Source organism: Nuphar pumila, chromosome 9 (assembly GCF_984573655.1).
Source record: "Nuphar pumila chromosome 9, dmNupPumi1.hap1.1, whole genome shotgun sequence".
Taxonomy (NCBI): Eukaryota; Viridiplantae; Streptophyta; class Magnoliopsida; order Nymphaeales; family Nymphaeaceae; genus Nuphar; species Nuphar pumila.
The window spans coordinates 6,772,881-6,840,702 of record NC_143257.1 but is presented as its reverse complement, the minus strand read 5'-3'; the positions used below and the strand labels follow the sequence as shown (position 1 = coordinate 6,840,702).

At 38.8% G+C, this 67,822-nt stretch overlaps 4 protein-coding genes across 5 annotated transcripts; 2 read left to right on the top strand and 2 right to left on the bottom strand.

The window, feature by feature from the left end:
* The first annotated feature begins 10,454 nt into the window (after positions 1–10,454).
* LOC149828335 (soluble inorganic pyrophosphatase 4-like) lies at positions 10,455–22,898 on the top strand. Of its 2 annotated transcripts, none has more exons than XM_090017514.1 (9): positions 10,455–10,513; positions 12,311–12,467; positions 12,570–12,598; positions 13,857–13,922; positions 14,000–14,107; positions 14,639–14,704; positions 14,797–14,917; positions 15,118–15,199; positions 22,637–22,898. In XM_090017514.1, the coding sequence occupies exons 2-9, from the start codon at positions 12,335–12,337 to the stop codon at positions 22,677–22,679; spliced, it is 648 nt and encodes a 215-aa protein (XP_089873640.1). In that variant the 5' UTR covers positions 10,455–10,513; positions 12,311–12,334; the 3' UTR covers positions 22,680–22,898. The 2 variants fall into 2 exon arrangements, with proteins under 2 accessions (XP_089873640.1, XP_089873641.1); XM_090017515.1 differs by having other exon boundaries at positions 10,457–10,513; positions 12,326–12,467.
* Positions 22,899–38,088: 15,190 nt separating this feature from the next.
* LOC149828334 (uncharacterized) lies at positions 38,089–38,649 on the top strand. Its single transcript, XM_090018156.1, has one exon. The coding sequence runs from the start codon at positions 38,089–38,091 to the stop codon at positions 38,647–38,649; it is 561 nt and encodes a 186-aa protein (XP_089874282.1).
* A 1,511-nt stretch (positions 38,650–40,160) lies between these two features.
* Positions 40,161–41,574, bottom strand: LOC149828333 (putative histone H2A.3). Its single transcript, XM_090017523.1, has 2 exons — positions 41,236–41,574; positions 40,161–40,503 (listed from the first exon to the last, which is right to left on the bottom strand). The coding sequence occupies exons 1-2, from the start codon at positions 41,452–41,454 to the stop codon at positions 40,267–40,269; spliced, it is 456 nt and encodes a 151-aa protein (XP_089873649.1). The 5' UTR covers positions 41,455–41,574; the 3' UTR covers positions 40,161–40,266.
* Positions 41,575–56,328: 14,754 nt separating this feature from the next.
* LOC149828332 (histone H2B-like) lies at positions 56,329–57,085 on the bottom strand. Its single transcript, XM_090017522.1, has one exon. It carries the CDS (start codon positions 56,973–56,975, stop codon positions 56,520–56,522), a length of 456 nt encoding a protein of 151 aa, XP_089873648.1. The 5' UTR covers positions 56,976–57,085; the 3' UTR covers positions 56,329–56,519.
* Positions 57,086–67,822: the final 10,737 nt, after the last annotated feature.

Genomic DNA, 67,822 nt, shown 5'->3' with positions numbered 1-67,822 from the left:
TGAAAATTGGTTATCTAGCTTATTTTAATGTAGTTATATTCTGCCATGCATGCTTATTTTATTTGTGGCTTTCATTGTTTTACATCTAGCTTATTTTAATGGAGTTATATTACTGGCATTTGAAGTTATCTTTGATGTTCTTGCTATTAAATGATCCGGTTATCTTTGATGTTCTTCTTTTTGGGATTTAAGGGATATAGATGTTATTGTCATACTAGCATAATTTACATTTCAAGGCATGTTATTTTTATGAGTTGACTATGTATCATCCCGTATCCAAAATGTGACCAAAACATATCGATTTTGCTAGGAAAAGATATTTGCGATAATGAGATTTATCACTAGGATTGCTTATAGATCTTTATTTTGTGGTAAAGTCAGGGTTAGCTTACCGAAAAGATAAAACAACATCAATCCAAGATGTCAATGACAATCTTAATCGACAAATGCCTTTGTTACCATGTGAAGACTGGAGTTGAGACTAGGGGTGGTCAATGGGCCAGCCTCACCTATGTTCTGATGACCTACCAGATGTTAATATCTTGAGAAAATTCTCTGTAGACCTTTTAAAATTTTAAAGTTGCTCTCAAAATCCCTGTTTTTCTTAATGTATGTTGAAGTTAAAGTAATTTTTCTCCTTTTCTCTTTTATTAGAAGACAGAAAAATTGCATATGCCAGTTTTTGGACCATTCCTAGGCTTTCAGTGAGCAGAAATTCAGATTTGATGAATGAAAGACCAATTTCATTCTACTTCAGCCAATAAGGGTCAGTTCTTGTTTCCAAATGTTTGAAATCAGCTTATTCTAGCATAGGTTTTTTGCAGAGGAATGAGTGATGAAAATTTACAAATGTGCTTTGAAAATTTAGTGGTAATTGGGAATTCAGAAATGAAAATATGTCATGATATTTTAATTAAAGAATTAGAAAGGAATGATTTTTTTTAAATAGTCTTTGAGCTGGGTCCGACTAGGGCGACCCAAGCCCTTGGTCAACCTTCAATAAGGGCATTGGAGGCCATGAGGACCAGCTGGTCAAGGGTTGACCAAGCTAGGCGGTGGCATGGATGTAAATACCCATCCTCATTTTGAATGCTAACCATGGGTTGGCCAAGTGGGCGGCAGCCCATGGCATTCTTGTAAGAACTCTAGTGTAGCCAAAATGGTGCACTTTCGTTGGCTAGTAAGGGGCAGCGACAGCCTTGGGGCTCTCTTTGTAAATTTTCCAAGTTTTAATGGCTTTTGCAAACCTTAATGAGTGGCGTTTTTGAAAATCTTTTTGAAAGTTTTGAAAAGAGGAATTTGTGTGAAACGTTTGGGCGGCCATGCATGGCAATCACAAGATTGCCATTGCATGGAAGGGTGTGAAAGCACCCCAGCTCTTCATCCTTCCTCAAAGCATCATAGCCCTTCATTTCTAAAACCCTAACTACTTACGGTTTTGGAAGGGAAAGAGAGAGGAAATTGGGGCGATTCTCTCTCTCTCTCTCTCTCTCTCTCTCTCTCTCTCTCTCTCTCTCTCTCTCTCTCTCTCTCTCTCTCTCTCCCAACCGTGGACACCTTCCTCCGTTGCACGCATCTAGGGTGAGAATTCCCCCATTTTCTAATTGTGTTTTCCTTTGATTTCAAAAAATAAAGAGAGACGATTTATGGGTGGGTTAATGTGTGCTTTTCTCTCAACCATGAGACCGAAATCCCACTATGCATATATTTTGAATTGCATGGTGGATTCGACGAATTAGGCTCATGCTTATATCTCCATGTTTTAGTTCATAGTACCTATGTGAGAAACTCGCTCTTCATGGTTCCATCTTGTGAAATCCAAATTTTTAGCATAAAGCCATTTCTCCCCTTTCTTGCATTTTATGAAATGCAACAAAGATGGCAGATTAGAACTGATTTCCCTTTGTGTTTATGTGTTTGTTTTAGTACTCTTCAATGTTAATATTGTGCACACCACTCTTGCTCACACACGGGCACCTTCTTTCACATTTTTGTTTTTGTTGCAAGGGTGACCAATCCGGCACACTCCAGCCCATTCAAACGCAGGTCACATGTCCTCATATTTCCAGTTGTGGGTTTTTGGCGATGTGGGTGTGGTCTGCTTGGTTTGCAGCCACCTCTCACGGTGGAAGGGTTAGCAACAATGTTGCCCTCTTCCATATTTAGTGAGCTCGTGTGACGGTTTGGGCTTGCACATAGCCCAAACTCGTCACCTCTCGCTCAGTCTCGTCTGCCTTGGCCCTCTCCCGGTCTGTCTTAGTCTGAACTAAGTATGGTTTAGACTGGACCGGGGGTACCCCGGTCTAAGCACAGGGCTCGAACAAGGGGAGGGGTGGCCTTCACCGTGCCATGGCCAGCACCGAGTGCTGGACATGCACTCGGGAGGCCATGGGTGCTGGCGCCCTTGTGGCAGGCGCTAGCCTGCAGCGCCCTGCCTCTCTCCCGTTTTGGTAAGACCTGCACCTCTGCTGGTCTGGAAATCCCGATCCAGACCAGTGCTCACAACTCGAGCTGGGGCTCAGGTCTAATGCAGACCTGATCCATGCGCTGCAGCACCTGAACCGAGTTTGGTTCAGGTGGTACGTTGTGGGTGTCGATGGAAGTGCAGGTCTGGACCGAGCATCCAGACTGGGCGCACTACCCGTAGACACTCGGTCCAGCTGCACAAGTCTGGACCGAATGTCCAGACCAGTGTGTTGTTGGACTCCCACTGCAGTGGCACCTGACATGGTTCGGTTGGGAGGTGCCACTCTCGAGCCGTGCAGGGTCTGTCGGCTGGTTGGTTTAGCTGGCTGCCGATGCTAGCAAGCGTGTTGGCTTCACAATTGCCGCATGGCCATGCTGCTGCCTCCTTCGGTACCGTAGCAGTAGCAATTGGGGGCAGCATGCTGCCGGCCTTCATCTTCGCTATATTTCGGATTCCCCATGTCGTGGCCCCAATGGCCGTTTGGGGTGAGTTTCGCAAGACAAAGCACGACTACTTTGGCCGCATCATATTTTAGCACGTGTTTTCCCTTGTCGCTATGGAAACACAAATAAATATTTCCCATACGTATGATAACATTTCACTTGCGCTTTATGTCACCAATGTGCATTATTGTTGGCTTATTACGCTATGGTGTGGCTTACGAACTACATGTACCAAATTAATATCATATGCGATTTTATTATACAAAGAACAATAAGGAAGCCACCAGCTTAATGTTTTTTGCACTTAATTAGAATTATTGGATCAATAATTCGGGCTCTATATTTTCCAATGTATGTTCATGTCACTTGACACTTGCACATTTTCTCAACGCACATGATTTCTAGTTTTGTAGATATAATGGCTCTCAATTGCAAGATAACATGGGGTAAAGACTTGTGGTGATGATTGAATACATTTTAAGCATATTGATAGAATTGTAATGCCTATGTCTTTGAGACTTGTGGGCGATGGACCCACCTCGTGAGTTAAGCTCACTAATGTTTGAAATGTGAGGTTACACGTACTTTTCCTTCTATGTACATTTTGTGCGATGTATTTCTAGAAAGGTCTTACTTTGGGTAGATAATTGATGAAATGTTCGTGGTTGCCATTGGATGCTAAGGTTAATCATGTTAGTCGTTTGATCATGATCTCACTCTTTGTTTTTGAATGATGCAAGAGTTGTATCTTCTTGCTCATTTGCTTAAATGATTGATGTACCTGCTTATGTATGTTAGTGGTTGAAATTATTGCTTATTGCTTAGCATTTCTCTTTACTCGATGCAGTTACACTTGTTTAATCATTTCAATTATGCTAATTGTCTCATCACGATGCACATATATGTTTACTTGTACATATGCACTGCTTGTGATACTTTACATGTTCCGTCATGATAAATTCACGTGTTGTTGCTCTGGTTAATTATGTTATTGGATGCATATAATGTTATAAATGCTATGATTTTCGCAATTGGATTGTCGTGGATGATTTCTCACCAGCTTGCAAGAGTACTGACCCCATTTTATGGGGATACAGGTGGTGACTTCTCCTAGTGCGATGGAGCTCGATGTGCGACGGAGGACTGAACCCATACTCTAGAACTTCGAGATCTTGGCAGTTGTCTTTTGTAAAGGAAAAGTGTTGTATCATTTTGTAAACAGTGATAATAAAATATTTCATCTTGTTATTCACCCTGTAACTCGCCCAGAATTTCCAACCAATTTCCCTTATATCTTTCTGCTTTACGCAATGTTTTCAAAAAAAAAATCTCTAAAAATCTAAAGGATTTTCCAAGTTGGGATTCTGGGGTGTTACATGCATTCGACATCGTATCAGACCGAGACCATACGGAGGTCTATTATTTAATAACCCATATGACTAGCCGTACAGATATCCAAAGGGGACAGTCCGTGACTGATAGAGTACTTCCCAGTGGCTAGAACTAGAAATAGGATGCACCTTGAAAACTTTTTTAGAAGACTTGGATCTTCCACCTATGACGCATTGGTAGTCCTGGCCCCTCAATTCTATGGACTGGGGACCGGGTGAGACGCCTAGCTCTTACAAAAACTCAATTGTCCCACGAAGAATGTACCATCTACCCTCTCTAAGGTAGACCACGGGTCCGGTAACATACATCAACTTTCAGGTATACACAGAGCCCAGAGAATTCAGTAACATATACCATCTTTTAGGTATACCAAGAGTCTCACAATTTTTGATATATTTGCATACATTTAGTTTTTCATTTATTTTCTTGTGCGAGGCATCGCACCACGAAGGATTTCCAAAATCCCTAACCTACAACTGAGTTCGAACACATTGTATGCATCTTACCATTTGAGGTGGCTAATAAGCACCGACTATATATATATATCAAAATTCAGCTCGACCTAGAGCCCACATTTTAACATTTGTTTTCTGAGCTAGGGCGTACGCATTTGAACTCATGAGCTATGCCATCCATATGGCATGGTTTGCTTGATATATATATTCATGTGTGCTTTTATTAAAAGACTTATCACACCCAATCGGGCTGCCCTGAGCCCTTTTGTGCCATGGCCTCGTGACTACCACCTCCAGGTAGTGCCATCAACGAAAGGAACTATCTGTCGCTGGCGCTCGATGAGGAGCCCGCCTGCCACAACTATGTGTGACGGTCCAACAAGCACCCGAAGAGGATTTTCCTTTCCCGACCCTGCTGCACCAATGTCAGTGGTGCAGCGCCATCTTCGATGCAGTTGGTCGCAGTAAACCTCTATGGGTCGATTGATCAACACCACAGTGGCCTGCGCCACTGCTGCTGCCTATCCAAGGTATGTGGTCCGCTGCTTGGTTGATGTTGATCAAGCGGAGGCTACGAAATAACCAACAATAGCCTGAAGGAAGTTGATCAATAGGGTTGACTCAGTTCACGGTCATGGGTGTAACCGAAATGAGGCTGGGGTCAAGCCGACCCTAACCCAAACACATGTAAAAAAAATTTGTTTTGAATGAGGCTTTGCTGGCTATAGCAGCCCCCTTACAGGTCTGCAGCCTGCAAAGCCAACATCCCGCAGTTAGGGTCAGCAACATGCCCGCAGCTCCAGCACACTCCGACAGCGCCAGCACCACCAACCTACCTGCCGAGTACCTGGGTTAACACAAGTCGACGGGAGGCAGGCCGGTTATGTCTGGAGCTGAACAGTCCAGCCCATTACATTTCATTCAACGGTCCAATAGGACCAGGGGTAGACATTCAAAATACCCCCATCCAATTTACTAAAATTGGTAGATGACTGTTATAACGGAAATTATTTTTTTCCATAACTATTTAATCACGCTCAGCATGCTAACAGTGTCTTTTTCTCAGCTATAGGTGATTAACAGGTTTGACATGCATACATGAAATCAGATTATTTTTTTTTGTTTATGTATTGAACTATGAGTGTGTAGCAATTATGCACTTAGGTATCATGTGATCAACCGCATGTACATGATAAACAACATAAGAGAGCTTAGCTATGAAATGAATCTGGATCTACACTATGTATCAAACACCATCATAGATTTATTCATCCTTCCAGCGTGTATGGAAAGTAAAAAAAAAAATAGAACTACACTGATGTGGTGATGGTTGGTGTCCCTTTCTAATGAAGTCGGACAACCCATGCCTCATGATGCCGACCAACCCCGTGTTGACGATGTCGTCCATCCTCAAATTGACAGCACTACAGCAGATTTATGCCGCAGGGCATCTAACACGTACATATAAAATAAAATACTCTTTACCTTGTTCAAAGATTCGAGTCGGCAAAGACGAAGCTCTCTCCTTCGGTTGAAGCACCACGTCAAGCAAAGGATGAAGAAAATCCCACGTCCAACAATGGAAGTGTAGGGACTAGAGAGAGAGTAAAAACGGTGGAGAAAGACGTTTTCTCTAAAGCCTCTCACTTTTCCTACTTAATCTCCTCAAAAATAGCTTTTCAATTTTGTTTGAACTCATGGGACGTCTCATCAATCCCCCACGAATTTGGTGGGTTGGGGTCATTTTCATTGATCCCCCCCCACCCCCCACCCCCGCTAACTTGAGCATTTGTTTTTTTATAACTACCATTTTTTTCATTTTTGGTATCCCTCCATTACTTTTGGTGGCATTTTCCTAAGTTTTTGAAAAAGTTAGAGCAGTAGCAACTCCTCTCACATAGATAAAAATGCATATAGTTTATGCAAAAAGAGTTTTGTGCACAATGGTCTACTCCCAAAAAACAACAAACCCCACCAATGTGCTATGTTCAATTTCATTGTAAATAATGTGAAATTTATTATACTTAAACCTATCTGGGCCTATTTTCACTTTTTATGTAAAAAGAAAAAATGTTTTCCTTTATACTACATGTGTGATCAAATCCCAAGAGGTAACGAGCCTCACCACTACACTGCACTTTCTTTCATCGTTTGTTTTGGCGGAATTAATTTATATAAACTTACGTTTGACGTTTCCCTATTTGACAGATTTTTCTCATTTTCACGTGGGCTTTTTCAATTCTTATTATTTTCGCATAAACTTCTATTTAATATACTTTGGATCCCACACCAGAGTCTTGAAGTATTCAAGTTTCTCGAGATTCCTTCATGAATCGGGTCGGATCTTCGGATCTTTCTAGAGTCCGAATCCGAGTCTAAATCTGTGTTTTCTTTATTGGATTCGTGTGGACCAACCCGGATTCAGTGGAATTGCATTGAATTTGACAAAGTCATATTATTTCAAAATATTTTACATTTTTATTTCACTGAAAATTTATTAAAATTCCTGGGTTTTACAAGTGGAGCCTTTGTTGGTTCTCTTTGCTTCCCCACGTATTTGGAGCCTTTTGAGCAATGTTGTCAGTATCGTGCGTATAGGTCAATACACATCGTATCGGCATAATTTCGATGAGTTGTAGGTCCATTTTAGCTAATTTTTAATAAATGTAAAAAATACTAAAAAATATTTTTAATATTATTTTTTAATTATTTTAATGGTTTTAACACATGTCACATTATGATTGACACGTAATATTTTTTTTATTTTTGAGCTGAGCTGAGTATCAGTATCTGTTGATGAAGCTGAATTGGCGGCCCAACGATTCAGGGCCGATACCGATACTGACAACAATGCTTTTGAGGATTGCAAATTGGAGGATTTGAGATCCCTTGTTTGCTTGTTGATCCAAAAAAGGCCGATTCAGTTCATTTTTTTAATATTTTTAAGGGGTTATTTTTTTAATATTTTAGTATTTTTTAATTTTTAATGGCACGTGTTATCTGGTAAGAAGTTGATCGATTATGATTTTTTTTTTTAAGAAACCGATTCACCTAGTGAACTGATTTTAACAACATTGATTGACCACCTCTCTTGAGAACTAAGATTACGGACCCCTGTTTGCATAAAACAGAAATTTAAAATGAGTCTCACCCCAAACCCAACCCTTGATCTGAGATCTGAGGTATTCAAACTGCATCCTCTAATAACTGAATCAATATATTAGAGCACACCAAGACCATTCAACTCACAAGTAGGTCCATTCAGGTGAAGTGTCCAAGGTGCATTGCTAGTCAAACTTGGCATAAAGCCGCGAACATGTCCAAGTTCGTAAACGGGGTGCCGAATCTGTGCCCCGTGTAGGCCAAGAACATGTGACTTGGCCACATGTGTCGCAACTAAACCCTATTGGTAGGGTAGAGAAACCAATTTGCCCATGTCACCAAAATGAACCAAGTTAGAGCTTGGGCCAACCAGACCTAGTCTTCAAACCATAGCCACAAATGATGGCTATTCATTGAAAGTCTTACCATTTATCGCAAGATTTTAGAAAACCAATATCAGATTTTTTATCTTGATATTTAAATTATTCTTTCATATTTTATGTATTTTTAATGTTTAAACACACCAATAATTTGGTTGAGAAAAACAATTTTTTAAATTTATCACGAGATTTTACTATGAGGAGAAAATTTCTGATAAAGAGATGTATAACTATGCTTAAAAACATAGTTATCAGAAAGCAAAATGGATACGGGGAGTGATAAACAAAGTGAAAAGCAAGGAAGCGAGTATTAAAAAGTAACATGAAGCGTGAAGCTAGATTTATTTTGGAAGCGATTATAGAAGTGTGTGAGAAGCGAAAAATAAAACACCAAGAAAATAAGGAGAGAACAAGTGAGAAGTGAGGGACAAACGAAAAAAAATAAATAATAACATAAAAACACAAATAACAAGAAGCAAGGGAGGAACAAAAGGGAAGCTAGAAGAAAGCATTTTGTGAAGCGAGTGAAAATATGCTTCCCTCGAATGAAAAACCAGTTTCTTTTTAGTTTTGGCTTTTAAAAAAGCAAAAAAAAGTATGCTTTCAACCTTAGAGAGGTGTTTCAGGCCGACGTCATATCAACAAAAAATCAATATGCATCATTCTTGAATCAGCTACCTTTAGTAAATATAAAGAATACTACAAATTATTTTTAAATAGTATATTAATAGTTTTAACACATGTCACGCTCTGATTGGCACGTAATTTTTTTATTATTTTTAGCCAAAGGATTCATTTAAGTATCAGTATTGACCCATACAACTGAATAATTGGCCAAACGATTCAGGGCCGATACTGACAACATTGGTTTCAGGTAGTGGTGGCAATCGGGTCGGGTTGATGGGTCGACCCGGTGGGTTGGCGGGTCAGCATACATCAACCCTAACCCGACCCGTTTATTAAATGGGTAACCCGACACGACCCGTCAACCCGTGTAATAAACGGGTTGGGTCGGGTAAACAGGTTGGGGGTTGACTGGCCCGCCTAACCCGTTTATTAAACGGGTCAGTCGGGTTGGCATACCCCTAACACGAACCCGCCCCGTTAAATAAACGGGTTAGGTGGGTCGACCCATTTATTAAACGGGTTAGTTTAAGTCATACCCAAACCCGCCTAAGAGGCGGGTTGGTGGGTCGTGTCAGGTTTTGCCACCCCTAGTTTCAGGTAACCATGCTCAAAACTCAGTGACGCAAAAGAAAGCACACAATAGGGATGGCAGTGGGGCGGGGCGGGGGACAAGGTCTCCAACCCCGCCCTGCCTCAATATTTTATCCTCCACCCCCGCCTCCATCCCTGGCGGGGAATGGATTTTATCCTCCATCCCCGTTTTATGTCTTCCATCCCCGATTCAAATGAGGCGGGGCGGGGCGGGGATATTGCAGGGAAAAGTGGTCGGGGCCGGGTTGGGGCGGGGATCGTGGCGGGGAAAAGTGCACGTCCATCCCCGCCTCCACCCCCGGACAGGGATGGATTTTAACCTTCGTCCCCTCCTCTATCCCCGTTTCATACCCTTCATCCCCGGTCCAAAGGGGGCGGGGCCTCCCTTTCCCCCGGTCCACTGCCATCCCTAGCACACAACCAATCAGAGAGAGAGATATAAAGGGCATGTGTGGGAGAGATCAACGTTTGCTTCCAAGCCACTTGTTCTCTCTCTCTTTATTTCGTTGGTTACTGCGAGTGAGGGGGAGGGCAAACGACTGATAACCGCAAGACCGTTAGGAATTCCCTCAACATCTCAGTGAGGAGCTTTAGCTAGCGGCTCGCGAAGGAGCGATCGACACGTGTCCCTCATGATGCCGCTCGAATCTCGATTATTTGGTCCTGATTCTTTACGCTATTTCGCGGCATGTTGTGTCTCAGTAAGTGTCGACCGATACCTATCGTATCGTATCGGTAGAAAATCAATATGTTTTGACCCTGAATTGGTTTTTTAATAAATATAAAATTACTTTAAATTACTTTTAAATATTATTTTAATTATTTTAACATGTGTGATACGTAATATTTTTTAATTATTTTTTGGCCGAATTCAGAATGATTCACTTGAGTATGGGTATCGGCCGATTCACATGAATCGTTGGCCAAAGATACAGGGCCGATAACGATGCGTGCGTCACCCTCTTTTTCTTCTACCCCTTCTCTTCTTTCTTTGTCTGACTGAGAGGAGCAGGGGGCTCTGCATACAGAGGAAACAAAAGCAAGAAGGAAGAAAAGGTTCTCTCTCTCTCTCTCTCTCTCTCTCTCTCTCTCTCTCTCTCAAACGCATGTGCGTTTATGTGTATATGCATGTGTGCATACGTGAGAGAAAATATGCTGAGATATCGCATTTCTAACAGAGGATCGCCTCTGTGAGTTCTGCAACAAGATACGCGGGATGTGTTGTTTATAAGAGCTCTCTCTCTCTCTCTCTCTCTCTCTCTCTCTCTCTCTCTCTCTCTCTCTCTCTCTCTGAGTGAGAATCAGGTTTTGTGGCTATTACGGAACTCATTTTATTGTGTCACGGCCAGAAATGTCTCTTTAGGTTTTAGATCTATGATTGGATTTTGCGTTTCGTTTATTTCATGATTTTTACTGTATTTCAGGGGTTTTAACGTGATACTACGCTTTTCTTCTTTGTTTTGCGTTCGGAAGATCTGATCCGAAGGATTTTTTGACGATTTTTAGGATGTTAACCCTTTCTTTAACGAGATTCTCTTTTTATTAATCTTAGGGTTTGGATTTTTATTTTGAGTTCACGGTTTGATTTAAGTCGTGATTATTGTTGATTTAAGTGATACCGTTGTTTTCCTCCCGTCTATCTTGATTTTGGGAACTGTAAAACGCTGTTGTTTAGCTGTTCTCTTGTGGTTCTGATATGGCGGATTCTGATTCTTAATTAAAACTGATCTGGTGAAGTTATTTTCTTTATCGTGTTCATTTCGTTCACCAAATCTGGTAGCCTCTGGAGTTGCAAATTTAACGTACTTTTCATGGATCTCGTCATGAATCCATCCACCTGCAGTCTATGCAATTTTCCTGGTGCTATGCATATCATCCCCAAACCTTTTATCTTTAATTCTCACCAAATTTCTGATGCATGACTTGCTAAGCCTGTGGTTGATTTTGTTTGTAATATTTTTAATCATATCTTGATGGCAAAGCTCGGAGTAGGAGATGAAGTGCTTCAAGCGCACGGTTAGACCTTTCTTGATGTTTTCATGTTAGTATAGGTCTGTCATTGTTGTCCGCTACTCTTTTTATTTTTGCAGAACATGAGAGATTCTTAAATCTTTTGTTATAGGGAATAGTTGATTGAAAAGTTATTCCTAATCATGCATTGATTTGATGAAAACAAGGCAACATGTTTTTCAAAATCTTCTACCCTTCTCAATTGGTTGATATTTGTGCTCTTTGAAAGCAGAAGCATTACACTTCACCTTCCACGATTTCTTGCACAATGAACAATGAAATGTGGAATGTGATGGCTTCAATTTCCTTTATCATGACAAGCATCTTAAGATTGAAGGAATTTACCTCTCCCCTCCCTGTTGGTGGAACCATGGATCTGCTTTATTGCTTGTAAATCTGCCCTTACTACCTCTATATTCTTTAGTTAAGGTCTGATAGTTAGAACAGGATAAAGTCATACAAGCTAATATCTGGATGTCCAAGTTCCGTACTTTGAACTTTTTTATTTTGTGATTTGTGAACCAGTCATGAGAATATAGAACCTATGTGCAGAAAAATATGATACATGTTTTATGCATTTTACCAATTGATTTCTATTTATGCAATTGTTTTTTTTTGTTGTCTTAAGACATGGAAACATTTTTCAATGTCCCTTTACACTCTGTCACTACGGATGATGGTCAAAGCTAGTTAACTAGAGAGTGCTTCCAATATTTCTAGGGGGAAATGAAAAGTTTTGATTCTAATAAATTATAAATGTCTTGATGCATTACAATCTAATAGTATTATATATTGTCAAACTGCATATGGAAAGCAAATTGGTTTAAGCAGAGATGATTTCAGGTGTGCTGTTTTCAGATTGTAGACATGGCTCCACCACTTGAAAATGCAATCAAATCTGTTGATGCTACCCATGCTCATCCTCCTCTCAATGAGAGGATACTTTCTTCTATGTCCAGAAGGTCTATTGCTGCTCATCCTTGGCATGATCTTGAGATAGGTACATTTCCTCACTGTCACAATTTTTTACCAATAGTATTTTCAACCTTTTTTTCTCTTTCAAACTGCCACTCTTATTTTCAGTTTGATAATGTGGATGCAGGACCTGGAGCGCCTACCATTTTCAACTGTGTAAGAATTGATCCTCAATTTTCATTGTGCTCAGATGAGTTGCTTGCTATCAATAAAATGTGTGATAATACTTATTTATTTTCAATTAGATCTTGAAGTTTATAGCTTGCTGATTTGATAGTTAATTGCTATGTAACACTGACTCTTTTTAATTGCCAATGCACCTGTGTCGCACCCGTACTTGGACAGGGCTTCCACATTTGCAGGTGCAGTCAACCGCACCAGGGTCCATTTGTTGTCCAATACTGGACTCAGTTAACCCTAACCAAGTCCAGTTTTATCTATAACACACACACACACACACACACACACACACACACACACACACACACACACACACACACACACACACACACACACACATATATATACATATGTGCACCCCGCTCCCAAGTTTTTGGAAACTGCCATGTCACACCACTCGCACTCACACTTATATGACATAGGCTAATTGTTTAATTTATCTGAAATTGAGACTCAGTGAAGTTGTCTGTAGATTAAGCGTACTCATCCTTCTTCCACTTAAACAATTCACCTTATTTAAATTCGAAAGTCAGCATATTTGGTCCTTTTTTTTGTCTTCTTCTGGTAAGGATTAAGAACTTTGAATCATGGGCGTTCGTCAATTCAAGAGATATTTCACCTGGGTTGAGTACATTCAATTGTTTGCATAGTTGAATTGGTTCTCTTTTGAAATTTGTTAATTTCTTTCTGATCATGAATTCACTAAAACTAATGTGGTTGTTTACACTAGATGAATATATGAACATTGATTGAGTAGATGCTAAATCATCCATAACTCATTGGAAATGAACATAGCTTTTGTATGTTAAAAGCTTAAAATAATAAAGTTGATATTCTGCAGCATTAACATGATACAATGCCACTAGATTGGGAAGAAAAGTGTGAAAATTTATCCTTCTTCTTTGTCAGTTTTTTATGCTTGAATTTCTTGTCATATCACCAAGTGTCTTTATCAAGTATCACCATTGGTGCCTCAGGATTTTCTTTTAATCTTCCTTTTCTTTGTATGTGTTGCTGGCTCACTTTACTGTCTTGCAAAAGAAGATTGAAATTCATTTTCTGAATGTCATAATTGGGGGCTTGATTTTATTCAAAAGGTTTTGGGGCTCAGCACTCTGGAGGACATTGGGAACCCAACACCCCATATGTTTGATTTCTTTTATGTTTTTCTCTAGTGATGTGCCTGATGTCTGTGAATTTTATTAAGTAAAATCCAAACTGTTGATTCCTTCAGGTTGTGGAGATTGGAAAAGGTAGCAAAGTTAAGTATGAGCTGGACAAGATAACCGGTCTGATTAAGGTGATTGTAATACTCTTTTTTGGTTTTCAGGAGCCCTTTTTATGTTGATCTGGGTTCTTAATGTGATGTTAATGCAGGTGGATCGTGTATTATACTCATCGGTTGTGTACCCTCACAATTATGGTTTTATACCACGTACACTCTGTGAGGACAATGACCCAATTGATGTCTTAATCATTATGCAGGTAAAATTTCTTATGGGAAGCAGCCTAGGTTTTTCAACAAGAAGTTAAAAAAATAAGTTAAGAAGCCTTGAAAATTGGCTTTAGGATTCATGTAAACTGATCTGTTCAGGTCATCCTGGAGTTGGGACTATTGCATGGGTGGCTCCTTCTTAAGCCTATATTAATGTTGGAACATGTTTATTTGGCCAACTTGATCAGTGCACAAATGTTTATAAAACACCTGTATCTTAATTTCTTGATTTCTGACTCAGAATGCACAATCAACTTCTGTTTTTTATTTTGAGATAATTATGCAATTCCTTTTTCTTGAGGGAGTGGTTGCTATAAACATAATATTTAATCTTGCTAATATGTCCAAGGGCTTATTTTTCATGTAACATGTATGGTCAATAGCATTTGTTCTCGGGGAATTAGGGTCTCCAACATTTAAAAAGTAGGTAAGTTTATTACGTCTGGTCATATGTCACTGAATGAGGAATTGGCTTCATGACATTTGAGTCCTCTTCTGGTTTTTCTTTTTAACTGTCACAGGAACCTGTTCTCCCAGGCTGTTTTTTGCGAGCTAAAGCTATAGGACTCATGCCTATGATTGATCAGGTGCTCTTGAGAGACTTCTTGATTTTTCTTCCTGTTATCTTTATTTCTTTTTCAGAGAGTGGCCCTAACAGATTGAATGGCTTATGATATAGGGAGAAAAAGATGACAAAATTATTGCTGTTTGCGCTGATGATCCTGAATACCGTCACTACACTGACATCAAGGAGCTGCCTCCTCACCGTTTAGCTGAAATCAGACGCTTTTTTGAAGACTGTATCCTTTATTATTAATATTTAACTGCATTACAAGTGTTGTAGCTTTCAACATTGCATGCCAATGACATTGGCACTTCGTTTTAATGGCATTTTATTATGACATGGCAAGAGTTGTTCATAAAATCATCGATGTGTATCTTCATATAACTTTTTGGCTTTTTTGTGACTGTTCAAGTCCTTGATCAACTTCAAAATCAGACAAAAAGAATGAAAACAAGGAAGTTGCTGTGAATGAGTTCCTGCCTGCCTCTACTGCCTATGAAGCTATCCAGCACTCGATGTGAGTCTGCTTTTCACTTTGATTATGTTATCATTTCATATTTTGTTTGGATTATGTGTATCTTAAAACTTATGTCTGTTTTTCACTTTGATTATGTTACCATTTCATATTTTGTTTGGCTTTTATTTTTCTTAAAACTTTGGATGGAAAGCTACTCAATGATCACCTTCCATGGATTCACTTATATAAGACGTGGCTAAGGTTGCAAAAAACAGAGCTTGAATACCGCTTGTGAATAATCCGAGGAACATCACAGGTATAGGAATCACTAAAGGTACTAGTTCATCAACCTATATATTCCTGAAAAGTCAAAAACTAAGTGATAAAGGTTTTGTGTAATCTTCTAAGACATTAATTGGTAAAAGTATCGGAGTTGGTTGAATGTATTTACCGAAATAACCCAATCCTTTTTTAGTAAGGCCTGCATAGAAACATGCCACTGATGTGAGTAAAGCTAAAGCAACAGTTGAATTTATCATTCGTAGTTGCAACTAACTCCCCATGAGATAACTGGATTTATGGCTACACAAACCATTAAGGATAGTTCCAGATTTGGGCCAAGACGAACTATTATAGATGATTTATTAAAACCATTGAATTTGGAATATGGTAAAGTAGCTCCTGGTTAGGGAACTATACTATTTATGGGTGTTGCAATGGTTCTATCTACATTATTCCTATCTATTATTTTGTAGATTTATAATTCTTCGGTTTTACTGGATGGGATTTCATTAAGTTAGGTCCAAAAGAACGGGCAAGTCCTAACTTTCAATAAAAAAAAAGGAATCACCTAGGATTCGGATTTCTAGGTCATCTCATTCTGTTTGGTAGTTCAACCGTGGAATTCTTTTGAGTTGGTATTTCCGGAATATGAGTGTGACTTGTTATTCCTATTGATAGTACAGAATAAGTCTGTAAAAGTTCTTTTCAGTTTGATTATGTTATTTGTTGACTTATGTGTATTTTAAAACTGTTTTAGATGTGCCTGTTCATATGAATTGACCACAGGCTTGATGCATCCAATGAGCCCAGTGGCAGTTGGAATGTGCCCTCTGAACATTTTGTTCTTTTGTGTTGTTTACTTAGAAAGAAGTAATACGGCTTTGCATAGATTTCTGTGGAAGGAAAAGTGCTGATATATCTTCTTTTTTTCTAAAGACGTGTCATATTGTAAATTGCCAATGCTTTCTCCTACCAAGTAGCACTTTGTCAAGTAAAAATTTCAACAGGAGAAACATGTTTGCTTATTTTGTAGTACTGAAGGATCTAATGTGTTCGTTCTGATCATTGGGACATACGGTTAAAAACCGAAATCATGTTTACTTTGGTGGGCACCTATGTCACATAGGTGTGGGTGCGGGTGTGGGTACGGGTGCGGGTGCGGGTGCGGGTGCGGGTGCGGGTGCGGATGCGGATGCGGATGCGGATGCAGGTACGGGTGCGGCGATGCGGCACTTTAAAAAAACTTGGGTGCGGGGGTACGGGGAGGGTGTGTATATATATATATATATATATATATATATATATATATATATATATATATATATATATAATTTTTAACAGTTTTAAGTTAACACTACGTATATGTGTGTGAATTTATGTATTTATATATATAATATAGATAAAAATGGACTTGATTAGTGTTAACTGAATCTACTTTTAGATAGAAATGGACCTCAGTATGGTTGACTTCTGTTAAAATGTAAAACTGTACATATATGTATATATAATAATATTATATTATTATTATATATATATATATATAAATATATTTTTAATTTCTTTCTTTTCTGTATTTTTTTTCCTTTATTTTTATTTTTTGTCTTTATGTCATCTAGTTCAGTTTGAACTAGAATGACTGTTGCTAGTCAAGTCCTGTCCAGACTTGACTAGCAATAGAGTTGTTGGACTGACACAGTCCAACAGCTCTTAATAGAGTTGTTGGACTGACACATTCCAACAGCTCTAAATAGAGCTGTTGGACTGTGCCCAACAGCTCTATTGAGTCCTCTTTCAGCTGTGTATATAAAGGGGTGCAGCCCCTCTTGTATTTCACTCCAATGCTTCTTAAGCAATTGGTTTTTCATATCAATAAAGAATACATTTTTATTTTTATTTTGTTTCCAGTTATACCCTTTTTAAGGGTTATGCTTTAGTGTCATTCTTGACACTTGCTCTTGTTAATCAAAGCTCGTGTTTCGAAGATCCCCATTTCATTTCATGGTATCAAAGCCGCGGAAGTACTAAATCTTGAGGAAAAGCTGCCTCGGTTTCCGTGCCCGTTTGCAAAAGTGTTCGCCACTTGAAGAGAAGTGTTTTATCACTTCATTGGAGAAGATTTCACATCTTGTTGTATTGTTTTTTTTTTCTTTCTTTCTCATTTTCCTTCTTGTTTCTCTTCTATCCCTATTCTTTCTCTCCTTGTAATCGATGGATGACAATGATAAAGTCACCATCATGCCTATGAAACTAAGCGATACGAACTATGTAACATGGGCTTCAATCATGAAGCACCATATATGGGGAAAAGGCTTATGGGGGATTGTGGATGGTTCCGATTCGGAACCTAAGCTATCTCTTACTAAAAAGGAGGGAGATAAAGACGTCCCTCTATCGGAAGAAGAGAAAATCACGGCTATTGCCTCATACGAGAAGAAATGGAAAGAATGGAGAATATCTCATGCGAAGATAATGTCATGGCTTATCAATAGCGTTGACATTAAAAAATGCTCAAGTCTTGCCAAATTTGATCATGCCGATAAGGCATGGGAATACCTTAAGAATATGTATTCCCTTAAAGATATTGCACACGTGTGCAACCTCCAAGAAAAAGTTCGAATGATGACACAAGGAGACAAAACTATTCGTGAATATTACAATGGGTTGTCCGAACTTTGGGAAGAACTTTCCCTTTTAGAACCAAAGTGGCATTGTGCCGAAGACATCGAGCTTCGTCAGAAACAACTCGATGTTGAACATTTTTACCAGTTTATCACTGGATTAAGGCCGGAATTTGAAACCACTAAATCGGCCCTACTTCACCGGGGAAAAATTCCTTCTATTGTTGAAACTATTGAAGAGTTAACAATGGAAGAAAATCGTCTCCGGAAAGGTTCTTTAAAAATTGAAGATGATTCCGTTTTAGCCGTGTCTAGACCAGGGAATCATGTTCGATCATATAGGCCTCCTCACTTTAACCGACAAAATGGTGACTATGATAAGAAGAAAGTTATTTGTCATCACTGTCATGAACCGGGACACTACAGGCCACAATGTCCCAAACTTAAGGAGCTGAGAGAAAAAAGAGCTGCAATTGCTGGATCGGAGCCTAAAGATCAGGATGCACCAGTTTCCCTGGCCCAACTAATGGAGATCCTTCAGCCTCTCATCAAAGGTGCCTCTTCCTCATCTGAAGCTTCAACCGGCGCAGCAGCCTCATCTTTTTCTGATTTAGGTAAAATTTCTTGGCTTCTTGACTCTGGTGCATCTTTTCATATGACCCCAAATAATCAAAGTCTATCCAAATGTGTTAAAAATAAAACAAGTGTGTCAAAGGTCTTTACTGCTGATGGGACTTCTCTTGAAATAGAAGGAATAGGAGATTTTGAAAAAATTTATAAAACAAAAAAATTTTTTATTCCAGAAATTAGACATGTTCCCAAATTAAATTTAAATCTTTTATCTGTATCTCAAATTTCTGATTATGGGTGTAATATTTTTTTTTCTTCTCATGGTTGTTGGGTACAGGATCGCCAGTCAGGCAAGCTGATTGGGGAAGGCCATAGAGAAGGAGGACTCTATTACATGGATTTTTTGGAAATGCCGAAGAAAGCTTTTTGTTATAATATTCAAAAAATAGAGTTGGAACTGTGGCATAAGAGACTTGGTCACCCACATATAGCCAAAATCCAACATTTTCCAAATCTAGGGAAATTTTGTAACTCTGAATCATTTGATTGTAAAGATTGTATTCTCGGCAAAATGAAAAGATTACCATTTCAGAACAGAACCTTTTTCTCTTCAAGACCACTTGAATTAATACACTCGGATGTTTGGGGTCCTGCACCAGTAATTTCTAAAGGAGGATTTGTTTACTATGTTATTTTTGTCGATGATTTCTCCCGACATACGTGGATGTACTTTCTCAAACATAAGTCTGAAGTATTTTCATACTTTCAAACTTTTCATAATATGGTTAAAAACAAATTTCAAAATGATATTACTATTTTTCGCACAGATTCAGGGGGAGAGTTTTTATCCACAGATTTTCAAAATTATCTTAAATTGCATGGCATCACACATCAAAGATCTTGTCCTTATACACCTCAACAAAATGGACTGGCAGAACGAAAACATCGACATATTATAGAAACCACTAGAACTTTATTAATAGCAAATCAAGTCCCTAAAGACTTTTGGGCAGAAGCTGCCTTAACTGCCACCTATCTCATTAATAGGATGCCATCTTCTTCGTTACAAAATATCACTCCCATTGAAAAACTTATGAACATTTCTCCAGACTACTCTAGATTAAGAATATTTGGGTGCAAATGTTTCATATTTACTGACAAAAATGATAAACTTTCCCCTCGTGCGATTCCATGTGCCTTTTTAGGATATGCTGAAAACCAGAAAGGTTATAGATGTTTTGACTTCAAAAATAATAAACTATATGTGTCTAGAAATGTTTCCTTTCTTGAAAAGGAGAGCTTCTTTGATTTTAGAAAATTAAAAGACGTCACTGAGTACTCCTTTTTGCTAGATCTAACATCAACATCTGATGAATATGACCTTGATTGTAACTTTGATGATGATCCAAGAATTATTGATCTTAATGTTGAAAATGAAGAAGTTCATAGAGATACTAGTATTCAATATTCCAGGCGACAAGAGTCTAATACTCCATGTGCACTTGAGAAATATTCTAACATTCCAACTAGACAATCATCCCGGATCTCGAGGCCTCCAGAAAAGTTTGTATCATACGAGTCTTTCTCACCCACATATAGGGCAGTTATTGCATTAATTCACTCATATGAAGAACCATCCACATATTTTCAAGCAAAAAATGATATCAAATGGATAGAAGCCATGAAAGTTGAATTAGATGCACTTGAAAAGGCTTCTACATGGAATATTCAAGATCTTCCTCCAGGGAAGAAAACTATAGGATGTCGATGGGTTTATAAAATTAAAACCAAGAGTGATGGTACTCTTGAAAGATATAAAGCCCGTTTAGTAGCCAAAGGTTATGCCCAAGAATATGAGATTGATTATGAAGAAACCTTTGCTCCGGTGGCTCGTATGACTACTGTCCGAACCTTAATTGCCTTAGCTTCTATCAAAAAATGGTCTATTTTTCAAATGGATGTCAAAAATGCTTTTTTAAATGGAAAGCTAGTTGAAGAAGTATATATGGAACCCCCTCCTGGTCTAAGTATTCCTAAGGGTAAAGTCCTTCGCTTAGAAAAAGCTCTTTATGGACTTAAACAAGCACCAAAAGCTTGGTATGATAGGTTTAGTCATGTTATGATTGATATTGGTTTTCAATTCTGTTTAACTGACACTGCTTTGTTTATTAAGAATTCTGATGCAGGGATCATTGTGCTTCTTCTCTATGTGGATGATATGATCATCACCGGAAGCGATAAACAGGGAGTTGAAACAATCAAAACACTTCTTAAATCTCATTTTGAAATGACTGATTTGGGCTTGTTGAGATATTTTTTAGGCATTGAAGTTGCTTATTCTCCTAGAGGATATTTATTATCTCAGACTAAATTTGCTTTTGATATTGTTTTCAGGTCTGGTATTACTGATGATAAGAAAGTTGACACTCCAGAAGTTGTTAATGTTAAAATGAAGATTGATGATGGAGAACTTCTTGCAGACCCTACTCCTTACAGACAGCTTGTCGGGGCACTTTCCTATCTATCCATTACCAGACCAGATATAGCACATGCTGTTCATACAGCAAGTCAATTTCAACATGCTCCTACTTCTGTTCATATGGGAGCAGTCATGCGTATTATCAGATACATCAAGTCCTCTCTTTCACGAGGACTTTTCTTATCTTCCTCCTCTTCTCTTGATTTAATTGCATATACTGATGCTGATTGGGGAGGTGATCCCAATAACAGACACTCAACCACTGGCTTTTGTATCTTTTTAGGGGAATCATTAATCTCGTGGAGGTGTAAAAAGCAGCAGAAGGTATCTCTCTCATCCACCGAAGCTGAATACAGAGCCATGGCAACCACGACCATGGAAGTAGTTTGGCTCCGACGACTGCTTGCTGACATGGGAGTTGAAGCAACAAAGGCTTCACAAATTTGTTGTGACAACAAAAGTGCGATCTACATTGCCAGTAACAGAACATTCCACGAACGCACCAAACACATCGAAATGGATTGTCACTACGTCAGAGAGGAATATCTACACGGGATAATTGATCTGCCATATGTCACTTCAGAATATCAGTTAGCAGACCTCTTTACAAAGCCTCTCGCTGCTCCCCGATTTCACTTTCTCTTAGACAAACTTTCGCTCATTGTACTGTAAGTTTGAGGGGGAGTGTTAAAATGTAAAACTGTACATATATGTATATATGATAATATTATATTATTATATATATATAAATACATTTTTAATTTCTTTCTTTTCTGTATTTTTTTTTCCTTTATTTTTATTTTTTGTCTTTATGTCATCTAGTTCAGTTTGAACTAGAATGACGGTTGCTAGTCAAGTCCTGTCCAGACTTGACTAGCAATAGAGCTGTTGGACTGACACAGTCCAACAACTCTTAATAGAGCTGTTGGACTGACACATTCCAACAGCTCTAAATAGAGTTGTTGGACTGTGCCCAACAGCTCTATTGAGTCCTCTTTCAGCTGTGTATATAAAGGGGTGCAGCCCCTCTTGTATTTCACTCCAATGCTTCTTAAGCAATTGGTTTTTCATATCAATAAAGAATACATTTTTATTTTTATTTTGTTTCCAGTTATACCCTTTTTAAGGGTTATGCTTTAGTGTCATTCTTGACACTTGCTCTTGTTAATCAAAGCTCGTGTTTCGAAGATCCCCATTTCATTTCAGACTTCATCTAACACAAAGGAAGCTCTGTCCAAGTGTCGCACCCGCCTGGGTGTGGGTGTGGTGCCCTGTTAGAAGAGTCCGTGTGACATAGGTGGGCACACTTCCCAGGTTCATCAATCCTGTGTAATGCCACTAAAGGACATCTATGCATAAGCTTCTTAGTAGCTTTAGTAATAACCTCCATTGTGGCTGGTTTTACAAGCATGGGCACTCCTTGCAGGAATACGATGTTATTTCTATGGGAGCTCAAAACATCTTGATGTCATCAATGTTAAACTGTGTCAAACGACAAATGGCTTGTCTTGATCATTTTTAGTGACTTATTCCTTCTTGGTTGTGCAGGGATCTCTATGCCACATACATTGTGGAGAGCCTAAGGAGATAGACTGCTGCTCTGTTAAGCATGGATGTTGACAAAAGCATATATCAACCATTACAGTTGGTTTGTTGATGGAAAAATTCAGTTCTCCTGGTGATTGTTTTGATGAATATGATGTTTGCATAGGTATACATTAAATTGTAATGTGTGATTTAACCATAAGACGCCCCATATGTGTCTTTTTTTTGTCAAATATATAATCTGGTGAAGCTTCTTCTTTGGCAATCTTTGCTTGTTCTTTCTTGTTACTGATTTAGTTGAAAGCCAACCAGCCAATTCTGGTCAATTTGTTTTCTTGATCTCAAAGTTTGAGTTGATCTTGATGAGTTCAAACAAGATGAAGATTATGATTGACAATTTATGCTCAGCAAGAATATAAAAATGTCTGCTCATGATCCTGACTGAATGTCAAAATTTTGGGAAACAAAATATCATTAAACGCAAGTCTTATTGGTGATATTTTGCGATGGAAAGTTTAATAGGGTTAGGGTTCAAGTTGGGGTAGCATCTTAATGTTGTGGTATGTCGCAAATATTGATGATACATTTTAAAGATATTGCCATTTGTGGTGATATCAATATAATAAAAATAGTGTGTGTTATATTTGTAAGCAAGTTTTGCTTTTGTATATATTCACATATGCTAATATTTTCTCAATATTTCTCCAAAAATTCCTGTCGTAAACTGTAGTTAACCGTGTTAGATGCAGTCAATGCCATGGATCCTGTTGTAAAGGATTTTTAGTCCCATCGAGTGTTGTGTGTCCTTATGACCTGGTTCTATCTGGCAACCATATCTCTCTATCATAAGTCAGACATCATTTGCTCTAATATTGGGTTCACGTGCTTCTCAAAGTTGACCTACTTGAAAACCTCGCCGTCTGCCACAATTAAAAGTGGTCACGCATGCACTTTTCGAAAAAGGATAGTCACAAGATAAGTGATTCTAATGCATTCGGTTTCTATTTGGGAGGTTTGCCTCTTTGTTCGGGACCACTAAATATGCCACAAGATTGTCAGGTTGGATACATTGATGCAGGCTTATTTCCTCTTACACGGTCCGTTTGAAGAGGATGCACAATTTTGATAGGATTTCAGATTAGTTAAAGTGTCTATAATATGTTACAGTGTCACATTAAATTGACTTGTGTCTAATACCAACAACTATGGTAGATGAGGTGAATGGAGATGGTAGGGTGATTGGGTTGAGAAAGAAGGGAAACAATTGGAAGTGATGGGCTAGTCAGCTAGGGAGGAATAAGGGAATCAGCTAGGAGATGAAGGGTTTGGGGAGGAAGATGGTGGTTTTGGTGGTGGTTGAGCTGAGAGTTTGGTGGTTTGGGATGGTTATGAAATGGTTAGAAAGGAATCTCTAGAGTTAGGGGAGTTTTTGTAACTCTAGAGCCAATGAACTCCCTAATTCAAGGAAGGGAAGGCCTCCACAAGACAACTCAATAGAATTAACTTCAATTTTATTCACCAAAGAGTAGAATGAATAAAAATGGCTTGAGCTGGGCCTCATATAGACCATGGCCTCCTTATCTACACCTAATACATATGAATATTATATTCATGCAACTTGGTTCTCAGCTATACATTAAAGACCCAAGAAATACAAGATATTACAACATCCCATGCCGCCCATGTAGGAGCCTCTCTAGGCTTGCCAGTTGGTGTGAAATTGCATGTAACATCAATATTTAATCTATAGAGATGGCTAAAAAAATGCTTGTAACAATCCCATCCCCTTGAAATTTTCCTTGTCCACAAGGTAAGCGCAGTCGTAGCCAATGCTCATGTTAAGATGGAAATGAACTTGGTGCTGGAGTCCTTTCGGGTCCCAAATATTGACTCTCTTCCAATGGTTCAACTTGAATGCACTGCTTCCATTGTTAGCTACTATTATGAACTCCAGATGTCCTAGCTTGGAATTAAGTTTCACCAAATCCATTGCACTCAAGTGTGCTCTGACCTGAATCTTATCAGTTTGGTCTTTGTTAACAGCTGATCTGTCTATAGAAATTGATTCAGCTTTGGAAATGATAGCAAGGTCTATCTTTGAGTCAAGTCGGAACTCACATTCTAAATGCCACCAGATTTCCCTAGGCATGGTCTTGTTCAATCTGACCATATATTGCTTGAACTCCTTGCCAATATTGTCATGTTGATGCATCCATCTCGACTTTTTTCAGTTGATGGATTTGCAAGGATATGTACTGTCTTTTGCAAGGCCAGATCCTTAGCTTCATCTTCTTTCATTTTGGAGGGTACTAATTACCCCCATTTGGTTGATTCTGGACATCTGAAGTTATTTCCTTCCCAGTGGCAGATTCTCGTCTAATTGTATGTGGCAGTCTTACAGCAGCAACCAAGGTGTTGAGCTTATTTGGTGCTTGCATGTTTTGTTGTGGTGAAGCAGCTTGTCTGTTGCGAGTTTTGGTAACTCATGGATATTTATGCGTGAGCCTGACTGTATCTGTAAATTAGCTTCAGCATCTATGGCATTAGATCTGTAGTTGTACTTGTGGCATGATCCTCTTAACAGGAGTGCAGCTGCTAATTTTTCTTCAGTTTTCCCTGAATGTAAGTATAGATTCAGTATAATGTTGCCCACTTTCAACGTCAAAGAGCTCAGAGGCAACCCGAACTGAATTATGTTATGCACTTTAACTAGCATTCGCTTCAATGCTGGTGTATTTTTTTCTGTTCTTTGAACTTTCTGTAAGTCAAGCAGCCTTCTAGTCCTACAGATGCACATCTCTTCGCATTCAATATGAGTCCTTTAATTTCCTGCATAATTTTTTTGTAAGTCAAGTGTTCTATCATATAAGTAAGCAGGATCAGACACTTCGATGTGTTAGCATCAGTTGGGCCAGTGTTTGCACTTGAGCCTAGATCTTTTGAAGTGTGTCTGGTCTGCTACTTGATTTCATCCCATGTAATCTCCTGCACCTGCTCGCTACAGTAGTAAACGGCATTGGCACAGTTGCTCCATCAGCGTTCCTTCTGTGCTTGTGAGACAAGAAGATCAGCCTCACACAGGTAATGAACTGCAGCATAAAATTTATTTGACCATGATTTTGTTCTGCATCCTTCCTCACACTGGCTTGGTTATACCTTGATGTGAAGGAGAACTTGGTAACAGCAACAGGGTAGCTGGAGCAACAATAGGCTTCAACACTGCCCATTGTACTTTGGTTCAGCTGCATGCAAAGTGTGGAATTCCTACAGTAATTCTGTTTCAAGTTTTAAAGAAATTTTTGCTCAGCATTTGTAGAGATGCAACGTGGTTTTAGCAGCAGGAGTAAGGCAACCTTAAAATAATGGTGGTAGCTTGTACTACCACTTGCAACCTTGGCAACATCAAGTTGCGACAATCTAACACACCTCGTTAATGGTCCTTAATTATTTGGGTGGCAAGGATGGGCTCAATCGATGGGACTTCTTGCTGCAATCTGGTGCTATTTCAGGAGTTCAATAGTCGATTGTGTCACAGTACACAAGAAGTGATCTGTAACCTTGAAGTGGTGTTTGCAATTGGGAAACTGTTGGTGTGGCTTCCACTGTGGTGTCCCTGTGTGACAACTTCAGGGCAGCTGTGACAGCCATCCAGCTTTAGCTGACCTCCCGAATCAAATATATTTGTTTGGTTCCCCTTTGCATAATGATTCAAATCTTAAAATTATTAGTTACCATTTCCATCCTTGTTACAACACAGTTTTTCATTTCTACTCTTAAGCTCATAACTTCCAACCAATCAGGAAATACCCGAGTTCAACACTGCTCCAGTTTACATATAGTGCAAATGCTCTGTTTCTGCCACTCAGTTCAACACCCTCTTCAACAGCAACAAATATAGATTGCATTCCTTGTGACCCGCCGATGCTGAACCTTGGTGCATCTTCTTCACACTGTTCCGCGATTTTTTATCTTGGCCATTCAATTTTGCCTCGTTCTGTGGAACAGGTTTCCTTCACCAAGTCATTCTCATATTCGGGCTAAGGCATCTTCTCGAACATCTGGCACCCGCACTTCAGATTTCCACCCGGATCAAATACTTGTTATTGTTCTGCATCATGCTTGCTAATTGTGTGGTTTGTACTATCTTGGCAGGGCATGTGTTCCAAGTTCTGAATTTCAATATGCTCACTTCCTAAAACACTACTTAAGCGGCAAGCTTGAGCTACACAATGTAGGACAAAACTTATGTTTTGTTGACAACCCAAGTCTGCTGAAATTCTATAGAATGCTCATCTGATTCTTTATTCCATGCTTCCTTCTTCTCATCTTTTGTGTTTGCATTCTTAAGAATGGCTTGGTCTGCACTTGTGCACAATATTTTATTCAAACTTTTCACTCCTTTTCATTTTCATCTTCCCTACTAGTTGCTTCTCCTTCATGTACTAAATTTTTGTCTTGTGGAGCTGTGAAAGGCTAATGTACAGGTTCATTAGCTGACGAGTAGTCTCTTGTATGACAGCTTCTTCTATGACCATTTACCAAACAACTCACATAATAATGCTCCAAGTCTTCTTTCAAACCAAGTTTGTCATCACAAAGCAGTGATATGAATTCTTCATATCCCAGGTCTAAAAGGCCATTTAGTGACCAGTGAAAATTCTCTAGTGTCTTCTTGAGCTTCCTGAGGCTGTCAATGATCGCAAGATCTATTTCCTTAGCTAACCGCTTCTTGATCTCAACATAAAGTACTTTAATCTTCTCTATAATTTTTCTTACCTCATCCGATGGAGAGTTTCGCTTACCACAATTAATCACAACCAGCATACAAAACAACTCAGTATCAATTGAGTGGAAGATCCTATTAAACTCATCACTTCATGGTTGCCATCTAACAGGAATTTCACTTCAATTCAGTCAAGCAATTTCTGCAGCTAGTTGTGCTTGAACTTGCAGAGGCCAATTGGGTTCTGTATAGGCTAGGTTTAGGCCAGGGCTTGTTTTGGTCTTCAAGTAGGGGAACTTGAGGGTTTACAGTCAAATTTTCAGATCAATTAATGAGGTTTCAGTTGGGCTAAAGGGTAGGTCAAAACAGGCTAGGTTCAGTTGGTGACAATTGGGTTCAAACATGTTTTAATGTATAATTTTATTTCTAAGCATGGGTCTCTAAAAATTTTGAAATTTGGTCAGGAAGTGGTTAATACATGGATGGAACTACAAAAAAAAAATGAGGCTTAGATTCCAAGGAGTTTGGGAGTTATGATTTTCGAAACATGGGATCCAGTGTGTTTACAGTTCTTTCCGTATTTAAATGATATTGTTTTCGTGGAGTTGATGTTGTGAGATGTTCACTTCCATGTGTTTTTATTTGTTCCCTCTGAAAATAAATAAAAAGAACAGCAACTTATCTCTCCTTTAGGGATGGCATTGAACTAAGGAGAAACGGGCCCACCTTGCCCCCATTTGTTTTAAAATTTTAAAACATATAAAAAATATATAATATATTAAACAATGATGAATTGCACACAATACAACCATAAAATTTTATGTCTCTACGAGCCACATAAGACATCATCAAATATAACTATCTCACAAGAGTAATGCAAAATATTAAATATCTTGTAATTAAAAATATGTCATAATACTCATATTTTTATATTACATAAATAAATAATGATAACTTAAGTGTTAAATAACCATTTTTTTTAATATAATATCAATTATCATCATCACCACCATTATCTTTTTCTCCTCTTTCTTCAATATCCATATTGTCTCCAATATACGTGGGGTTTTCACTATTTACTTTTTGTATTTCTTTAACGGAGATTCATAGAATGTCTTCTTCATTTAAAATTTCTGCTTTTTCTTTTACTCATGCATCAAATGCATTAAATTTTTTTAAATTGATAAGATTACATTTTTCTTTGTGCCTCCTTGATGATAACTTTTTTATTTGCCTACAAAAATGGTACGCAAAAATTAAAATGAATTAGGTTTTTGTATAATATAAAAAACTTTAAATAAACACATAAAAAACAAAAAAAGACTACCTCAAACAAGAGTGAGAGGCGGCGGTGGCCACTGTGGCTGCAGAAAATCTGACGACAAAAAAGGAGAGGACGACTCAGGTTGTGGGTTGCCCAAAAAGCAGCAACCTAAGGAGAAGAAGAGGAAGCGCAGGAGGTGGTAGTCGTGGCCTACCTCCTGACCTACTGAATTGGATAAGAAGAGGAAGGGGAGGCTAAGGGTGCAGGGGCATCGGCAGGGAGGTGGGTGACACCTGCGAGATCTTGCCTACCAAAGGGAGGAGACAGGGTGGTGGTGGCATTCAGCCACCTGAGTCAAAAGGAGGAAAACTGGCACCAGTGGTCGGGTAGTCCTTGCACCACCGAGAAAGAAGAGGGGGAAGGCACAGGTGGTCGTGCAGGTGCTCAGTGTTGGATTTAAAAATCCACCGAAACGAAAGCAGGATCGAATACATGTTATCGCTAAATCGTTGAAATCAAAGCAAAAACTAAAATTCAATCTGGAAGCTTACTTGAATCCATTGGAGCTCTATTAGATCATTGATTGTATGATCTTCCATAACCTCTATGTCTGGACATTTTCCTTTCTCTAGACCTAATGAGAGAGGGATTGAATACTCTTTCTGACTTATGGGGAATCTGAAGAGAGGGTAATTATATAAGGTTTGGGGACCATAACCTAATGTGTTTAGGAGTTTGTCTCCAATTCAGCCCATTACAGAATTGTAGACAGGGCAGGTCTCTTCACATAATATATCATACCATATGAGATATCACAGGGCCCATCCGGATTAGATCACATGAACTGAGCCTAAACCTAGGACAGTTTTAAAATGTGTGGTTCAACGTATGTAGGCCCACATGATTTTCTGAAAATCTCTCACTTGGGCCACATACGTAACCTTATAATCAAACATTGTAACCTTATGAGCTCAAAATTATTGTCTTATCAATTGATATCTCAACATAGAACCAAGGCGGACTTCATTACAAATAACGTAATTGGACTCATCAATGATTATGTATATCGACATAACCAAATGACATGGATCAAGTATGGATGTGAAGCATGGAAATTACATGCAATATGATTAAACATGCCTATTTTCAACTGGTCCTTCCTGAAAACTTTAGTAAGATTACAACATAATGAGTACAGAATGAAATTGAAACTTTAACTTTATACCAAAGTGGTAAAAGAAACTTTATTATATCATAGAACGTTCAAATACGAACTCCCACTAAACTAGCATATCATAAAATGATAAAACACCCATGCGAGCAGTATGCTCGTAAAAGACCTTGGGTGGCAAACCTTTAGTAAGCAGATCCGCAATCATGGAGTTTGTACCAATATGTTCTATCGATATCTAATCATTCTGTACTTTTTCTTTAACAACAAGAAACTTAATGTCAATATGCTTTGACTTCGATGAACTCCTGTTGTTATTGGAATATAGCACTGTTGAATTATTGTCACAAAATAACTTTAGCGGTCTTTCAATATTATCCAAAATTTGCAGTTCTGTGACAAAATTACGTAGCCATATCTCATGGTTGGATACCTCATAACAAGCTACAAATTTTGTTGTCATGGTGGAAGAAACAATTAGTGTCTGCTTGGCACTTTTTTAGGAAATAGTTCTTCTAACCAATAGAAAAACATAGCCTGACGTGGATCTGTGACTGTCTTGGCATCCTGCAAAGTCAGAATCAGAATACACAATGATCTCTAACTAATCTGACTTCCTGTATGTGAGCATGTAACCTTTTGTTCTCTACAAATATTGCATAACCCGTTTGGTTGCTTTACAATGATCTATACCTGAGTTACTAAGATATCTGCCTAGCATCCCAATAATGTACGCTAAATTCGGATATGTGTATACCTAAGCATACATAAGACTCCCCAGAGCAGATGCATAGGAAATATGTTTCGTAGCCTTAATTTTAGACTGGTCTTTGGGGTACTAAGCAATAGGAGTATCCTCTGGTTTGCAATCCTTCATGTCATATCTTTCCAGAATCCTTTCATTATAGCTCTTTTGTGATAATCCAAGAATACTCTGAGAACGATCTCGAAGTAGTTGGATCCCTAATATAAAAGTGGCACCCCCAAGATCTTTCATTTCAAAGTTTTTTGTCAAAAATCTCTTGGTTTCGTGTAGTATGCCTATATCATTACTAGCAAGCAATATATCATCCACATACAAAATCAGGAAAATAAATTAACTCACATTGAACTTATGGTATATGTATTCATCAACCGCATTCATCAACCACATTCATCTCAAAACCAAATGAGAGGACAACTTGATGAAATTTGTGATACCACTGACGGGATGCTTGCTTAAATCCATAGATGGATTTCTTTAGTTTGCAAATCATCTTCTTGGCATCGCCTGAGATAAAATATTTTGGTTAGACCATGTATATTGTCTCAGTGATGTCCCCAATAAGGAATGCAATCTTAATATCCATTTGATGCAGCCCTAAGACATAATGAGCTACAAGTGTCATCATAATCCTGAAGGAGTCTTTCGTAGAAATGGAAGATAAAGTCTCTCTATAGTCAATGCCTTCCCTTTGAGTAAACCCTTTTGCAACAAGACGGGTTTTATATCTTTACACATTACCCTTTGAATCCCTTTTGATTTTAAATATCCATTTACAACCAATGGGTTTTACTCTTTCAGGTAATGGGACAAGATCTCACATGTCATTGTCACTCATGGATTTAATCTCCTCATGCATTACTTCAATCCACTTTTGAGAGTTTGAACTTTGTGTGGATTGGTGGAAGTTAATTGGATCATCTTCTATTAGGTCAGTATCACCCTCATGTTCTTGTAAAAAGACAATATAATCATCTAAAATTGTCCTTCTTCTCTCTCTAGTAGATTTCCTTAATGGCATTGGTTCTTGAGGTTATTGAGTTTGAACTCTAGGAGTAAAAGTTTGATTTTGGATAAAGAGATCTAAAGCATTACCTTGAACCGAAATTGTGGAAGCAATATCAGGAATAAAAAACTGATCACTGTGATTCACAACTGTAGGAAGAGAAAAAGACTTTTTTTTAAAAGCAATGTCTTTTACTTTATCACTCCCCTCAAACTCAGCACCCTCAAAGAAACAAGTGTTTCCCTTTTTGAAAATGATTGATTTATTCGCAGGGTCATAAAACTTATAGCCCATGGACCTTTTAAAATACCCAACGAAATATCTGGTAACCATTCTGGAATCCAGTTTCTTTTCATATGGTCTATAGGGTCTGACCTCAACTGTACATCCCCAAATATGAAAATGTTTCAAACTAGGCTTTCGGTCTGTCCACAATTCACATGGGGTCTTGGTTACTACTTTAGAGGGTACCATGTTCAAAACATAAGTCGCAATCTTTAATGCTTATCTCTAGAAAGACTCTGATAAGGTAGAATGAGAAATCATACTCTTTACCACATTTTTAAGAGTCTTGTTTTGTCTTTCAGCAACATTATTCATGTTAGGGGTGTCTGACATGGTATACTGAGGGACGATCCCACATTTCTTTGGAAATTTAGCAAACGGCACTATATGTTGTTCACCTGATTCATCATATATGTCATAGCACTCACCACCACGCTCAGATCTGACTGCCTTAATTCTTTTGCCAAGTTAGTTTTCAACTTCGGCCTTAAATGATTTGAACACATCCAAGAACTGAGACTTTTCATGAATTAAATATAGGTACCCATAATGAAAATAGTCATCTATGAACGTAATAAAATATGGTTGACCATTCCAAAAATTCATAGAGAATGATCCACAAATATCTGTATGGATCAGTTCTAAGACGTATGCTCTCCTTTCAGCACCTAATTTTCTTATGTTTGTCTGTTTGCCTTTTATACACTCAACACAAACCTGAAAGTTAGTGAAATCAAGGGAATCAAGAATCTCATTTGACACAATCCTTTCAATTCTTTGTTTAGAAATATGACCTAAGCGCTTATGTTGAAATGAAGCAGAATTCTCATTTGTCAATTTTTGTTTTGTACCACGAGAACTTAATTGCAATGTTTCATTAAATGAGGCAATAGTATCAACCAAATAAAGGTTATCAACTATAGATAAAGAACTGGTTCCAATAAGATTTGTATCAAGAAATAATTTAAATTCATTATTTTCAAATAAACAAGAATAACCGTATTTGTCCAAAATGAAAATAGAAACTAAATTCCACCAAAAAGATGACACAATAAATGTTTCTTTCAAATGTAAATAATTTTCAGTCTTTAATAATAACCTAAATGTCCATGTTGCCTCGACTTCAACTATTTTGCCATCGCCCACATAAATGAATCTTTTAGCATCAATTAGTGGTCGGCAATTTAGGCAACCCTGCATTGACACACTTATGTGAGTGATAGCACCAGAATTCATCCACCAAGTGTATTTGGACACAGAAGTTAAATTAACATCAGAACAAATCAAAGTAAGGAGTGTATCTTTCTTCTCACACCAGGCATGATACTTTGTACATTCCTTCTTCACGTGACCCTCTCCTTTGCAAAAGAAACAACTAGACTTTGGGTCATAATGTCTTTTCTATTTTTTCAGCGATTTAGGCTCAACTGCAACTTTCTTAATCTTTTTCTTTTTCTTAAATTTGTCCTTAGAGGTTACTGCTAAATGAGCACTCTCAGTATTCTCTTGTTTCATCCTATCATCTTCTTGCACAAAGTCTGAAATGAGTTCATTAAGAGTTCATTTTTTCCTTCTGGCAGTTACAACTGACCTTAAACTGGTTGTACTGTGCAGGAAGAGATATCAAAACTAGGTGCACGAGTAAGTCCTCAAACAACTCTAACCTTAGTACCTTGAGTTTTGACGCAAGATGAGACATCTCCATGATATACTCCTGAATGTTTCTTTTGCCTTTATACCTCATTGAGACAAGACTCGAAAGAAGAGTACTTGTCTCAACCTTTTCATTTTTTGTAAAAATATTTTTTAATTTCTTTATAAAAATGTTTGGCATTTGCTTATTCGGACATGATGCCTCTTAAGGATTTAGGAATTTCACGTTTCATGATCATGAGACTCATGCAATTAGATCAATCCTACCACTCAAAGTTCTTTTTATCCTCAGTAGAACTCCTATCCATAAGAGTAAGTGGTTGATCTTCTCATAGTAGAAGATTCAGATTCATACATCCAAGAACAATAATAACATTTTCTTTCTAGTTCTTGAAATTAGAACCGCTCAAAACAGGGATGGAAATAATGTTTGCAGATATCATAGAAGCAGAGGTAATAACTGAATAAAGAATAAACAAGCTCACGATTAACATATATTTTCTCATGCAATAACATAAAATAACATATTTAAACAATGGTGAACCCCAATATAAGATACCCAACACAACATTAACACTTAGTTTTTTGACAGAAGAGTCAACTTGTAAGTAATACTCTCAATACAGTAATCAAAATATGGATAATCAGTCTTGTCAAACAATGAGTCTTTCTTTGAACCGACTCGTTATTTACATGAAAAAACGAATAATTGACTCATATTTATTACTGAAAGTATACATTTGGGTTTGGTCAAATAGTAATCTTCCTTTGGGTTGATCATTATTCGCATGAACCGCAAACATATGAACATCAGAATATTTTAAAATGAACTAACCTACACAACAGAGGTTACTTTGGCAACATATTGATTCAATTAATTCAGTTTAAAATATTAGACCAAGAATTAGAAATAATACCAATATTCAAATATGTCAATACATGCACATGAACACTAAGGCAATCACAATAACATACATGAGTCAAACAGTAACCGAATATTGACCCACCAAAATGACCCATAATGCACCCCAAACATCCCTATAAAATCTTTAATTAATTTTGTTTTTAATGGCTAGTGCATGAGTCTGGCCAATCGGACCTGGCCGGACCCACCTGCGGGTCCAAGGTATGTCTGATCCGGTTCAGGTCAGACCTGACGCACTGCAACTAGGTGCAGATCTATAACTGAGTTGACCCAGATCAGGTCAGACCTAGCAATCTACAACCGGATGCAACACTGCGCAATGGATCGGGTCTTGAGCAGGCCTGATCTACACAAACTGCAATTAACTTGGTTCAACCCCTCAACCGAATGGGGTTGAACCGAGTCATAAGACCTTCCACCCCTTAAAACAACTTCAAACGGTTCAACTGGCTGAATGTCGAACCGTCCCCAGTCTGATCGGCTGAAAGTTGAACTGGCTGGAGCGTTGTTGAAGTCTGAGCCCAGTTGAACACAAGACCAAACTGATCCTATGCACGAAGGTTGTAACAGTCTAGACCAACTGGCTGAACTGGCCTAAACCTAATGCCCAACCCTGTCCGAGACTGACATTTGAACTACCCTGTACAGGTGACCGAACCGGCTTGACTAAGTCTGACTCGGCCCTCAACCAAATGGTTGAGTTAGTCTTGGCATAAGGTCGAACTGTCCTGGTTCAGTGCACAGCAGAGGCCCAAATAGTCCTGGATTGGTAGAAGCCTGAACCAGCCCCCGACTGTTACAGGTTGAGCCTAAACAGGGTGTTGTCTTTGAGCAACTGCGAGACCTCCGGCCATGGTCGAGCCTGGTCTGAGCACCATCGATCCTTGAGGCATCCAACAACAGCCGAATCTAGGCAGAGTGCCATAGACTCCAACGAGTTCAACGATGGCTGAATCCGGCCTAGGTGTCATCAAAGACACTTTATCTGGCGAACAATCACGACATGAATAGCAACTTGACTGTCACCGGTCCTGGAGCATCTGGTGACGGTCGATGTGTGCTTTGAGTGCCATTGACATGAAAAAGAAGATGCCAGCTATCGCCGGTCTGGAAGCATCTGGCGATGGTGTCGGACAAGCCTGCTCAAAAAATCATTGACTCGATCAAAACATGAAAGCTAAAAGCAATGTTGAACCCCTCTTGGCCGACAATCAATATAAATCCATATGTCTGGCGGGCGGACAAATGATCTAGACCAATAAGGAACATCGCCCGAGAGGCTCACCGATGCAAGCCAAGAAAACTGTGTTGAACCTGATCGTCTGATCTTCAAAGTCATCCAGTGATCAAAGCAGTCATACGCTTGTCCGACGATCGAACTTGGCGTCCGCCTATTTGGTGGTCTGAATAGGGGCAAGCCCTACACCACCCGGTGGCAGACCGGCAATTAAGAAAAAATAGGGAAGGGTCAGGCGGCCCTTCCGTCCGATCGACAGGGAAAGGACGAGCCCAATGGCCCTCCTATCTGACAAACTGAATAGGTAAAAAAACTTTGTCGCACGGCGGCAATCCGACGTTCCAAAGAGGGAGGGTCGACCAGCCTTCCCTGCATCCAGAAAAAACCAAATGACGCAAAGAGGGTCGGTCGGCCCTCCTCTGCTTACGCTTTGATGCCCATCATAATGGATCATCGCGGCAAATAGAAAAACATATATAATAAAATCGTATTTTCAACTATTCAACGAGAACAGAAGCTCTGATACCAATTGTTGGATTTAGAAATCTATCGAAACAAAAGCAGGATCGAATACATGTTCTCGCTAAACCGTTGAAATCAAAACAGAAACTAAAACTTAATGTAGAAGCTTACCTGAATCCATTGGCGCTTCGGTAGATCGTTGATGATATGATCTTCCAGAATTTCTATATCTGAACATTTTTTTTTCTCTAGACCTAATGAGAGAGGGACCGAATACTCTTTCTGACTTATAGAGAATCTGAAGAGAGGGTCATTATATAAGGTTTACTGACCATAACCTAATGTGTTTAGGAGTCTGTATTCAATTCAACTCATTATAGAATTGTAGACAGGGCAGGTCTCTCCACATAATGTACCATACCATATGAGATACCACAGGGCCCATCCGGATTAGATCACATGAACCGAGCTCGAACTAAGGACAGTTTTAAAATGTGTGGTTCAACGTATGTAGGCCCACACAATTTTATAACACTCGGCGGGAGGCAAAAAGGAAGGGCAATGGCGGTGAGGCAATAGGGATGTCGGCCTCTCATCCAATAGAAAAACAGGAGGGGGAGAAGAGGTGTTCGGTGGTGGCGTTCGGCCAGCCTCCAAACAGAGAGAGCAGGGAGATGTCGGTGGTGGTGGTCTCACTCCTATAAGATGATGGTAGTGAGTCCAAACCTGAGTCTAATCAAACCCACCATAAGATAAATCATACTTGAATCTTATAAGAATTACATGAACCTGACCTGGGTCATACTTGATAAAATAATTTTTTTATCATTTTTTATATTGAAAATTTATGGATCTTAATTGGAACTCAAGTCACGGCCAAGTCTGGTATGAAATTTTACAAACTATACCCTGCTTCATATATTAATTGGACTCTTCAAGTCTGACCTGAATTCTAATTGAGCCTTCTTATTTATCATCAAACCCTCACCCAATTTATTGTGGGTCGGGTTTGGATCAAACCTGACCTATTGACACCCTTACCTATTATCCTCCTCGCTCCCCTAATACCATACCAAGAGAGAAAAGAGGGCAGTGATGAGTCCCAAAGACATCACCACCTCCTCATCCTTCTCTTTAAAGAGCCAATCCTTCAACACCGCCAATACCAGTGGTGGATTTAAGATTTTGCTTAAAAAGGGCAAAAATAGATTGGAATAAAATAATATAGTTCAAAATGAGGTTATTTATGAGCCACATCGCAGAAAACAGATCATGATGATTAAAAAAAAAAGCTGACCATATTAATAAAATACTAAAAAAATAGGTGAATTTCAAAAACTCAAATTTCAAATAAGCAAGTATTTTGTTTGCTAACCTGATTTTTACTATTGTCCTAAGGAGAAAGATAGATGCGCACAAAGAGAGACTAAGACAATCAACGATTCAAGAGAAACCCAAGAAAATAGGTCAGCTTGCTGAGGATTGAAGAGTGAGAAATAGAAAGAGAGAGGGATGGAGACTAAGAGAACCCAAAAAATAGGAGCAAAAACTATCCTTCGTTCTTCACGTAAAAAATAGCTTTTGCTTTTACTATTTTACCTTTTTCATGTTAGGTTTTTGTCTCATTTACGTATCACTCTCAAAGAAAGTTTCAGAATTAATTATTCCAATCCGTAGTCTAACAAAAAAAATCAAAAAAAAAAAGCTCCACTCAAATATCCTTCTTCCATGTTGATACATGTTAAAAAGCTTATGCAAATAGTTGTATGGTCCTTATAGTACACATCGGAATTGTTGGATCAGAATGCTGAAGGAGTTGGCACATCTGCAGAGAAAAAAGAAATAAACCAAATCCTGACTACCACATGCCTAATAGTTTTCAAAACTTTAGGAGAGGCTCGAGCCCTTCCTCGCCACCCCCTGCCCCCGGATCCGCCATTGACCACCACCTCCTCCTTGGACAGCCATGATGAGCCTCTTGGAGAAGCTCCAGCGCTACCCTTCCTACCTCAACACCAACTCCTTCCTCTTTCAACCTCTCGAGGACCTCTTCCTCTCCCCTCCCGGCCAAGACCAAGAGGACGGCGATGCTGAAGATGTTAATCATAAGGAGGAAGAGGAAGAGCACGCAGACTACCAGGCCAAACTGACCAGAGAGGATGCCAAACTCGAGCGGGAGCTCATCTGCATCATCCGCACCGGTAATGCCGACTCCCTAAAGACAAATTTCGGCCAAGCCGTGTGCATCAAGCACCAAACTTCCATGAGGAACCCCGCCCACGTCTGGGAGTGGCACGGCCACATCCTCCGCTATGACGATGAGAACGGGTACTCACCGGAGTATACCTATGGGAACTACTTCGAGAGGATGGTCCCTGCTGCCAAGTTTGATGCTTCTATGGATGATGCTTTTGGGGAGGATGGCCCGTTTAGGAGCTCGGGTCTTCGTGAATTGATCGAAAGTGGTGATTCTTTCAATGGTAGCATCATGAGAAGGAACATGAATGCCGGCGGCGGGTGGAGGTGAAGGGGTTTTGGGTATGTAGCTGGTTGGGTTGGGACCATGCATGCTGATTGAGTTGAATTTTGTGGTACCCATCTTCTGGGTTTGAGAGTTTTGGCTTGGGATGGGTGGTGTTGCAGATTCAAAAGAGTTGGGGAGTTTGGTTACTATTTTTTTTTTTAATATATGATTTTTCTATACTCTTATCGGGGTGTATTGTCGAATTTGGATGTGCCCCCATTGAAAATTTTGGAATTGAATAAACGTTATGGTTGTTTTAACTTTTAACCCAATTTATCTATGATGGATGTTGATGCATGATTGCAATTGAAATATAAACTGAGGGTTCTCTGCATCTTGCTTCTTCTGCATGTTTTGTCGTTTGCTTTTGTTTGTGGGTATTGAGGACTAAACATGGTTGCTGCTTTATTTTTCTTATGGTGTATCAAAGATTTAGTTTCTACTTTGGTTCTCTGCTTGCCATTGAAACCGTGTGATGGATATGTAAATGATTACACCTAAACAATGCAGTCCACAACACATTCAATGCAATTTCTGCATGTTTGTCATGATCAACCTTTATCCTAAAGCATGAGTCTACTTGAAATACTCTCAACTACGGAATTTTGTGTTTTTCTTGAGCACTTTGATTTCATAAAAAAACAAAAAGTTATAAAAAACAATATTTTAACAAAATATAAAGTTATGGCTCAAGTTGCAACTGCCATTATTTGGATACGATTGCAAGAGAGCTAAAGGTTTTAGCACGTAGAAAACCCTCTTTATACTATGACAACGAGTACCATCCATATTGCAAGAGATTCAGAATTTCCAAAATTCTTCATCCTTCAGATTTTAGATAGTTCCTTTACAAACTTAAGGTGATTTCTTTTGCATCACCTCAAGTTTGAAGAGAATTGAAGTGTAACAGTCATTTTAGTTGCATGAAAAGATAATCAAAGAAGCCAACGCTATGGACACATTCAGCACATGAGAGTTAGTCTTGATAGTTAGCTCTAGGTCTTCAAAAAAACTGTCGCGCTTTTACGAAATTTCCAAATGGTCTTATTGTATCATAATCAGATGAATTTTGAATTACTAGTTTATCAAGTGCACGAGGATAGCTAGAAAGGGTTTTTCATTGAGTATGAATTACAAAGAATGTTCTCTATGATTTTAAACTTGATTCTTATTATAGGTGGATTACTTTAATTCATTGATGTATATTTACAATTTTAGACATCTAATGAATGTTAAATAGGCGTATTAATCTTTCTATGAAACCTTTCAGTTGATAATTGATCTACATCAATGATCAGTCGCTAGTTGCATTAGACCTTACTATTACAATTTATTGTCCTTCAATACATCATTTCGAACAAATTGAACATCTAGCAACCGATCAAGCACCAAGCTTTCAAACCGTTGATTTGAACAAAAAATCATTCATGCCCCACTAAGATTGTCAAGAAAGGCAACAAAGCCAACGTGGACAAAAAGAGGAAACTGAAGCGAAACTACACAAACAGAGAGGATTTAGAAACAGAGTCACCAACCGAGATGCTCAATTCTAATTCAAGTGGGTTTCTACAAACAAGAAAATTAAAGCAACAAACATGCGCTGAAGGTCAGAGACACAGATCAGGCTTTCCTTGGGGATTTAGTTGCCTTGGGTGACTTGGGCTCCTTCGTTGCCTTCTCAGACTTCTTGGGCAGCAGCACAGGGTTGATGTTAGGGAGCACACCACCATGGGCAATGGTGACGCCTTGAAGAAGCTTCCCTAACTCTTCATCGTTCCTCACTGCCAGCAAGAGATGCCTTGGAATGATTCGGTTCTTCTTGTTGTCCCTTGCAGCATTTCCAGCAAGCTCCAACACCTGCAATAACACAAAATAAAACACCAACATCACCACCACATCCTAATACACAATAAGACCAACACGTAAGAAAACAAATTTTTCAAGCCTATTTCTTTCCTATAAAATGGGTCATTCATTATCATCCACAAGCACGTCATAAAAACCACACAAAAAAAATCCCACAAATGGAATGCGAAGACCAATGCATATTTCTTCATAAATATAGAACGGAACAAACAAACAAACAAACCACGAGTAGAAGATGAAAAAAAAATCCTAAACGCAACCAAAACACCAAATCAAATTAAGCTGAATCCAAACCCACACGAAGAAAAAAAAATCAAGAGCACCATCAAACCACCACCCACTTCCCACCAAACCTCACCGAAAATACAAAACAGTAAAAAGAATAAGAAGCAAAACCACCCATTCCAAAACGACCCTCCTTCAAAATATCAAAACATACACCAAAAATCACAACACCCAAATTCTCCAGGAACAACGACACACACACACACACACACACACACACACACACACACACACACACACACACACACACACACACACACACACACACACACAGAGAGAGAGATCCCCAGTTAAGCACAATGTCAGAAGACATAAATAGGAGAAAAACAAAAAGACCCAAAAATAAGAAACCATCCAGCAAAGAAGCGAAGCAGAACAATCCAAACAAAAAGAGAGACAAAGGGAGAAAAAACTTCAATAAGATCACCACTAACACACCTCAGCCGCAAGGTACTCGAGAACAGCGGCAAGGTAGACGGGCGCACCCGTGCCAACGCGCTGAGAATAGCGACCCTTCTTGAGGTACCTACCGATCCTCCCAACGGGGAACTGCAGCCCCGCCTTTACCGACCTCGTCACCGGCTTCTTCTTCGGCCCACCACCCTTCCTCCCTGCAGCACCCTTCTTCACCTTAGGGGTCCCTCCTACTCCCTCCATTACTCCCCTTTTCTCTTCTCTTCCTTCAACACTCACCTCTGAGAAACAGAACAGAACAGAACCACCACCCACACTAGGCTACAGAGAGAAGTAGACAAGAAGATAGTGAAAGAGAACAATGGCGAGGAGCTCAGGCACTCTTCCTTTATACTCAACCCCCGCCCGGTGCTTATCTGTGTGGCGGCCGTTGGATGGGACCTCCATCCAACGGTCATAACGATTGCCATCGTGGCGATCTCCGTGGTCTGGTCGCCGCCAATCACGTGGGAGATGATGATTTCTGGTTTCAAAGCGTTGTGTTTTTCTAAAAGTATTACGAAACTATTTGCGTGACGATAGGTGACAGTTTTTCAGAATTCTGCCTGCTCATGGAGTGCCACCTGTCTAATGTTTAAAAAAGGTTACCAAAAAGTTGGATTACTTTTATAAAATGCCATAAATGTCCATGATTTTGATAGAGTGGCGGAATCAGGCGATCACTTTGAGCTTTACGTGATTATCTGTTGTATTATCATATTACCAGTCATGAATTTTTGGGCGCGATATGTGGAAAGCGTGGTTTCGGATTGGAGGGAAAGTTTGGGTGAGGTGGGACCCACGTGGGCTGGTGAGCGGGGGAGAAATGGCGTGCGCGAACCATTTTCGGGAATTCGAATCCGGGCATAGTGACAAGACGTTTTTTTCTTACAAACATCGGCAAGACAAATTCTCGTGATAAATCGATTTTTTTTTTTTTTTGCATTTTTCGGCACGAAAGAAATGAAAAACTTAAAAAAATATTTTTTATTTATTTTGAAGAAGAAAAACTTTAAATTAAATTAAATTAAATTAAATAATAATAATTTAAAATTTAATTTCTGACATATTATAAAAAATATGAGCCAGCCATTTTTTTGTGTATTTTCAAAAGAAAAAAATACTCGGATATTTGTCACTTGATTTTGAGCCTTGGACCCTCAAGAATTGTCCTTTTTTTATGATAACAATTGTCAAGAGAATATATATATATAGTCACTTAGAATATGAGAACTAATGTGCTAACGGTAATTTTCATGGATTTGTGTTCTTTTCTCCTAAATCTAACCATACCGATGTGATCTACATGCTTCGTTTTAATCCAATTTTGATAAAATAAACAAGATATTTTAAGTCTTTAAAGTCAATGGTTCATAATCTCCTTAAATATTCAAGCATTCAAAAATCATATTTTTTCATCAAAATTACATGATTCAATAGTTGATTTTTAGCAAATTCACCATGCCAATCATATCCACATGGTTGGATTTGCAAAAAAAAAGTATTGAAAATGCTCAAATTTTTAGTTCTCATATTCCAGTGATTCTCTCTCTCTTTATATATATATAGAGAGAGAGAGAGTGAGAGAGAGAGAGAGAAATGAATATCTCCCCAGCTAAAATGCTTCCTAACCTACTCAATACAAAAAGATTTATTTATTTTTATTGATTTACTAGAAATCGACACTTGGATCATGAATTTTGGATAAAAAATGGTATTTGGAGGCTCAAAAATTTATAAAAATTGTACATCAATAGTTTTTTAAACTTAAAAAAACTTATCCATGCATCAGAATCAAATGCTCCAAGAATTGGTTCCTATAAAAACAAGCATATTATATATCACATATACACAAGTTTTGAAAAAAACATCAAAAATCTAATAAAATGTTGATTGGATAGGTTTGGAGGGTTTTCCATTGGGTAGGTTTTCATTTCTCATATATACTCAATTGTAGGTCAAGGCTGTGTAGGATTCTATAGGTGCAAGTTTTGTTAACTCAATCTAAACCCTATGATTTTTTTGGCGTTGTTGATCTACTAGTATTAATCATTTGATCATGTTTTTTTAATGAAAATATGTTTGAAAATAAAGAAAAAATAAAATAAAACACACACTTTGTACCGTTGTTATTTTTTCAATCACCAAAAAGACCTACTCATAGGTCAAAATCTTGCAATCCAAATGTCAGTCTCCATTAAAAATGGACCACCTTAGTCACATTTACAAGGTTAGATTTAGAAAACAATGAATAGCATAAATGGGAGAATGAATCTCATTTGCACAACTAACCAAACATTAAAAAATAAAAATGAGAAGCGGTGAATCTCTTGTGATAGATCTAAACAGTTAGATGCATTTAGCATGCTCAATTTAGTGGGAATTGAATCTTGGATCATGTTTTTTTGATGAAAAAACATGTTTTTATGAATAGAGAAAAATTGGTACCTTTATAGTCATTGATTTTGGATCACCCAAAAAACCTATGTACCTTTTTATGTTGGAGAGTTGCTTTTATTTAATTAACAGAATTGGTGAGGGAATAAATATAAATTATAGACTTTTTGATTTATGAGGTTTTGAAAGAGGTATTCGGGTTTAAAATATCTAATTATAAGATGATAGAGAGAATTGGTTTGGATCTTGGTAAGGATCTAGGGAAGAACAACCCATATTTTTTTTGGGGGGTTTGAATATCCAATCGGATCACTTTTGATCCATTGGATCTTGAACTATGGGGTTTGGATCTTAGCAACTATCGAATCAAATCCATTCACCTAGGTAAGATTTTTTGACTGAGTTCGAGCGGATCCATTTCATTTGGATTTTTGGGTTTGAACCCTAGTGTGTGGGTCAACCCTTGGAAAGAGTTGGGTCTGGACCCGCCCTCTCACAATCAAAATCCCATAACCCACCACCCATCACATCCAAGTAGTTAGGGTTGGAATCCATCAGGATCCAACCCACACTTCTCCATGACCTATATGATTTGGGGTTGGATCTGAAGTGATTCAACTCAAACTACTTACTTAATAGGTTGGGGTTGGATCCATGAGGATCTAACCTAGGACCCAACACTCCTATCCCTTACCATCACGCCACCACCCTACCGCTACACTATCTCCTATAGCCCCTCCCTACTCCCCTTACCCAGTCAATTGCTCCCTGTCACCTTCTATCTCTCGTTGCTACTTACCCTCCTCCCTACTCTTGTGTCTTCTCACTTCCTCATCTCTCCCTTACTCTCGCCCCTCTCTCTCTCTCTCTCAATTTTCTCTTTATGCGCATAACCCCCCCCCCCAACTGGTTGCCTCTCCCTCGTGTTTCACAGGAAGCCACCCAGGTGGCCAGAGGTCACCCCTTCCACCTCCCTTTTTTGGGCAGGCAACAGTCCAGTTGAAGCCACCTCAACTCCCACTCTCCCTATCTCCTCTATTCTTGTTTCGATGAACAGGAGGTGGGCCAGCAAGGCCGCCCCTCCCATTCTTTTGACCCTATATGTCACTTTATCCTCATCTTCCTTTCAATTTTTCGATCAGATGAGAGGCCATCTCCTGATCTCCTCCATTGTTGCCACTTCACGTTGACAAGTGTCTCCTCGTACCATCAGTGGTGCAGCCCATCGCAGTATGTTTCATGACCTCAACCAACAGACAAGTGTAATAGTGAAATACTGAATGTGCATGTGTTTCGTGCTAATGGCATGAATACCGAGGCACAAGCAAACTTTGTGGTACTTAACCATAGAAAAACATGATCCACGTCAAGCATTTTTGAAAGAAAATCCTTTTGGATATTTTTGGGATTTTCACGAACTTCAAGGTAGGGAGTTTTATGTCAATTATTGTTAATTATATAATATTAAATTATATATTTACGTAAAATGTATAAAAAATATGCATATATATGAGTATGTATATATATATATATATATATTCAATAATATTGCATAAATTGATTTATGTATGCATTGGATATTTTATTAATAAAAATGATATTTGTGTTTTCATGCATTAGATATTTTATAAATAAAATATAATATTTATGTTCACATGCATTAAATAATTTATGTTTGCATGCATTTAATATTTTATGAATAAAATGTGATATTTATGTTTGCATGCATTGGATATTTTACATACACATGAATTGGATGCATGCATGAAATTAGATAACTGTATGCGCGTTTTGAAGTTAATGCATTGGATAATTTACGTTTATATGCATTGGATATTTTATAACTAAAATATGATATTTACGTTTTCATGTTGATGTGAGTTTTATAAAAACGGTTTTAAAAATGATATTTTGCATAAAAATAATGTGAAAGCCAGACACCAAAAATATAAAAAATGGCTCACACGAGTGGTGGAATTTGGCTCAAACTCAGGGAATGGGAGATACTTGTATTCAAACACACAAGCTAAACTACTCTTTATTGCCTAAATAAAAAGAATTAATTAAATAATTAACTAACTAAGGGAGTGTTGCCCTACGCAGAGGGCTTAAAGAAAAGAATAATAAATGGTTTTATTACAGACCTAATTAATAAATAAGAGAAATAAAATCGTTTTGTTGTGGGGTTCTAAGACATAATTTTTGATATAAAATTCCTTCATTTTCTAAAAATTGTTTAAACTTATTTGACAAATATTTTCCTCCAGAGTCAGTTCTGAGAATTTTGATCTTACTTTTAAATTGATTTTTAATCATATTATGAAATGTTTTGAAGGTTGCAAATACATCTGATTTAAACTTAAGAAAGTAAATCCAGCAATATCTAGTGAAGTCATCGATAAACACAATGTAGTAGGATAATCCTCCTTTATAAGCAACACGAGCAGGACCCCACACATCTTAATGAACTAATTCAAAAGGCACTAAAGAGTAAAAAGTTATTTGACCATAAGGCAAGACTATCATTTTACCAAGTAAACATTCTTTACATTCAAAATTATTTTTACAAAGATTCTTGGTAACCGATATAAAATTTAATTTTCTTATATTTGGATGCCCAAGTCTATGATGCCAAGTTCGTATATCTTTTGTTTGGGAAGTGTTACAAAATGATTCCTTTAGAATACAAAGAAAATCCATATAATAGAGATCTCATTGCCTAGAACCTTCCCCAATCAATTTTCCGGACTGGCGATCCTGTACCCAACATTTACTTGATGAGAAAATGACATCATATCCATGATCCGAGATTTGAGAAACTGAAAGTAGGTTGAGATGAAGTTTTGGTATAAGTCTTATTTTTGGAATGTAAAATTTGTTATGTTTTGACAAATCATTTTTAAAAGTTCCAACACCCTCTATTTTCAAGGCAGTGTCATCGGCAGTGGAAACAAAAGATGCATTCGAATTTGGTTGACATTCGGATAATATAGACTTATGTGGGGTCATATGAAAATAAGCTCATGAATCAAGAAGCCAAGAGCACATACCAGGAGTAGAAGATGATGCAATGGCCGCTCCTGAAGTAGATCCTTTGAGTAATGGTTGTAATGCTTCTGTTAGTTGAGATAATGATTTGGTGAAGTCTTTGAGATTCAGAGTATCTTCATCTTGTTTTGATGGTGCAGCAACAACATGTTTTTCTTAAGGCCTATATTTATATCTAGGACATTGAAGCCTAATATGATGGCAAATGATTTTTTATTCTCCTCTATTCTTGCTAAAATGAGGAGGTTTATATGACTTGATATGATGTCCTGGTTTTGATGCGGCAAATGCGCAATCCTCTTCTTGGTCATTGCTAGAAGTAGCAAGCACACTAACATGTTTACTCATATTTAGTCTAGTTTCTTCTCCACTAAGTTTAGTGAGAAACTCATGAATACGAGGAGGAAACGAAGATAATAGCAAGGAGGCCCTTGTTTGTTCAAACTTGGGTCTCAAACCATAGAGAAAAATGAAGAGTCTATCTTCTTCAACTTGAACTCTTCGCATTTCTATACACTCCCCTTCCCATTTGGGTTCAAATTGGGCAAGTTGGGTTCATATGGAAGATAACTCTATAAAGTAATTTCTTACATTTTTATCTTCTTGTTTGATATTTCTAACTTTTTCTTGGAGATAATACTTGTGGGCCATATCTTTTTCGGTAAACATACCTCTAAGATATTTCCATGCTTCATTTGCCTTTTTGTAGCATAATAGGTTTGAGGCAATTTTTAACTTAACTCCACTTAGCATCCATGAAAGAATTTTTGCGTTTTTTATTTTTTATTCATCCAATTTCTTGTAATATTCTTCTATGGCTTTGTTTCTCTCATCAAAACTAGTCTTAATCTCATTTTCACCTAATGTAATTTTGGGAGTAGGTTCAAGAATAGTACCTTCTTACGAATCCCCACAAACCTTGACCCTTGATAAATGTTTCTAAGTGTCCTGCCCAAATGTTATAGTTGCTTCCTTCAAGTTTGAATGGCGAAATAAAGTTAGAGTTGCTTGTATTGTATGAGAAAAATTCACCCATAGTGAATTAGAAGAGAAAAACTAATCACCACCACAAAGGAGAATAAGTACGCTTTTCGAGACAACCCACTAATACACGATTGATCATACACCAAGCTTTGATACCATTTAAAAAGTCTTACACACAATAAGTTTCCAAATAACTTGATATTCAAAACATATGCCAGTACAAAATAGCATAAAAAAACTTCACACCACAAGAGAGAACAAGTGCTTCAAATGCACTATGTTTTTGATATGTGGCTCTAATTAGAGCTGTAAGGAATCAGCCCAACGGCTCTTATTTGATAGATTGTGTACACAGTCAGTGGTTGACTTTTGTACACTGTACACAGTCAACTACTGACTATGTAAAGAAAGGGGACAAAAAGTGAAAAAGAAAAAATAAATAAAAAGAGAAATTACAGAAAGAATAAAATAAAAAATACAAGAATATATGTATATACTTTAAATATGTATTTATATACATATACTTATACATATACATACTCTTGTATTACGAAGAGTATGTATATGTATGTATGTATATATATATATATTCAAGTATATACATATATGTATTATTTTCTAACAAACTCTTATGCCCTTGGTCAAATATAAAAATAAAGAAAACCCAAAAATGTCTAGACATGTCTATTTACATATGAGAAAATGACTAAATTGCCCCTAGTGGACATTATAAAAAATATACATAAATATATATATATATATATATATACACATATATATGAAATATATATATAGAGAGATATATATTATAAATACATAATATATATATATGATATTCATATATTTTAACAATGACTGTAGTTACAACCAGAGTTACCGGAAGCACCTAAGTAAAAGGGGAAGCGCGCTTCCGAAGCGTGCGGGGAAGCGCCACTTTTAAATGGGAAGTGTGTTTCCCATCACGCTTCCCCCGCGCTTCCCCATTTTTTTCAATTTTTTTGTATTTTTTATTTTTATTTTTTCTGCTTCCCCCTCGCTTCCTAGGTCATTTTCGAGATTTCTAAATCGCTCCTAAGTGGTCCCACGCTTTCCGCTTCCTAAAATTTTGAAAGTACTCGCTTCCCGCTCCCGCCTCCCGTATCGCTTCCCGCTTCCTCAACTGACAACCATGGTTACAACTAAAGTATCTTGGATCCATCACTTATTGATCAGCCTACAATACAGTGTAAACAAATTAATGTTTTACTGTGACAATAAAAGTGTTATATCTACGAATCTTGTTCATTATGGAAAAATGAAACATGTAGAGTTGGATCAACAGTTTGTGAGAGAAAAGGTCGAAGATAAGAAGATTCAGCCTATTTTTATTTGTGGAGAAGATCAAATTACAGATTTATTCACGAAGCCCCCAACCATCGGAAGACATTGGCTCTTAAAAACCAAATTGTTCACGGTTCTCCCCATACACAGTTTGAGGGGGTGTGTTAAGGAATAGAGTAAGTTGTATTGTGTATGTTCTTTGTATTTCTCTTGCTTGGTGAGGGTATAATAGTCATTCAAGTTATAACCCTTGTGTAATGGCATACCTATAATTTTACCCATGTATTTTATATAAAAGAGGGGATGCCAGCCCTAATCTCATTGCTGGATGTCTATTCAGTTCTCTCCTTTCTTCTCCTTTCATTAGTATATTCCAATTGCACGATTCCCAAGGCACAGCTTCACAAAGTGCATTTGGACTCCAAATTTTTTTAATTATATTGCTAACCATTTGATGAAAACAGAGTCATCAGTTCAGATAGAATCTGGAAAGATAAACCGCCAAACTGGTTCCTGCAGTTGTCTGATTTGTAATTACTTGTTTGTTTATTTAAATCCTTAGTTATTGTACTGGTAGGGTCTACATAACCACAGCTTGCCTATCTGTAAGAAAAAAAAAGCTCGAAAGCAAGTCAATCTCATCATCGAAGTTCCACATCGTCATATTTGGTTTGCCATTCTTTAGAAAAATTGTTTGCAAAACCTGGCTTGTACCTCTCCAACTAGTTCAGGAGCTCAAGGTTTGCTTGATCTTACACAACATTCACCAATACGCGCACACACACACCCCTCCCTCCCTCCAATTCAACTGTCTAAACTCTAAGAATAGTTTAACTTTGGTAAGCTGACAAACTAAAAAAAAATCCTCACAAGCATTTCAGCTTTCATCCTACTAGAAATAAGTAAGGTTGCAAATGGGTCGGATTCAGGAAGGGTTTTTTGCAAATTGTGGTTGTCTCTGATCCGAACCAATCTGACTCCCCCATTGTATTTTGGGATTCAAATTCTGAACCGTCTGCATCCCTAAAAATAAGAATTATAAACTATTCAAACAGAACAAACCGACCTAAGCATCACTAGGACTATTGTAGAAATGCTTGAAAGGATGAAACTCTCATTTTTTTTTAAAGGCAAGTTGGGGTTAGGCGGACCCCTACCAGAACAACAGCCGCCCCATGTGGCAAAGGGATTCGATCCTGGGCCTTCAGCTTGACACAGAACCCCACTTACTACATGGGATACCACATCGGTGGTGAAACCATGGTTGTCAGTCGAGGAAGCGGGAGCGAGAAGCGATACGGAAAGCAGAAGCGGGAAGCAAGGCACTTTCAAAATTTTAGGAGGCGGGAAGCGTGGGATGACTTAAAAGCGAATTAGGAATCATCTCGAAAGCGACCTAAGAAGCGAGGAGGAAGCGAGGAGAAAGTGAAAAAAGAGAAAAATAAAAATAAAAATAAGTAAATCAAGGGGAAAGCATGGGGAAAATGTAGGGGAAGAGTGAGGGAAATGAGGGGGAAGTGCGCTTCCCATAAATGGGAAGCGCATTTCCCATAAAAGGAAAATGTGCTTCCCAAAAAAAAATTGGCGCTTCTCAGCACGTTTCGGAAGTGCGACGTTTTGCGCTTCCAAAATGTGCTTCCCCACTAAGCTAGGCGCTTTCGATAACTCTGGGTGAAACATATTCGATATCTATGATATGGTGTAAATCAAGATAGAGGATTCTCAAAAATCAATTCTGATGTAAATCAAGAGGGCTCGATTTACTAAAAAATCTATGTTATGTTACTCCTATGCACAAAAATCGAGAAAAGCAAGAAAATCACAAAAAATAGACCAAAAAACAAGAAAATCACAAAAAAAAACAATTAAAACAAGAAAATACTAAATTCAATCTCAAATCAACTTTGAATTCTACGTAGGGCTATGATCTTTTTATAGATGTCTCACAAATATCAATCCAAATAAACTACCCAATTTGATAAACTCCTAAAAAGATAAAACTTATCTTAATTAAGATATGAATTAAGCATAAGGATCCAATATTCATTACAAAATTTGTAATGACCTAAATACGAAAAATGATTCAAATGATAAAAAATATTCAAAAACATCAAAATGGATCAAAACGGATTCTTATGGACCTGGGTCTTCTGCTCCGCTCTTACATCATTCTCCTTGGGTTGGAGAAGACTTGCCATCAAGTTTGGATTCTGTTTGCGCTTTTTTCAATCTTGTTCCATCTTGTGGGTTATGGGCCCACAATTCAGAACTAGATCCTTATACCGCACCACAAACTGAGTAGACCAAGCAAAATCAAATGTAATATGTATCTGAAAATCTGGAACATTCTTTCCAAACCAACCAAAGTCAAACAAGATGCCTTCAATGTAAAATGGGTCAAACGGATCTGGAGCAGATGCCTGAGATAAAATTTGGATCCACTCTGAGAGAACATCATTTATAGTTGCTTGTGGAAGTCCATACTGATTCGGTTGAGCAAGTCAAGGGTCGTAAATGGGTTTAGGTTGTAAAATATAGATTTAAGACAGCCTTGGATCTGGTGGTTAAAGTTTGGATATACTATATATTTGGGTATGGGTAGGGTTTCCGAAAGGTCGGTCTAGAGTCAGGTGGATCTATGGTTGGATCATTAAGACCTAAGGTGGATTCAAGCGGATTCACTAAAAGAGGTTTGGATCCATCATGGGGTCTTGGATCCAAATCATCTTTAATTGACTATGGGACTTCGGATAGGTCTTAAATGGATGAAGGCGCATTTGAGAAAGGGGTAGTGGGCCCACAAAACATATTTGCATCATATGCTTCAACTCAATCCGCGTAGGATCGTGGTCCTCTATTCTCATACAAGCAAGGTGCATATCTGTGAACCTTCTAGCCTCCTGATTAGAGTGTTTTTCAATACACCGACCGGTTCTCCTCGAAGATCTGCTCCATGGCTTCAATCCAATCAAAGAATGCTTTTGGGTCGCAGCAATCTGTGAACTCTAAAATACGAAACTCTTCCCCATATTCAGCACGGATCCAATGCTCTAGCCATTGTTGTCTGCATACACCATGATGTTCCTTGAGCAGAGTATCAAAATTCAATTTAACATGCTTAGATTTTTACACGAGTCCGTACAAAACATGGGACATATCACTAGTAACATACAGAAACAAAATAACAGCAGCCTCAAGTATTATAAATGGAACAGTGAAGGGAAAATCAACTCCTCAATCTAAAATGAAAAGTAAAACACAACCTTATCCAGCACATCTTTGATGATTTTCCATGCAAATTGAAAGCAAACCACCTAATCACTTCCTTGGCATAATCTGGCATTAAATGCTGCAGAATCCTGACATGGTAAAGCGACGATGCAGATAAAAGAGATCAGATGACACAGGAGGGTGATATACTGATATGGCTACACTAAGGTCTACCATCCCAGAGAAGATTTTGGTTGCTCAACCCTCAGCTACATGAATTTTAAGATGTCAAACCATCAAAGGTAAAAAGCAAGCTCATCGCTCATTTAAAAGAAACTGAAGTCTTTGAGCTTGTTGTCTGTTCTCACTCTTATCTTTGCTAGGTTGGAGACCTGCAATTGGTAAACCCACATCTAAATGGAATAAATGATCGAAATAGGTAACTATAGTTGGTGGTGACTGGTGGCAAATCTTCACACCATCAAAAAAAAATTCTAACTTGACTAAGAGTGTTCCCTTCTTCATAATGGATCAAACTGAACCAACTCAACAAATGAAGAAAAACTGTCAAAACATATTTACCAGTTCTATCCTTTTCCTACTTACGTGACCTGATGTGTATGCATAGGAAGCAGGAAAATCATGCACCTCTGTAGGAGAATCAATAACACTTCCCACAACGTTAAACTGCCAAGTTATGTCACATAGGTATGGGTGCACTTACGGTATGACATGACACAAATTTCTAAAAGTACGAGTATGGAAGTATGCCTATTGTCTATATATACACACACACACACAATACAAGAATGGGTGAAAACAGCCATAATGAATGGATGAAATGATTTTACATATTAGGTAATGGGGTAGGTCTGGATCTGATCAGATCCAAAGCAAGCCTAACCTGTACCTATGAAGTATCGGAACCATTACCAGTGTGCTCAACATGGGTACAGTACCCTTCTAGAAGTACCTATGTTACGTAGCTGACTACAACCACTAAACTAATAAAGTTGATAATTTCTGCACATCATAAAAGCTAACAAACTCTGCCAGACATCTGATTCTGAAATACAAGTAGTCTACACTTCCAACACGACAGAGGGACTAACTGACGAACTGAGTTTCATACCAAGTAATCAGTTGGATCACGACACATCTAAAATTTTCAGCAGTTAGTAAAGAAACCAGGAATTTGAAAACATAGGATTTCAGAAGGTTCTTAGGGCGTAAGATCTAAGAAGCATTTTGGAGATTGATCAAGACGCCTAAATATTAATCATCGCGTAGTAACTTAGTAACTTAAGCACCTAGGAATAAATGAAGGTTCTTATAAATTCACCAACCTGATCTACAAGAATCTCAAAGCACTTGACAAGCTGGCATACTCCAAGTCCAAGGGGTTACTTAAAAAGGCCATCACAAACTGACTACTTAAGGAAACCGTGATTCGATTTTATCATACCCAACTCCCATGAACATCCAATGATCATGGATTTTTAATCCATATTGGCCACAAAATAATGAAAGTTACTGTCATTGTTAACTACAATAGTATGTCAGGTTCTTGTATCTAAAAGTAAAAGCTACACAAAGAAGCCTTTTCCAACTAAGAAGAACAGAAGATATTGTTGAAGCTTTAGCACATTTACTATTTTACTTTAGAACATGGAAAATCACATCCATGAAGGCTTTTCCCTACTGAGACATCACAAGGCATCAAATATTCCTATGGAATGTTAGGTATTAAATTTCGAGTTTTATGATAGCTTAATAACTTAATAAACAGAAATTGTGACGTGCACAGAACAGCCCCATAAGGAAATATTATTTTTGGTAGACTTTGAACATGTTTGAGGAACTCAAGCCCTCAGAACAAGCAAATGTGCAAGATGTATCCATCTCAATACTTTGAGGTAGTTACCATGCTTATCAGAATAACTAGCAAAATAACTTAATTGTTATATAGAAAGATCAGATAATTTCTCAAATTTAAGCATACAAAAAAATTAGTCAATAATTACATGAAGAATTTTCTAACAAGACATCTAGAAACAATAATCAGGCAACAGTATCCTCACTACTGATCAAGCACTGGCAATAAAACAAGCTTAGAACAGCACACAGTACGTTTCCCACATTTCCAAATGCACCAATTCTGCCTCTTTATCATAGGCATATAACTTCCATAGGATACTTCCCAGAATGAAACTATAGTTGAAAAGGTAAAACATTAAAACCACAAAGATCAAGCGGATGGTTAACTGGCATAGAGTTGCCCAACAATGCCCTTGTTCTTTCTTTCTTTCTTTTTTGGATAGACAACCAGGTGATAAACCCCTGAAGAGGCTTGAAGCCAAGACAGATCCCATTTTAATAAACACAAAGACTAATAAAACTTGTATAGTGATGCAATCATAAGGATACTAATGTAACGTACAAAAAGGAGCATCACAAAGAAGATTACATGCAGGAGAGTTGTAATGCTTCTTGCCATGAAAAGTTGGTCTATGTAACAAACTCATACAGCAGAAGGAATGCATAACAGCTGCAACAAGGTAAGTGGCATGAGAAATCACAATTTCATGAAATGCAAAAGTTCAAAAGGTTGTGAAATGGCAGTACACGGGTTAGGACCCAAACAACATAACATATTATCGCGCAAGGAGATTTTGGATTCACCAACCTTTCCAGAAAGGTAGGAAAGTTTGGAGAATTGCATTATGGAGTACAATACAATTCCCCATCTTATCCCACTTTTTTGGGCAAGCTGTTGTAAACATCCCCTCAACGTCAAGCCAAAGGGAGAGGCTGGAGACCCAAAAACAACTCCAAGACAGAGTATCTATAGTTCTGTACAACCTTATAAATGGATTTCAGCGGGGTTGTCTCAGGAACTGGTTAAACTCCTGTCTTTCCAGCGAATTTCTTCATGAATTGATGCCCTCACCGAACCAGAAATCCACAGTAGAATCAGCCGATGGAATCCAAATAACCAAAAGAATAATTCACATGCAATATACAAACACACTACTCTTCAAACAGAATTCAAGCATCGAAATGACCAGAATTAAACCCACTTACGGAAAGAGCTTAGAGCTTCTGAACGAAATGCAAACCCTAAATAATATACAACCAATATAATGATTCACACGCCAGTAAATGCAACCAAAGAAAAAACAAAAAAAAAACACAAACAACCAAACAGTGAGAACAAATTAAACCATTCAAGAAATAGAACTCACAATTAACAAAGAGTTGGGTGCTGAAATCCCTCGAGCCAATGATCAACGCACTTGAGGGAATCAAGCGGCACTTGTCCCACACGGACCTCTTCACTGCGTGCATCATCACCCTTCTCAACGAACAAACTTTATCATTAAAAACAGAATAAACAATCTTCAGCACCCTCAGCAACAAGAAAATGAAACAAGAATCTCTCTCTCTCTCTCTCTCTCTCTCTCTCTCTCTCTCTCTCTCTCTCTCTCTCTCTCTCTCTCTCTCTGCAGGGTAAACGCCCTCAAATATTGCAAAAAAAATACTAAACTGCCAGCAAAGAAACAAATGAATGATTATTTAAATGCACACCAAGTCCGCACGAATAAAACCAATGAAATAGAAAAACATGCGGGTATTTGGCACATTTAGGCTACATGGTTGGATGATTTCTGATATGCAGGTATTGCGCTAAAGATCACTTCTTAAGAACGCTTTCGGTACACGGGTTGAGTTTAAGCACCTTTTTCTATTTCATTGGTTTTAATCGAGGACTTGATGTGCACCTAAATAATCATTCATTTGATGGCAGTTTTGTATTTTGTTCTCGAGGGCTTTTTACCATGGGTCATAGTCTTTGGTTTCCCTGTTGAAGAGAGAGAGAGATTTGTTTCTTGTTTCATTTTCTTGTTGCTGAGGGTGCTGAAGATTCTGTGTATTCTTTTTAATGAAGAAGCATAAAAATTCTAGTATGTTCCAATCCGAAAAATAAGAACAAAAGGAAAAAAGAAAAAAGATTGCATCCCTCAATCAGAAAGAAAGCAATTTTCAAATACCAAAACTACCTGAACGGCAAGCAGAAAAAATAATCTTCGGAGCAACCATCCATCAACTAAAAAGAAGAAAAGGAAAATGAGATTTTTCATTGAACCAAATTAATTGGTGTCCAGATTTACATAAAACAATCCCCTTCCCACACCTCGAACCAACCATAACCCCCTCCAAACATGGAGAGAAAAACCCGAAAGTCCACCTACGCCTAAACCTGAAACCATGAAAAGATACATTTTTTATCCGAGATCAACTTGCCCCATTCAAGAGCTTGTGAATTTGGTGACAGCCTTGGTGCCTTCAGATACAGCGTGCTTGGCAAGCTCCCCAGGAAGGACGAGCCGGACAGAGGTCTGGATCTCCCGGGAGGTGATGGTGGGCTTCTTGTTGTAACGGGCGAGACGAGAGGCCTCCTGCGCGAGCTTCTCGAATATGTCATTGATGAAGGAGTTCATGATACCCATGGCCTTGCTCGAGATTCCGATGTCGGGGTGAACCTGCTTCAGCACCTTGAATATGTAGATCTTGTACGTCTCGGTGCTCTTCTTCTTCATCTTCTTCTTCTTCTTGTCACCGACCCCAGCACCACCCTCTTTCGGCAGACGCTTCTCCGCCTTCGGCTTCTTCTCCGCGGGAGCCTTCTCCGCCTTCTTCTCCTCCGCCGGCTTGTCCGACGCCGGCTTCTTCTCCGCTGGCTTCTTCTCGGCCTTCGGTGCCATCGCTACGATCCAATTACAGAAAAGGAGCAAAGAAAGGGGGGAAACCGAAACCCTAGATCGGTAAGGAAGGGCACAAAAGAGAAAGAGAAAGAAGACGAGTCACCGTTTGGATGACAAAGGAGGTGGGATGAAAATAGTTTATATAGGCGACGGAGGAGAGATCTCATTGGACAAGAGGTCACAACGCGGATCCTTGACGTGGCCGCGTGGTAGACGTCGATCGGATAGATCATCGAAGGAACGGAGCTTTAAGACGTCACAGAATGAGAATGGACGCGATAGAGCGTGAAATTACCGGTGTGCCACTTCCGTACCTCCGAATATCAGCGTTATCAACAGTTGCGGGCTTGGATCCGAAATACAACTTGATCTGATATAGCAGTATTGATTCAGGATACAATTTTGATATGGTCATGCTGGATTCACTCAGAAACGGGCTTTAATATGAAAAATATCCAAATGGATTTGATTTGATGTGGATCTGAACGTGGATCAAATCATATCCAAAAGTTTGATCCGTAAACACAGACAAAATTGCATTCTAGTATCCTAAAATGTATCTGATTCGGATAGGAGATCCAACATAATCAAAATCATTTGCACCTTCCCTAACAAATTTAGGGATGTAATCGGATCGGATATGGCATTGTTGAGTCCAACCTTATAGAATATTGCATAAATGTGTGAAAATGCATGAGAGGTGTTTTTCAAATAAGGGAAAGGTGTTTTCCTGTTTTCCATAAATTTTTTTAGGACACGTTTGGATGAGAGAAAGAGTAGGAAAAGTGATGCAAAATGGAAAATTCATATAGACTTTCTGGCCCTTCCCAACTAGGGATGGCAGTGGGGCGGGGCGGGGGACAAGGTTTCCACCCCCGCCCCGCCTCCGCGGCGGGGATGGATTTTATCCTCCACCCCAGCCTCCATCCCCGTTTCATACCCTTCATCCCCGGTCCAAACGGGGCGAGGCGGGGCCCCGCTTTCCCCCGGTCCACTGCCATCCCTATTCCCAACGAGAGAGACATTTTTGTTGAAAGTTTTTTTAAAAATTACACTTTTTTTTAAGAAACATTCATCCATGAAAGGTGGTGGAAGAATGTTTCCTACCAAAAGAAAATTTATTTTTACACTCCCCACTATCCATCGCACCATCACCGTCACCATCACCATCACCCTCTTTCTCTTCTTTCTCATGTTTTCATATTTTTTCACTATGTTTTTCTCATGCTACACAAGCAATTAAAAAACTTTTTTTGGGAGAACTCATATCAAAAGCTCTCATATGCAAAACTTTCTTTTTCCAGGAGAGTTTTTTTCTCTTCCAAACATGCCCGTAGCATTTCTCATACATTTGATAAACGTGGCATTTTTCATTTTAGAAACAATTTCTCAGGAAATGTGTTTTCCATCCTTCTATATTATTTTCACTAGCCATGGGTCAAAGTATAGCTGTTTAGGGTTGTCAACAAGTCATGCCTTCACCATATTCAAATTCAACTTTGAGGTGACCAATTGTAAGAAAAAACTATACTCGGGTTCTATAAGGATTAGATAAACCAAATCAAGTTAGGGTTGTCAAGTCAAGAAAATGAAACTTCAAACCCTGGTTTATATAATTTAAGAAGCTTATATTCACTAAAAGTTTATATAAAATACTTGGGTCTATTCAAGTCCAATTGAATATTTAACAAAATCATAATAAAAATCCAACCTACATATTACTCGGGTGGGATTCAGGTTGGCCCGAATACTATTCGGGTAAGCATTTTTTATATTCAAACCCAATTATCTGGTTTAAGCAAGTCAGGTACTAATGCAAACCCGATCAGTTGACATCCTTGACCCGGTCCATACCTCGTGAAAAAAAATGAAAATTGTGGATCTTAATCATAACCCAAATCAAACCAAGCTTGATATGAAATTTCAAAGCCATAGTGAGGCAGGAGCGGGCTGGATCATACTTGGATCATTTTATATCCATATCTTTTATTTTGGATTTTTATAACGAAAAATTGGATTTATATAATAGATCTGAATAAGATTTTATTAATTTTACTAGATTATGATACTTTCTTAATTTGTGCTTATCAAATAGGAAGTTTAGGATTATCAAGATAAGGTTATTCTCATTTATAAATGAATTGTTTTCTCTCTCTCCTTCTTTGATGAGCCCGAGCTGAGCCACCGACCGAGAGCTCGGTCCGTTGAGCTCAAAAGTGTGAAACAAAGTGATATGGGTTTGGCTCAGGCTCAGCCCGATTAAGCTCGGTCCGGTTAAGGCTCTACACCAGTTCAGTTGGGCGAACCGAGCTTGAACATACCAAGCTCTGCTCGTGTGCATCCCTAGTCCCCAGTGCCAGATAACCTTGTGATAGTGGTGGACTTTGCACCCTTCTGCATTAACAGATCGAGATACAAAATACATGAACAAATTTGGAATTTATCTTGTGCATGATACCAATTCTCTATTTCAATATCAACATCATTATGCATTCTCTTGATAATGAAGTACCAAGTCCTAGGAGCAAGTGTCACATGAGGGGGGAGCACAAAATTGAAAGAATTTCCAGCCACTGAAAGATACATACTAAATTAAGAATAGGAAAAAAAAAGAGAGATGCTAATGCATAATCCCTATGGTCCAAGTTGATTATTACATACTCTAGATAAGCGAATGACTCATATTTAGCACTTAAAACTCAATAAGGCATAATTTATTCCAATCAAAAGTCATGCTGAATATATGCAACTTCTGTGTTTTGTCTTTGATTAATAGTTCACCGTCTCAACAAGAAATTGCAATTAGCATGATTGCCAAGATATAGTCAGTATATCATTTGAACGATGTCGACAAGAAATAAACAATGCACCATGTGCATTTATATTGGAGGCTCACAAAGCAAAAGCTAAAAATCAGTGGCTGAGAGAGAGAGAGACAGAAGAAAATAGTTTTTTTTGGGGGGGTCCAGAAATTCTATATCAATCAGGTCAGTTTCTTTCGGGTTATAAATAAAAAAAATCAGGTCAGTTTCAGACTTTAAATATGGCTTTTTACAGATTTTATGGATACCATGGTCTATTATTGACATAAATAACTAAATTAAGTAAAAATTCAACACACGTCAATTGCTGACAATATAAGTTGTATACCTTAGTTGCAAGTCATCTTATCTCTGAGAAATCTTGTGCAGCAAGAGCTGCCATACAATTATTTCCCAAATTCATTCCCTCGACAATCCCTACAGATATAGCTAGTACATTCTTGAGTGCACCAACAATCTCTACTCTTGTGACATCACTGACATTAAAAGGTTACAATTCAAGCATACAAACTTGAATAGTCTTGAAAGAAACAAAAAGCAGTTTATTTTGAAGCAGCTTTAGTTTTTATAAACCTTAAAGGGAAAAATCATTGCCAGATAAGGAAATGACAGGTAAATTTCTGCAAAAACTGAGAATCTTCATCTAGGTTATTCTATAAAATGTCTTGTATAAAACAGGAGACTAGCTTGATAAATCATTTTGATTATGGTTAAGTAGCATCATGGTTCACTTTGTTTTCCATATCTCCTAATGGTTTCCCGTAACTTGATTGTCTAATCTACCCTTCAGCATTACCTATGTGTTCCAAGTTGCTCACAATGTTTCTTCAATAAGAGATTTAAAAATGGAGATTACACATATAGCATCTACATTGCACAGACGCTCTTACAAACTTTGGATCAAAATGGACACATGCACTAACACCTTCATTCTAATTCGAGTATCCAGAACTTTTTGATAAATTAGACATTTCTTTGGAGTGTCTAGTGAGTGTCCAATAGTTATTTATGCACATGGATCATTCTTTGTGAAGTATAAAGTGTCATATAATCAAGATTAAGAAAAACCCTTATGTGTTGCCAATCTAAAAATTATCAAATTAAATGCAATTCTATTTTTTGACATTCATATTGCATTGACAGTTTAAAACCACTTCACACCTTTTATGCTTGTGCAGTTCTTTTGCTTGTTACAACAGTCACCCTTTAAATATTCAACATACTAAGTTATAATAGTTAATAGGATTTCATTATTTACCTTTTAACTGTAGAAATTCACTGTAATGTGATAAATAAACAAGGAAGGATTTCATTATTTATCTTTTAATAGCAGTTCCTTTATCTTGTTGCCGAAGCTTCCTGCAATAAGCAGTCATATCAGAAGGGTCTTTTTCCCTTGTTAAGCACTGTATTTAGCATTTGTTTATAAATCCAATTTTTTCACAACAGAGAAGTTGGACAAATTTAAATTAAAGATTAATAAGCATCCGAAACCGACTTTGGCACCATTATGCAATTTGATGCTACATGCAGGAAAATTCTCTCTCTCACTTAAAATCTCTGCCTGCAACAAATCCAGATCTAAGAAAATTTAGATAATGTATACTGAATAAAGAGGGGAAAAACAAGGTCCTACTGTGCCAATTCATGATTCTGAGCATGGTGATGTTGGCCACATGATTCACAGATAGAGCCATAGGCATGGCACTGTTGATTAAGTTGTAATTGAAGATCAACAACCATCTGTTTCAAGCTGTACAAAAAGCAATGATTCCATAAAAAAAAAAATGATTGGGTACCCAAAGAAACCATAATACATGCTGTAAAAAAACTGCAAGAACCCTAAATATAAAGGGAGAGAGAGAGGGGTTATGTGTGTTCAAGGGAAAGGGGGATAGACAGAGCAGATAGGGCGAGAGACAATAAGGGCTTGGTGTTTTCCAATAGCAGAGAAGACGAGCGACGACATGGGCATGGGGATCAACAAGGAAGGCCTGGCATCACCGACAGTAGCAGGTGGAAAGATAGAGCAAAAGGAAAAAAGGGAGACATGAGTGGAGGTGGCTATGGGCGTATCAGTGGTCGCTAGAGCTGTTGGATGTTGTCCGACGGTAGCAGGAGTGGTCTCTGGAGGTCATGCCAGCTAGAGGGAAGAGGGTTTGTTAAGGGTTGAATGGTAAAAAGGGTAAGAAAGAGAGAGAGAGAGAGAGAGAGAGAGAGAGTCAAAAGGGGCATTTTTTTTAAATTTATTTTTTTACTGGCGCAGTTTTATGTGCGCCAAACGTTTTATTATACTGGCGCAGTACATTTAGCGCCAGTATAACTTCAATTTTCACAGCCAAAATGTATCGGTGATTCAACCCATTCTTTCTCAACAACCGGTGGTAGTAGCAAGATGAACAGAGGGTTTCGAAAGCTTGTTTCATGTTCATACAGTTTTGTTGCCAGCAAATCAGTGATGCACAAGGCCAGGGGAGCATGTCTGTCCCAACAACAATGGTTGGAGTGAGTTTAGGCGGAGGCTAGTCAAGCAACTAGGGAACCTCCAAGGTTCTGTGTAACCCTATTCAGTTCTGTCGATTTTCTTCTTCACATTAAACTAACATCGGCCAAATGGAAGGTGGCCACCGATGGGGACCCAACTGGTGTCTCTCCACTGGTAGGAACCAGCCAGCCTGTGGGTTTGCCCATTTAGCTAGAGGGTTGTGAATGAACACGCACAAATCAATCAGTTGGAGGCCAATATCCGCAAGCTGCATACACGATATGTGCAAACTGAATGAGACGACGAACAAAATGCTTCAAACGATTGATATGGTGAAACAACGCATCGAGTTGGCAGTAGAAGAAAGCTTCAAGTGTGTAAAACAAAAGCTCAGCAACACTTGGATGAGTACCTAGATGAACCTCTAAATGATAGATGATGCACAACCAAATCCTCAAAAGAGGCCATCGTTGAGGAATCTTGTCTCACACCAAAGAGCAAGCTTCCAGCCACCCGTTAAAGGGAGGGTGAGAAGAAGCTAGCAACCCGAGGAGCTCGAGTGGTGTAGATCTTGAATACTCTCTGAGACAACGAAACTACGTGTGAACAAGGGATGAGAGACATAAGTTTTCTGTCTCAAAATCTGTCGCTAATTAGCAACGGTTTTTGCAACAAAATTTTTTCGTAGCTAGTTTTCGATTTAAACTGCCCTCCCTCTCTTTTGATAATTTTTTATATAAAATGGCCTCCTTACAGCCAGATCGGACCCCTCCTCCCAAGCTCTTCGATAACACGCTACCTTCTAAAGGTTTTCCCTCTTCTTCCTTCCTGGTTTCCTTAATTGCTTGCGTCATTTTTGTTTATGTTTTCTTTCTTTCTTTACTGATCAAGAGAGCTTGTTCTGTTGCCTTCCTTGCAGAGGTGTTGGAGATTTGGCGGGGTGAGGACGTTGTGTGCTTCGATGTCGACAACACGGTGTGCGTCGACGAGGGGATCAATGAGTTGGTGGATTTTTGCAGCGCTGGAGAAGCGGTCACTGAGTGGACGAAGAGGTGCGTTTAGTGAAGGATTGTGGGATTGAGGTATTTTGGTTGTTTTTTTTTTAATTTTTGTTTGTTTGTTTGTTTTGAGGCAGAGCAATGGGCAGATCAGTTTCATTTTAGGACGCTCTGGCTGTGAGGCTCAATTTGTTCAAGCCTTCATTGGCTCAAGCGAATGATTTCCTCCGGCCTCCTAGGTGATGCATTTCTCTCCTACATTTCTTCATTCATTGTGGTTGGGTGTTTATATAAATGTAAAAAAAAAAAGTGTTGTTTTTGTTCTCTCTCATTTTGTCTTTTTTTTTTATATTTTTTTTGTTTTAACCATTTTGGATATTGCATAAAATTTCTGTAGTTGTTTCTTATATTTTCAATTTAAAATCTCTTCAAGAATGTTTTTCTCAAATTCAATGAAATGTTGCTTTCAGAGGAAGAAAATGCCGACCATATATGATTAATTTTAAAATTTCTTGTGAGAGAAATGGTCAACACTGTTATTGATGACTCTGTTCTTACACATGCATAGTTGCACATGATATCCATGGTTAGTGACACAATATATTTTGTACATACTTTCGACATTCTCATTTTGTACATACATTTCAAATATTTATATTTCAAACAATTTTTTTTTATTTTTTTTTTTAAATTTCGCAATGAATATTATCCGTCATTAATATTTGGTTTTGCGATGAAATATAATTCATCGCTAATCTGTCGCTAAAATAGCGACAGATATGTATCTGTCGCAAAACCAAATCTGTGCTTATTTAGCGACGGACTCGTGATGGATCATGTCTGTCGCTAATCCGTCTCAAATTAGCGAGAGATAAGTTCTGTCGCTAATTAGCGACTAAGAATATGCGATGGACACTATCCATCGTTAATTTGTCGCTAAACACATTTAGCGGTGGATAGCGTCTGTCGCTAATCCATATTTTTCTTGTAGTGTTGGCTTGAACTTATTTAAAAAATAAATAAGCTGAGTTTGAACAAGGTTTCAGGCTCAAAACACATAAATGAGCTGAGCTTGAACTAGCCGTCCAGCTTGAGTAAGCTCAATTAGGCTAGGTTCATATAGTTATATAAAAACAATTAGGTTTATATACCTATATATTTTGTTTACATTCTTAACACAAAATGTGCCTTGCTTTAGTGGACAACTCATTTGTCACCTTTGTAAGAGACGGAAATAGCATGCTCACTGTTTGTGTCACGGGCCTATTTCCTTCAATGGGCCAGCGCGGCGCGACGGTCCTTCCTCACCGCCGCAAGCCTACTTGTTAGCTCGCTTGCCGATCACGGAAGCTTGTAATCAGAGAGCAAGAGAGAATAGAGGGAGAGAAATTGCAATAACAAGAAGCAATCACAACGAGGGTGAACAAAAGAAAGCTCAACGCATTTACTTCATTCACAATTTTGCCCGCAGGCCATTACAGTTCAAGTATACGGGCTGCCCCTTCGAGGTATTGATTCACCTGAACTGGGCAGCTTACATCAGACTCAACAAAAGCAAAACAAACTCTAAGCGCAATTGTACACTGTAAGTCGCAAGGGAACATGCTCCCCCTTCAAATCATGCGCCGTCCTCGGCGCCATATGTTTCGTGGTAAGCCCTGACTTCAGTCGGGTAGCGGTTGTTCATTCAAAATGTAGGCTCTCACGCTGGTTCCGCTGTTTCCTCCCATTGCACCAAGTATTTCTTCGCTTGCCCCAAGTAGTTGACCTTGTGACGAAGGATCTGACTGAGGTGCTTCTCGGCCCATTGTGCTACCAGGGCTCTCTGCATGATGGGAGCGCGTTGTGGCATACTGCATTCTGGGTCTCCATCATCTGGATGGAACTGCTTGAGGTTGCACACGTGGAATACCAGGTGCACCTTGAAGTCTGAGGACAACTCGAGCTTGTATGCCAGCTTACCCACCTTCTTTGTGATGGTGAAGGGTCCCTCATACTTTCTGAGTAGTCCGTGGTGCCGCCCGTGGAAGATGCATGTGCTACCAGGATATAACTTCACCAACACTTGGTCCCCAACTTGGAACCTTGTGGGCCGACGGTGTTTGTCCGCCCACTTCTTCATTCTCTTTGCCGTTTTGTGTAAGAATGCCTTCGCCAACTCATTCTGCTCGTGTTAGTCGCGAACAAATTGATAGGCGAAAGATGACCTTCCCTTTTCTTGTGCGGCAAGAGTGTGAGGGGTCAGTGGTTGCTGCCCCGTGGCTATCTCAAACGGGTTGTGGCCTGAAGACTCGCTCTTCTGCAGATTATAACAAAACGGTGCCACATCGAGGAGCTTCACCCAATTTTTCTGATTGGCACTAACAAAGTGCCTAAGGTACTGCTCCAGTATCCCGTTGATGCGCTCTGTCTGCCCATCTGTCTGTGGATGGAAGCTTGTTGAAAACAGCAAATCAAAGTCAAGTAGCCGAAATACTTCACGTCAGAACTTGCCCGTGAAGCGAGCATCGCGATCACTCACAATGCTCTTTGGTATGCCTCAATGCTTCACCACATGCTTTACAAACAACTCTGCAATCTTCTCTACAGGGCACTTCTTGGAAGCTAGGATGAAGGTGGCATACTTTGAGAAACGATCCACCACGACCAAAATAGAACTGAGGCCCTCTACCTTTAGCAGACTAACAATAAAGTCCATAAAGATGCTTTCCCAAGGACGTTCTGAAATTGGTAGAGGCGCAAGGAGACCAACAACCTTTTGATTTGTCCCCTTATCTTGCTGGCAGATGAGGCATGTTCGCACATACCCCTCAACATCGTCCCTCATTTGCGGCCAATAGTAGCCGCGCTCAAGGAGTGCTAAGGTCCGCTCCTGACCAGGACGATCGACCCATAGTGTATCATGGCTACAGGATGACCTCCTCATAACAAAAGGCTTCCCCACCGTGGCACAAAGATGCGTCCCCCTTTAGTTATGAGGAGGCCATCCTGTAGCCAAAATCTCTGAGTCTTCCATGCCTGCGCCAGAGAAACAATGTGTTGTGTGGTCGGATCCTGCTGCGTACCCTCGCGGATGCGGCTCAGCAATGCACCCTCCAAATGCACTTCAGAAGTCTCTGCGCGCGCAACTGCCAGTTCAGCCCTACGGCTCAGGGCATCCGCCACAACATTGGTCTTTCCAACCTTGTCCTCCAAGGCAAAGTCGAACTCAGCCAAAAATATCTGCCATCGAGCTTGTTTAGGCATCAACTTCTTCTGTATCTGAAAATAGCTCGTGGCCACATTGTCCGTCTTGAGACGAACTCGGCACCCAAAAGGTAGTGCCGCCAGGTCCTGAGGCAATACACAATGGCGGTCATTTCACGTTCATGCACTATGTAACACCTCTCTGCATCTTTCAGCTTGCGACTCTCATATGCGATCGATGACCATCTTGCATAATAACTCCGCCAATGGCAAAGTTTGAGGCATCAATGTGGACTTCAAAGGGTCTCGAATGATCAGACAGTCGCAACACTGGCTCCCTCACTAAGGCTTTCTTCAAGCCATCGAAGGCATCTTGGCACGCTTCTGTCCAGAGCCATACCCGATTCTTCTTTAACAAATCCGTGAGGGGCGCAACAATGAGAGAATAACCTTCGATGAAACACTGATAATAGTTTGCCAAATCGAGGAATGACCGCAATTCTGGCACTTTGCTTGGCGAAACCCATTCCTGGATGGCCCTTATCTTCTTCCCATCCATACGTAGCACACCACACCCCACAACGTGGCCAAGAAAGTTGATTTTCTCCTGCCCGAAGAGACACTTCTCTCGTTTGACACAAAGGTCATTCTCCTTCAGAACCTGAAACACTGTTCGCAAGTGCCCGACATGTTTCTCCATGTTACTGTTGTAGATCACGATATCATTCAGGTAGACTACCACAAACTTGTCTAAGTAAGGGTAGAAGATCCGGTTCATTAAAGTCTTGAACGTGGCTGGAGCATTTGTCAACCCGAATGGCATTACTAAAAATTCGTAAGCACCATAGCGGGTGACACAAGTTGTTTTCGGCTCATCACCTTCGGCAATCCTCACCTGTCAGTAACCCGATCGCAGATCTAGCTTGAAAAAGATATGGGCACTGCCTAGCTGTTCGAACAAGTCCGCTATCAATGGCAATGAGTATTTGTTCTTCATCGTGACCTTATTCAGAGCACGATAATCCACACATAACCGTTTAGAGTCATCATGTTTCATTTGGAAAAGGAGTGGGGCACCAAATGAGGCTTTTGATGGACGAACAATGCCTGCGTTCAACATCTCGTTTAGCTGCTTGCGCAACTCCTTTAGTTCAGCTGACCCCATACGGTATGGAACCATTGCGGGAGGCTTCACTCCATGGGTCAACTCAATCTTGTGGTCGACCTCACGTCTTGGCGGAAGACGCTTTGGCAATTCCAGAGGCATCACCCCCTGAAACTCCTCCAATAGTGGGGCTAGGGTCGGCGGCACTTCTGCTTTTACCTTCCCTTCATCTGCACGCACTGCAACTAAGA

Bases quoted from the DNA above. Each gene is read 5' to 3' on its own strand.
- LOC149828335 (XM_090017514.1), top strand. From the start codon at position 12,335: ATGGCTCCACCACTTGAAAATGCAATCAAATCTGTTGATGCTACCCAT. The intron at 12,468-12,569 runs GTACATTTCCTC...ATGTGGATGCAG, and splicing joins TTGGCATGATCTTGAGATAG to GACCTGGAGCGCCTACCATT. The intron at 15,200-22,636 runs GTGAGTCTGCTT...TTGGTTGTGCAG, and splicing joins GAAGCTATCCAGCACTCGAT to GGATCTCTATGCCACATACA.
- LOC149828334 (XM_090018156.1), top strand. From the start codon at position 38,089: ATGATGAGCCTCTTGGAGAAGCTCCAGCGCTACCCTTCCTACCTCAAC.
- LOC149828333 (XM_090017523.1), bottom strand. From the start codon at position 41,454: ATGGAGGGAGTAGGAGGGACCCCTAAGGTGAAGAAGGGTGCTGCAGGG. The intron at 40,504-41,235 runs GTGTGTTAGTGG...GTGTTATTGCAG, and splicing joins TCGAGTACCTTGCGGCTGAG to GTGTTGGAGCTTGCTGGAAA.
- LOC149828332 (XM_090017522.1), bottom strand. From the start codon at position 56,975: ATGGCACCGAAGGCCGAGAAGAAGCCAGCGGAGAAGAAGCCGGCGTCG.